This window comes from Ixodes scapularis, unplaced genomic scaffold, assembly GCF_016920785.2.
Source record: "Ixodes scapularis isolate PalLabHiFi unplaced genomic scaffold, ASM1692078v2 PGA_scaffold0__279_contigs__length_252992795, whole genome shotgun sequence".
In the NCBI taxonomy this organism is placed as follows: domain Eukaryota; kingdom Metazoa; phylum Arthropoda; class Arachnida; order Ixodida; family Ixodidae; genus Ixodes; species Ixodes scapularis.
Genome location: NW_024609835.1, coordinates 242,301,512 through 242,373,600, shown reverse-complemented (window position 1 = coordinate 242,373,600; position 72,089 = coordinate 242,301,512). Strand labels below are relative to the sequence as shown.

At 45.7% G+C, this 72,089-nt stretch overlaps 3 protein-coding genes across 4 annotated transcripts in view; 1 reads left to right on the top strand and 2 right to left on the bottom strand.

Moving 5' to 3' along the window:
- Positions 1-23,172: 23,172 nt before the first annotated feature.
- LOC121836213 lies at positions 23,173-23,778 on the bottom strand (the record flags this gene model as incomplete). Its single annotated transcript, XM_042291070.1, has 1 exon — positions 23,173-23,778. A coding segment is annotated over one exon (606 nt), but the record flags the coding sequence as incomplete, so codon positions are not given.
- An 8,673-nt stretch (positions 23,779-32,451) lies between these two features.
- LOC8026298 (toll-like receptor 9) lies at positions 32,452-46,381 on the bottom strand. Its single transcript, XM_029975417.4, is given in 4 exon segments — positions 32,452-32,803; positions 32,806-32,889; positions 43,593-43,741; positions 45,397-46,381. Coding segments are annotated over 4 exon segments (903 nt in total). The 5' UTR covers positions 46,035-46,381; the 3' UTR covers positions 32,452-32,771.
- Positions 46,382-67,218: 20,837 nt separating this feature from the next.
- LOC115316115 (BEN domain-containing protein 5-like) overlaps positions 67,219-72,089 on the top strand; it is a 14,724-nt gene continuing 9,853 nt past the window's right edge. Inside the window, exon 1 of one of the 2 annotated variants that reach the window (XR_005716615.2) lies at positions 67,219-67,395. The gene's annotated coding sequence lies outside the window, so the exon portion shown is untranslated. Of the gene's footprint in view, positions 67,396-72,052 lie in introns of those variants that run through there. The other variant, XM_029975413.3, reaches the window with a different exon arrangement.

Here is a 72,089-nt window from a genome sequence, read left to right as displayed (position 1 = left end):
ATTTTTTTTTTCAATTAATCTTTTGGAGTGCTCGTAGCTAGCGGGGACATGGATTTCAGGAAGTAGAGCTGGTATTTCCCCAAACAACTTCTGTATAAACACAGCACCGCGTCGCCGAAATGTAGCTAAACTACGCGTCGAGGGCGTCCGACTCAATAAGCATTCGTCGATGGCGAAAGCAGCTACGGCATCTTTGAAGTGTCTACTGCGTCACGCACAGCCACTGAAAATGCCAACGTACCCCGCTAGAAGCCTTGGGATGGCTTTCATTACCATCGGTTTTCTGGTTACAGTAGCAGGTTGCTGCAAACCCTTCGAAACACGTGAGTATTTGAAGTATTTCTACGAAGAGGGTTTCTGCGGGAGAGCCCAAACATCAAGCAAAGCCGCCGTACGCTGCTAATACATTATACGAAAGATTGTCTGCACCAGGGTTGAAAAGTACCTACGTACAAAAAACTGGAAATTGGTATCTAGGCATTTTAGTTGTACCTGAGGTACAAACCTAAAAGCTTCCATTTTTCGGTATCTGTATCTGTATGTTAGGTTCATTTTCCAGTGACTTGTAACCAAGTGAAGTTACTTTTTACAGGAAATTTTTTTTTCACTTCGTCAAAATGTTAGAAACTATAACTCTTGAAGCATTAACGCACTACCATGTGCAGTGATTAACGTTGAGTTGTGTACGACGTGGGAGGCACTGACTTGATCGAACGACGTTTCAGCGAACGAAGCCCCGTTCATGATGTTTCATCGAACGGCACTTTAGCGAATTGCGGTGTTCATTTGAGCGAACGGTGGATTAGCGATGCCGTTCTAGCGACACCAATTTATCGAATCGCTTCGGAACTCTGATTAGCGAAAATAGCGACCCGCTTCCTTCATCTTGTGGGAAGCCGAGGAGGACGACGGCGCGCGTGGGGGCAGGAGCGGTGGCCGGCGGCACGGTGCGCGGGACAGTGTGCACAAGGAGTTCGGGCAAGGCACGGTCAGGACAACGACAGCGACTGCCAGGCCCAGAACCAAGACGCCGAAACAGTAAAACGTTATCAATCAATCCTTGCTCGTGTGACTTCTTGGGAGGACGGACCAGGCAGGGAACGATTGGGCAGCAGTTTAGTAGAGCGAACCACACGATTGCCGCCCAACGTGGGGCTCCATTTTAATGTGGGGTTCTTTGTGGAGATCCCTCTACTAATAACCGTCGCCCGATCGGTATGCGCTACGCCCGTCACCCAGGGAGTCACATAACACAACGAGAAGACAACGAATAGGTTTATTGTACCTCCCCGTTGCCCGTCGTCGAGAGCCGGCAGTCCGGGCACGCCGACCCTTGTTGTCGCCCGTCGATCAGAGCTCACAGTCGGAGTCTGTGTCCAGGCCTGCAGATCACCTTTCTCACGCCAGCGCTGCGTAGGCTGGCTGTCCCGGGCTATCAATGCCCGAGTCTCGCTGCGGAACCACCCCGGGATCATCATAGCCCAGGTCATATGGCCCGGGCTCGCCGTTTCCACCGGTCTTGCTGCAGACCTCGCTGGTAGACCGCTCCGGGGTTCGCCATGGGCCGCACTAGGTAGCTGGACGAGAACGTCGAAGCCAAACTGCCTGGTGCGGCCCATGGCGAACCCCGGAGCGGTCTACCAGCGAGGTCTGAAGCAAGACCGGTGGAAACGGCAAGCCCGGGCCATATGACCTGGGCTGTGACGATCCCGGGGTAGTTCCACAGCGAGACTCGGGCATTGATAGCTCGAGAAAGCCAGCCTACACAGCGCTGGCGCGGGAAAGGTGATCCGCATGCCTGGACCGCTTATCTAGCTATAGCCTGGCTGCGTCTTGTCATATAAAAAGGGAAACAGTCGCACAGTTTCAAGAAACCGCTCCATCCGCTCCATTGGGAAAGGCATTGCGGCAAATATGGAGAGCAGACGAAACGAAACAACGCTATGTTCCTTCGAAACGTGAAAGACACGCGGAGAGCCGGCTTACGGGTTGCCATGGCGTTCGCAACGTCACTACCTACGCCAACTCCCATTGGCTCCTCTCTTCTGCGGCGAAGAGCGGCGAGCACTGAACAACTCCTAGAGAAGAAGGCCGTAGCGCTCCGAGTGGTTACGTCACAATGTCGGAGGAAGAAAGGCCATGGCGCAACTACGTGAAAAATGTATACTATCGACGTGAAAAAAAAATATTTTTTTTCGAGCTGCGCGGTTGTGTTGTTGCGCGTTTATCAGACATTAAATAGGTTTTAAAAGCGCAGCCTTGTACAATTTATTATATATATATATGTGCGTAATATACAACGCGTTGCAAAGGTTGAAAGTACCAAATTTATATGATATATCCCCGTAACCGCGGGACTACGTGCAGTCCCCCAGTTCCCCACACTTTTTGAATGAACCGGCTGCGATGCGACATCTTCCCATATATGGGCTGCGATTCTGGTAAATTTACGTTGTGTGTAAGCTTCTGACTGTCTGAAAAGGAGCGCTGAGACATTTCAGAAGGGAAGGAAACCGAAAAATAATCCAGTCATTGCCGCAAGGAGCCCACACGAGAAAGAGATGGGTCGACAACGTTAAGCCTTTCCTCACTGGAGCTCTCGTGTGTGGTACTTTTGAAACTTAATTGTTTCCTTCTTCCCGTAGTATTTCTGTCGTCACCGCAGTCTCAGGTAGCTCTTTTCTTTTTGTTCGCTTGATTCTACAGCATTTACGTGGATTCGTGGAAGAAGTTCTGCCACGTTTTGAGTGACGTATGTGACAACTAGCCAACGATGACTCTGGTCGATTATCGATAGACCTCTCTCTCTACGGAGAGACTTCTTGGAGTTCGTATCTAAATGTTTTCGTCACGGATATTGTGGGACGTCTGATTACGATCGACAGGTGAGAAACAGCTTATTTACGGGCTTTCTTGGTCATATAGGACGCAAGTAAAGTGCTTCAATCGTACTTTTTAATCTTGTGATAGAATAGAATCTTGTTCTTTATCGTCATCTGTGTGCAGTTGCGTCGACATTTGTAAATATGCGTGGTAATCTAGTTTTCACTGGAAGGTGAAAAACAAGTTTGTGTGATTACTGAAAGTGCGTTGTTTGTGGTTATGTGTTTATAGTAATGTTATTCTATTGCCTTCACCGCGTTTATACTAGAATCTTAACTGTATTAAAGCAATAGCAGTATTGTATACTAAATAAGTTCTATTTTGTTCTAAGGCAGCTCGAGCACATAGGGAAAAGTTAATTAGTTGGCTGCAAATAGTATGTTTAGTACCCCTACCACACGGAAAAGTTAATATATTTTCATTCACTGATACGGGATTTCATCAGCTCGCGGTCTTGAGTGAATATACGAGCGTCGCAAGCTGATTTGTCGACCCCATAATGTCATTCGATTGAAATTACATTACTTTTGCCATGTGGCCGTGGTATTATGCAAGAATTCAGTGACTGCACGCGATAGCATCGCTTATATGGTTGTAAGTGACGTTTATTTGTCTAGCCGTGTCTGCGTTGGCTACATCTACTTGATTTTTAACTGTGATCTGTTTTGCTGTGTCCAATCACTGTGTGTCTCGGCATTTTGTTGAAGTATTCCTGTATAAAATACGCATTCCTACAGCAATACTTGCGTGACTCAATGTTTTCGAGTTAAAACAATCACCATTTTCTATAGACGTCTTATACGCATACCTAGGGCCATTTCCTACCGATTATTTTGAGGTGTAATATTTAGCCTGTGTAATAAAGTGTTTTCTAGACCCGTTGCTATGTGCAGCCTTCATTCTAGCTAATTAGACACGCGTATGCTAAGCGCGATACGACGGTCGATCCACGCGCGTTGCCTTCGCTTCGACGCGCGCCCCCAATGGCCTTCCTTTGCGACGTCACGAGAAGAGCTCTCCGGCCTTCTTCTCCAGGAGGTGTTGCTCTGAACCGCGCAAGGACCGGCTGGCTTGGCGGCGTTGTACGACGCGCCGCTGAAGGCGAAAGCTGGTTTTGGTCGGCAGCCTGCGGTGGCCAGCGTCACGCGGCAAGCCTCCGCGACGCCAATGTGGTCGTGCCTTGAGGAAAATAGTGCGGCGTGCAGCGACGAGCCGTTCCTCCGCCGTCATCGTCGTCCCGTCGTTTCTTTTTTTCCCTCTCGATTGGAAAAATCGCGCCCGCGGGACGCGCGTCGTTGTGCTGTGTGGTGTCCACGGCACCGTGGTCGCGGTGGTGCCGTGTCGAGGCGAAGTATTGTCAAGTCGCTGTTGCCGATCTCCTTCTCAAACGCAAATACGAGTTGGCGATCTCCTTCCCATACGCAAAAGCCAGACGAGGCGGCGTCTCACAACGTTTCTCGCCGCCGGAATCCTGTACAAACTCTTGCCCTTGTTCGCGCGATTTCTGCACTTCGTAACCATACAGCCTGTCATTTTCACGGGGCTCTTTCTACGCGCATGTAAAATTCATTGCGGTAAAAACAACGCCGTGGCTGACGAAAAAGCCGTTCCCTCGCTCTCGAATGAGCGCTCGCCGACTCGCCAAGATGGCCGGACGTGCCGGTCGCTATCGCATATCACTCCGCGAGAGCCGCACACGCGGGCAAAGCGATCGTCGCCGTGTCGTCTGCTTTCCATACCTTGAAAACGGATGTTCGCTCGCGTAAAAAAGAAACGCGATTGTACTGTACCCAGCTCGTACACATAATGTTCAATGATTTAGTAAGCTTTCATTCAATTTTAGTCTAGGATCTATATTTTGCAAACGAAAAACGGAATATATGTTCCCCCCAAAACTCAGCGCTCTACAATGCTGCTTTCCCGCATCAGGGTGGGATGCAGTTCCGCCTACATGACCACTCGTCCGCCAATACGGAGATGGCGGCGAAAGGAAAACGAACGCGGTACTCCGGCTCTGCAAGCAGAGAATACACAGAAGGAATAAAACAGATAAGGACGAACACAGACACACAGTTCTGTCAATAAGCAACTAACATTTGTGATCGTTGCTTGTATTTTGTGGCTTGCATTCTGTAGATTCCTTGTATTCTGTGGTTTTTCAACGCGCTGTGCTATGTGTACTTCTGCAAGCAGAGCCTATGCAGAGGGCAAGTTCGCCTGCGTCTTGCGCAAGGGGTAGCGGTGACGTCAGAACGCCGAGCCCTGATTGGCTGATCGCGACCCCCTATCTGAGCGTCGTCTGCTCCTTTGCAAGGTCGTCTGCTCGCATCATCGTCTGCGTCTGTCTTACCTTTCCTGCGACTTTCGGAAGTGCAGAGGCCAGATTCACGAAACGATCTTACGCCAAAAATTTGCGTAAGACAAAACTTAAGAATAAATTCGTATTCACGAAACGAAATTTTCGTAAGTTTTGCGCAGCTTACGACGAAATCCTACGACAGCTCCGAAGCTGTCTTAAGCACTTTTTACGATCAAATCGGCCCCGCAGGGGGCACCTGTGAAAGCAGGTGTTTGGAGAGTGGCGTCTCCACGGACCCCGAGCCCCGCAGGGGGCGCCTGCACTTTAGGTGCTAGGTGCTTGGTGAGTAGCGTCACCACGGACCCCAGCCACGTGGGCCACCATACCTGCACGCAGGGGGCACCTACTGTTTAGTAGGTGCTTGGTGAGTGGCGTCACTACGAACCCCGAGCCATGTGGGTTCGCCCACCCACGTCTGGCTGTGCGTGGCGTACCCGTGTCCGGGGAAAGGGGGACCCTGGTGGTTGAGCTGAGCCCGGGGTATGTTTGGACCCTTCGGGGCCCCCCGGGCAAGGCAATACACCGCTTCGGCCTCTGCTTCTCGTAGACGGGTGTCCTGGCTTGGCACGACCAGGATGATTCAGTCAGTCGCCTCTTCTACCCTATTCTTCCTTCTTTCACTTTTCTTTCCACCTCTTTCCCTTTTCTTCTGCACTCTCTTCCTTCCTTTTTTACCTCCTTAGGCGGCAAGGGCCAACCTTGAGTGGAAACAGGACCTATCCCTGCAACCACACTAGGGTATAGTGCCCGGGCAGCACTGGTAGAGTAATTGTGTCAGCCAAGCCTTTCTTAGCTATGGCACATTACCTGCCCCCTTGTTGGGCTCCGTGGTGGGCGGTGCACCCGGGCACTGAAACTTCCTCCCCATGTTATGTGTTCTCGCGCTAAAACCTCCCTCGATCGGCCCCTGAAAAGGGTCCGCACCGAAGTCCAAGCCACAAAGACGACACCACCTACACCTACCAGATTCCCGAAGTTCTTGGTTCTTCACTCTGAAAGTGAGAAACATCTGTCTAAATTATCTCCATTCCTTGTCGCAAAAACACTCGAAGGTGTTGTCGGAAAGGAATTTAAAGCCAAGAAAATGCCATCGGGTGACCTACTCGTCGAAAACGAATCAAGTGAGCAGGGTGCTGCTCTCCTTGCCTTGAGAACTGTAGCTGATCACGAAGTAACGGTCACACCTCACCGCACCTTAAACTCCATCCAAGGAGTTATCTCCGAGGATGACCTTCTTGAGACCAGTGACACCGAAATAGTTGAGGGCCTTTCTGATCAAGGAGTTATTGCTGCAAGGCGCATCTCTTTGCGTCGTGATGGCCAAGAACGTAAAACCAAGCACATAGTTCTAACTTTCCAATCCACCACACTTCCTGACGCGGTGAAGGCTGGGTACCTGCACTGCAGGGTTCGGCCTTATATTCCAAACCCTCGGAGATGTTTCAACTGACAGCGGTTTGGCCACGGCTCTCAGAACTGCCGTGGTAAGGCCACTTGTGCCAAGTGTGGGAAAAATGACCACGCTGCAGATACTTGCTCTAATGAAGCCCATTGTGTAAACTGTAGTGACCCACACCCCGCGTATTCTAGATCTTGCAAGACATGGAAAGAAGAAAAAGACGTACTTACCTTGAAGGTCAAAGAAAACCTCTCCTACCCGGAAGCGCGCCGTCGCTTTGCGTTCTTGCGCAAAGGCGGCTATGCACAGGTGGTGCAGCGGGGACCTGCACCACTGAAGGTTGCAGTGGCAACCCAGACGTCCTTTCTGGACTATGGGAAGCCACGGCAGTCCCCCACGCCCCAGCTGAAGATTCAGCTTCCAGGGCGTGCAATCTCGGCTGGTGGGTCTGCTTGCCCTCCCAGCCAGAGCGGAAACACTCGCGCTCCTGCGAGAAAACAGCCTCAGCCCTCTCACATAGAGGGTATGCAGGTTGCTTCCCAAGCTCAGGATGGGCCGGCGGCTGCGGCAACCGTCCCTCCTCTGCGATCTCCTTCCAGGGAGAAGGGTCGACACTCTCGCCCACACTCCCTGGAGAGAGCATCATCGAGGGAGGGGCATGGCTCTCGTGCCGCTCCTGCAGCACCTAAGGGGCAGGAACGGGTGCACTTGGGCGACTCCCCGCCCAGCACCTCCACCGCCCATTTGACTGGGGCTGGTCGTGGACGGGGCGTGGCGCCCCATCCTCCGAGCCTGCCCAAACCAGCAGCAAAGGCCTCGCCTGAAGAAGTAGAGGCAATGGATGAGGGCACGGAAGTCTCTATTCATGCGTCTGACCAAGACGACATGGACTGGCAGACTTCTAAGAGTAAACAGAAAAACAAAAAACCTGTCATCCCACCAACGTAATGATGTTGGTCTATTGTTGCCATGAGCGGCAGATTTGTAAGTTTTTATGTATTTCCTTCTAGTATTACAAGGTCAACAACGTTTTAGCGTTTTAATTTAATTTTTTTTTTAATTATTATTTTGTTTTAGAGGCGTGACTAAATTTCATTTTATGCAGTGGAACTGCCGCGGTCTTTTACGTAATATTGACGATGTTAATTTTTTTATGGACAATTTACGTCCTATTGCTCTATCTTTACAAGAGACACACCTCAATGATCATCATAAGTCAATATTGCGCCGCCATCAAGTTTTTAGAAAAGATCGCCCTACATCTAATTCATCTGGTGAAGTAGCTGTGGTTGTCCAGAATGGAGTCGCCTGCTCTCAGGTTCCTCTGGCTACGCCTCTTGAGGCTGTGGTTGTACGACTTCTTTTGGACCGCCTTATTACTGTCGTTTCTGTTTATATTCCACCTAACACTTCACTGCATCTTCATGATCTTCAACGGCTGGTTACACAGCTTCCTCATCCATTTTTACTGTTAGGAGATTTTAATGCTCACCACCCCCTGTGGGGTAGCGCCCGCCAGGACTCGCGTGGTGGGGTAATTGAGCGTTTTTTATTATCTTCTGGGCTGTGCCTTATGAATACGAAAGATCCAACCTTTTTTAGCGTTGCTCACAACTCATTTACATCTATTGACCTTTCAATTTCATCCCCCTCACTGTTTTCTATGTTTACTTGGAAAGTTTTAAATAACCCCTTTAGGAGCGACCACTTTCCAGTCGTTTTGGAAAGTCAGGTATCTATTCCAAGCCTCATGAAACGCAATCCACGTTGGAAACTGGAAAAGGCAGACAGGGGTCTTTTTAGCCTAAACTCGGAACTCAAACCTTGCATGTTCTTGCCATTAACACATGATGAAGCCACCACATACATTACAGATCAGATCATAAATGCTGCCTTTCGCTCCATCCCTCAGACTTCATGTAACATTGCAAAAAAATGTAAGCCATGGTGGAGTAAAGAATGTTCCGCCACTAAGAAAAAACAAGATAAGGCTTGGAGTATATTTCGAAGATATCCAACATCTGTGAATTTGTTAGAGTTTCAGAGAAATAGAGCTCAAGCTCGTTCAACCAGGAAGCAGTCAAAGAGGAAGTCTTGGAAAGGTTATCTGACCTCTATCAGCAGCTACGTCCCAGCAAAGGAAGTGTGGGAACGACTTCACAAGGTCGAAGGCAGATACCGTTGCTTTACAGTTCCTCTTTTTCCTTCAGTGGATTCGCTGCATGACCAGGCTAATCTGTTGGGCGAACATTTTGCAGCCATTTCCAACTCCTCCCATTACTCTTCAGCGTTTTTGAAGTTTAAGACAGAAGCAGAAAAAATTAAAGTCAGCTTGACAGGAGGAGCTTCTGCACCCTACAATCAACCGTTTACGATGGTCGAGCTCCAAATGGCACTTAATGTCCGGAAAAACTCGTCTCCTGGTCCTGACCGAATACATTATGAGATGATCCGACACTTGTCGAAGGAATCACTCGCTGCCCTTCTCGTTTACTTCAATGGTCTGTTGAAAGACTCGCATTTCCCTTCCGAATGGAAGCGGGCAGAGGTTATTCCACTGCTGAAGCCCGGAAAAGACCCTTCCTTTCCTGCCAGCTACAGGCCAATAGCACTGACGAGTTGCTTGGGGAAAACTTTTGAAAGGTTAGTTAATAAACGGCTTGTTTATTTCCTCGAACAACACAACATTTTGGACATAAATCAGTGCGGCTGTCGACCTGGACGTTCCACGACCGACCATTTAGCTCGGCTGGAGACAGTTGTACGTGAGGCATTCGTAAATAAGCAGTGTGTTTCTGTCTTTTTTGACTTGGAAAAGGCTTATGATACAACTTGGAAACATGGCATCCTGCGTGACCTATTTATGTATGGAGTACGTGGCCGATTGCTTCATTGCATAAAAAACTTCCTGTGTGGACGCACTTTCCGTGTCCGGCTAGGCACTACATTATCTGATTCGTATGTTCAAGAAAACGGTGTTCCCCAGGGCGGAGTCCTGAGTGTCACTCTCTTCGCCGTAAAAATTAATTCTCTCTGTCAGGTCATACCTTCTTCAGTGTCGTACTCCCTGTATGTGGATAACCATAAATAAAATGACTAAATGGGCAAATGAAAATGGTTTTAAGTTCTCTTCAGAAAAAACAATCTGTGTCCCCTTTTTTCTGCGACGTGGGCTTCGGTTAGATCTAATTCTCAATTTAAATGGAAATAGCATTGCAGTAAGACCAGAGCATAAGTTTCTAGGAGTGATTTTCGACCGTAAACTTAGCTTTGTACCTCACCTCAAGTGGCTGAAGCAAAAATGTATGCAGACTATGAATATCCTAAAACTTCTTTCTCACAAGTCTTGGGGCTCCGATAGAAGGTGTCTGCTTCGTCTCTATTCCTCTCTCGTACGATCACGTCTTGATTATGGCGCTATTGTGTATGCATCTGCTCGGCCATCTGCATTGAAGATGCTTGATCCAGTGCACCATCTTGGGTTGCGTATAGCAAGTGGCGCTTTTCGAACATCTCCTATCCCAAGCTTGTATGTTGACTCTAATGAAATGTCACTCGAGAAAAGGCGGCAGCTCCTTAGTCTAGTCTATGTTTACAAAGTTTTATCGGATTCTAGTCATCCAGCTCACACTTATATTCGAGAGTCGAGATTTTGGCGTACCTTTGACCACAAGCCAACTGTTGTTCGACCCCTGAGTCTTCGTTTTGAGGACCTTCGTCTCTCTCTTGGCCTGCCTCGTGAAAATGTCTACCTTATAGAAAGTGCATGTCTTATTGCCCCATGGGATATCAAACCTATAACTTGTGATTGGTACTTCACAAAATTTAATAAACATAATACCTCTTCACTCATTTTACAACAGGAATTTTTTGCACTGCAAGAAAAGTACAAGGATTATCATCAATTTTACACTGACGGAACCAAGTCCTCAACGCATGTAGGCTCTGCTGTTCACTCTAATTCGTTTACACATGTGACACGGCTAAATAATGTTGCTAGCGTTTTTACTGCCGAGCTATATGGCGTGCTGTCAGCACTTGACTATATTATCCGGAGCAAAGTAATGAAAGCAGTTCTTTTTGTGGACTCTCGGAGCGTTGTTACTGCAGCGTGCTCACTTAATTCAACCAAGAACAAGCTGACTCAACTTGTACGTGCTAAAGTTCAACTGGGCCTTGGAGATGGGAAGGATATTAGGTTTTGTTGGATTCCGAGCCATGTGGGCATTACAGGCAACGAGGCTGCAGATAGGCTGGCCGCCTCGTCGCGTAACCTCTTACCATCATGCGCACGCATACCATACCAAGACCTAACAAGGCCCATACGGCTTTCACTTTTAAAACTGTGGCAGTCCGAGTGGGATTTGGCCGATAACAACAAACTTCATATCATCAAGCCAAACATCGGTACCTGGGAAAGCTCCTATAACCGGAGCCGTTTCCGTGAGGTTCTTCTGTGCCGGCTAAGGATCGGCCACACCTTCCTTACCCATCGTTACCTACTTGTTGGTGACGAACCACCAGTGTGCGACCACTGTGGAGACACCTTGTCTGTTCTATATGTTTTTCTTTGCCCTGGTCTTCTACAACAACACAAGTTCTTTTTTCCTGAGCTTTTCAAGTATTGTATTCCTTTCCATCCTACTAAGTTCCTAGGAGAACAGCCTCTAATATCAATCGACCGTCTTTTAGCTTTTCTAGAAAATATAGCGATTTTACACAAACTATAGCCGAAATACTTTCTTAGTACATTGTTTCTAGTCAATTTTAGTTTACCTAGTTTGGCGCAGTATGGCCATCGTAGCTCTTGCGCCATAAAACTCGCAAGCAACAACAACAACAACAACGATCAAATCGGCACGAATCAGCTTGAAGTCGGGAAGCGTGAGAAGCGTACGTAGAAAAATAAACGTCCGACCCACGGACGTTTATTTTTCTACGTGCGCTTCTCACGCGTCCCGACTTCAAACAGCAAGAAAAAAGTAAAAAGTACTTGAAACAGACCACGACGAACAAGAACGCTGGATCCACAAACATCCGGGAAAAGCTCCAAAGGCCACGATTCCACCGAACGCGACCAAGCGAGCTCCATAGTTAGGCCTAGCAGGCACTCCGCAACTCGGCGACCGTCTGCCCATGGCCGGCTGGCGTGCTGAATGGAATATGCCCACGCGACCCTTGTGAACCCTTCCCTTATTATACTTTGATCGCTGACCTCAATTTTAGATTAAAAGGTCAATTTATTCCTCTTGTTATCTCCTTGTTTCCCGAGGCAACGGTGACCCTCGCCGGTGAAAAAGCGGTGAATCTCCGACAGACGCAGGAAAGGCAAGCAGCCATCGCTTTGACTGGCAGACGTAAAGCAGACGACGTTAACTGCGCCAACCCGCCGACGCCGTTAAAGAGTGAGGGGTCTCGCCGCACACGAAAGGAGGGAAAAAGAGTTTGGGAGGCAACTTGCGGGGCCGCCGCCATGTTGCTGATGCTGATGCGGCTGGTGCGATTCTCGCGCCCCCTATCGGCTAGAAATTTTCTGCCACTGTCTGGGACTGTGAAGACCCGCTCAGTGCGGTTCTCTACGAACGTTTTTGCGGTTTTGCATTCGACGTTTTCTCGCCTCTCTTGAAAGTTTCCACTTATTTTTTTTTTATGCGTGCTGCGTACCCTTTTTGTGTTGTCTTCCATTGTGAGAAATAAGGCTGGTAAGTGCCTGCCATTCAAGCTTTTCTGTTCGACATTCACGGGAAAGATGAAGGACGTTGAACGGCCCTCGACGCGATTTTGCGAACATTGTTCTTCCCCCTCCCAGAGATAATCCGCGTAGAATCCTCAGTTATCTCCAAAAATAGTTATCCGGGTTGGCGTGAGAAATGGGTCAGTCGCGTTTTTTTCTTTGCCTTGGTGCGGTTGTGAAAAAGGAAGCTCTCCCCGAAACGTGCCCCAAGACGAAGTCATCTCGGATTCCGTGCGATCGTCAAGATGGGACTGTCGTCGACTGTGAGTGTTATTCGAGATCTTTCTCAAATAAATTATTTTCGGATAACGCTGCATCATGTGGTACTTACGATATATTGGTCGAATTTGAACACTTCCTCAATTGTATGTCCGTGTCCTGTCCATCGGCAAACACGTTATTTGTGAGAGTGAAAAATGCATGCCTTTCGGCCCTCTTCTGTTGCAATTTATTTTTGACAGCAAAACGCTTTGGTAGTTTCACATGCTGCGAATCCCGCTGCGCCGTCAAAACTTATCGTAAGAAAAAAAAATAACTAGAACTATACATTCCAGTCGCATTCGTTCTGTCGTGCGCATACCCAACAAAAATAGTTAAGTTTTTTTTTATTTGCTTTTTTTCGTTTTTTCAAATGTGGTACAATGCTTTCTAAATGTCCTAGGGAAAATACATGTAGCATGAAACACAAATAGAGCGGGAAAAGGCGATTATTTAGCCGCCAGCAGCGTTTGAAACTGTGCCTACGCAGGCTGCGCCTATTGAAATCACAGTCCATTCGGTTAAGGTTAGGAGGGACGCCGGTGAGAGTCTAGCCTCAAACTCAGTGACTGGGCTCGAAAACGGTTTGTTGCCCCTGGGGTAGAGTGTTTTTTGGAAAGGTGTATACTAGGTGGCAATGCAGTGAAAGGTACAGGCCCGCGTCCCCTTTCCCATTTGGAGTGTGCGCGGGCTCTCCTCCTCTCCCCGGAAATGGGGGAGGAGGAGACCCTGCGTACACTCAGAATGGGAGAGGGGACTCGGGCCTGTATCTTCCACTGCATTGGCAAGAAAAGTTGTCATGGAGTATAACACGCTCACTCTCGGTTCTTAGCAAACAAACCTCGGCGCCTCGGAACACCTCGCCAGTGAGTCCTTTGACTTCCCCCCTTGATGCGCGTCTGCTAGTTGTTAGACATAAACAACGTACCGTTCGAGTTATTTCGTGTGCCCTCTCTGAAAGCCAAAGTCGAGCTCGGTCGTAAAGACCTGAGGCCGGATTCTCAAAGCGAACTTACGACGAAAAAAATGCGTACGACAAATTTGAGAGGAAATTCGTATTCTCGAAACGAAATTGTCGTAACTTTTGCGCAGGTTACGACAGAATCCTACGACAGCTCCTAACCTGTCTTACGCACTTTCTACGATCAAATTAACACGGCCGACAACCTCGCTCAGTTACGCGGTCGCGACTACCAACGCACATTTATTTTTCTACCTGATCTTCCTGTGCGTCCCGACTTCAAGCAGCAAGAAAAAAATGAAGAAGTGCTTGAAACCGACCACGACGAACATGAACGCTGGATCCACAGACACCCGGAAACGGCATCAAAGGCGACGATCCCACCGACCAAGCGAGCTCGGCAGAATATATAGGCCTAGCAGACACTCCGACCCGTTCCGGCGCAGCATTGCTCAGACGGTCCTTGGCCAAGACCGTCTGCCCACGACCGGCTGGCTTGCTGAATGGAATATGCCCACGCGACCCTTGTGGACCCTCCCCGTATGAATAGTTTGATAGCTGAACTAAATTTCAGAGGTCAACCTATTCCCCTTATCATCTCGATCACCTTGTTTTCCGAGGCAGCGGTGACGAACGCTGTCGTCGAAAAGGGACTCCTCGATTCTATCTCCTTGTTTTGTGTGATATAGAGCTCAAATAAACGCCGTATGGATTACCTTCGCAACACGGTATGTACACTTTGTTATTAGTATGCCATTTTTAACTGTCGAGCTATATCAGTTCGTGGGAGCTACGCGATGCCGGTCCAACCTTTTTTTGCCGAGTGTCACGTCAGTATCGAGTTGCAATCGTAGAAGATCGGTCCCGAAGCGCTTACCGAAACGCAGTCTCAATCCAGCACTTCGATCAAACGCACGCGTCCGCTCCAAGTGTGAACAGGTATTTGCGTGACTCTTGCTGACACTCTCGTAGTTCAAACGTATCTTTTTTAACGTCGGCTCACTCCTGCATGTCCGAGGCCGCGAGAAACGCCGCGGCGGTTTGTTTCCATCTACGTCGCTTTGCAAACGACTGGCTCGGGGCTTTTATTAACGATGACAGTTGTGTTGACTTTGTAGCGATCGGGTTTGTAGCAGTCAACGAAGCGTTAAAATCGTGTTAGCGTCGATATACCACTGCGCGGACACGAACCCCAGACAAGCGGTGGTGGAAAGGCCAACCGTGTTTATGAGAATCAGCTTGAACACTAAACATTTACACACAGACAGGACAGGACATGCACAGAGCTGTCTATCAACGAGTGGTTAGCCTGTGTTTGTTATTAAAAATCCACGTGCTCCGAACTATGCCTAGCTCTCTAATTGGTTGTTCGTTTTGCCGAAGACGCCGTTGCCATAGCAACAGCACCGGAAGTCATCGTTTCTCCGAAAGAGGTCGTAACTTTCCTCCTCTCACTTAAGAACGCGTTTGTGAATACCGTTCTCGCCTCATCTTACGATGATCGTAACTTTACGAACTTCGTAGCTAAGTTGTCGTAGGTAAGAGGTTTTTTATGAATCTGGCCTCTGGACTTCCGAAAGTCGAAGGAAAAGTAAGACAGACGCAGACGATGTTGCGAGCAGACGGCGTTGCAAAGGAGCAGACGACGCTCAGATAGAGGGTCGCGATCAGCCAATCAGGGCTCGGCGTTCTGACGTCACCGCTCCTTCCTCTCTCAAGCGCAGAAGACGAAAATGAGCCCACTTGCGAGGCGTATACAGTTACTCTAAAACAATAGGGCTTTAAGTGCCGCGCCGTGCAAGTTTTGAAACTAGCCCGAAATGTCTCAGAATCTTGACCTTGCATTAGCTAAATCCCTCATTTGCGTTTCTACGCTGCAGTTCTTGTTTGTGAACAAAAACGATACATCGGATGTACTGCCGAAAGGTGGGACATGTTTTTTTTTTCTTTTCTCTGTAGACTGATTTTATTCAACAGCGTGACGTCATCGAGTATAAGCGCTAGTAAGTTTTGAAACGGCACGGTAAGAAAACTTCGGATCGAGTAACGTTTGGAACACTGCCCTGGAGTTCTTTAGGGATCCAATTTTAGTCATCATTTGTACATCATTTCGTGAGCCGACAGCGTATTCTAGCGGGTAAGAGAAGGGTAACACAGAATAAAAACCTGCGCGCATCTGAACATATCACCTTCAATAAAGCGTAATTGGACACATTTGGACCTTTTAGCTGCACCAATAATGACCTGGCCGGCTTTAAGATAGACTGAACTAAGGGCACCCTTAGCGACGACGGCGAAGGTTGTGCATTTGTGGTTCGAATCGCAATGAAGATACAGCTGGCGTGTTCCACGCTTTTAGTTCTTTCATTTCAAAGCTTCCTCTACAGTGTGAGTCAAATGCATCGTTGGTCTTTCTAAACGACTGTGTAATCAGTTCCTTACCGTCTCGTGCTAAAATTTACCCCATAGCCGCCAAAAGCTGGTGCATTTAGTGTATCGATATTTCACAAAATAAATTTACTCGAGCAAAACCTTTAAAAAAAACACTTAAATTCCCACTTTTTGCAAGCCAAAAATGCATACCTAAGGTTTGACGCAATATTACACAGCTGGCAGTGCGTAACATTGCTTGCAGGTAGCCGCAATTAAGGGGTACTCCCCCCGACATTTCTGAGTTGGATATGTGATGCGCGCTTTTGGGGGGAAATTGTGACTGTATGAGTATTTTATTTTAAACCACATAATAATAAACAATTACTACTATACGAACAAAACATAGACAGATGGGTTGCCTCGTGATTTTGACTTCTTTTTGGCTACATGTTGTCAACCTGCTTTGCACTAATTGGTTGTTACCGCATCCCTTGTCTACAACTTTCATCCGGGCAGCACTGGGCTGTAAATAACCTTCATATCCCGCCCTTAAAAAAAAAAAAAAAATCTGTCACTGGAGTGTTCTAACTGCTCATTCTGCAGGAGCAGTTTTACCAGAAGTGAATGAGCTCCATATGCAGAAGGAAGCCTAGATCTTCCAAAAGGACGGGGAGCCTCCACATTTCTCGTCCAGCGTGCGCGTCTTGCTGGCTGTCACCTTTCCCGGCAGGTGGATGGATCGGCCATCTTCCGCCATGCCTTGGCCACTACCCCAGGTAGCACACTTTCTTGGGCCAGCTTGGGCCAATATTGTTGCTTGATTGTAGTAAGCTGGCCCAGCATCGCCCAAGGAATACGATTGTCCACCAGACTGGCACTTAATTGTATTTTCTGGCCCAAGGTTTCTATGCTACAGCCAGGGAAAGGCTTCCCTGGCTGGAGCTCGCATTTTCCCGGCCAGGGCCAGCCGATATAGACAGACTACTGCCAGGAAGTGCGTTTCCTTGGCTGGAGCTCGCATTTTCCCGGCCAGGGCCGGCCGATATAGACAGACCACTGCCAGGATGTGCGCTTCCTTGGCTGGAGCGCGCATTTTCCTGGCCAGGGCCTGCCGATATAGACAGGCCACTGTCATAAAGTGCGTTTCTTTGGCTGGAGCTCGCATTTTCCCGACCAGGGTCGGCCGATATAGACAGATCACTGCCAGGATGTGCGCTTCCTCGGCTAGAGCTCGCATTTTCGTGGCCAGGGTCGGCCAATATAGACAGACCACTGCCAGGATGTGCGCTTCCTTGGCTGGAGCTCGCATTTTCCCTGCCAGGGCCGGCTGAGATAGACAGGCCACTGCCAGGATGTGTACTTCCCTGGGGATTTACTGAGATTTCCTGGCCCAACCAATACAAGAAACAGCCAGCGTTCGGCCATGTTGCAGACCACAGAAAGCAATGAAGGTGAATTGCAGTGATCAGCTCTACCCTGACTGGAGCTCGGATTTCATAGGGCCAGAAATACCAGTGATATGCCGCTGTTACTCCGGCCGGCTGAAAGGATGGCCAAGAAGCTCCACGCCCAGGCTGCCCAATCACCCCAGCCAGAGATGCCCGACGACCCGCCTGCTAGCGCGGACTAAACAGCTTACGCTGAACTGAATAAAATTAAGTCTCCGGGTTGTTTTAAATTGGTTCATGTGTATTTTATTAACATAGGTCACATTCCTGAACATGCACATTAATAGCAGTTTCGTGAATACCTAGCCTGTTCTTAAGAAATACAAAATCTGAGACTCTCATACAAAAATGGTCTATGGTCGTGTATGGACAATTATATGGCAGGCTATCACCCCCTATGGCCCTCTATGGTTGGCCATAGAAATCCATGAAGACAGCTACAGCCAGCTATAGAAACATCTATGGCCCTGTGTATAAAGACTGGGAATTAATACATTTTCTTTATCCGCCTATAGAAAATCCTTTGGCCACAAGTCTAAAGACTTGAAACCAATAAATTGTCTTCATCCGTCTATAGAAAAATTTATGGCCCCAAGTCTAAAGGCAAAGAACCAATAAATTTTCTTTCCACGCCTACAGAAAATCACTACCGGCGCTTATATTTTTTAGTAAAAACACTCCACGTTAGAAAATTAAATCAATACTAAATTTCTGTCAGGCCGGTGACAAACCATGACCCAAGATATGTTCCCTGCTGTTGCAACGAGTCGTGAAAACCAGTAATATGGTTTGTTTGAAAAACCCATTAAAATACTTGTACAAAAATTAAAATTAATTATTACCCCCAAAAGTGAAAATAACTTACACTGGCGCCGAGACTGCAATCAAGCAATAGATTGATTACAATCTTCAGTACCAGTGTACTGCATGTCATCACTGCATTGTCAACGTGATTCATCAAACTTGTTGAAAAGTTAATTAATACATTTTAATTAATTAGCCTAATGATCTACATTTCCTTTTTTCAGGGTTTTGAATTAGGAGATGGGGGCTATTCCAAGAGACAATTCAAATAATGTATTAAGTATAAGTAATATTTGCTCCACCTCTTCGTGTTTTTCCGACAAATGATGGGTCACCGGCAAAGTCGGATTGAAAAATTAGACTGTCATATATACAGCTAGGGCGAACATAGCGTTTGTAGATCTGCGCTGTTGCTGCTGTGTGGGGAAGTGTTCGGCTTCTGTTGTGTGTGTTCAGAGTTGTATGTATCTATACATAGATTTACACATATATCTATACATTGATACACATACACCATGTACCGTTTACAAGTCAGGGGAACTTGAAGTAAAAAAAACTTTTTTTGGGGGTTTGCTGGCTAAAGAGAGCCATATGAAGGCCATAGAAAAGTCTTTATTCAACCATTAGAAAAGCTAAAGAACGCTATGGCTGGACAGCGATAGGGCCATAGAAAAAGCTAAAGAAAAGTAGAAAAACACATACTGCAACATTATCGTCCCCAAGACTGGCTCGCCCGTGAAGAGCCACCCTGGTCCGAGTACTTTTTACCCATATAGCTGGGATTGGCTGACCCGGAAGTAGCCACCCTGGCCTGGGCTGTATTTATCCCGTATAGCCAGGATTGGCTGCCCGGAAACAGCCACCCTGGCCCAGGCTTTATTTGCAGGATGGAGCCCAGATTGGCTAGACGGGGAATTGCAGCTTACTGCCAATCTGAGCGTGCCAGGTTGGCTCTAGCTGAAGCCTTGGTGCAAAACAAGCATGGCCCAAGGAAAATTTCCTTGGCTGCCCAACCTGGCGCGAGCTAGAGCCAGGGCATTGTGCTACTTGGGACGTTCCCGCATCATAACAGCCTGCCATTGTTCATTCTGGGGCATCATAAAAGCGAAAGCCTATACGTTGGTCACCGGTCGCATCGGATCACTACTAGCCTGAAGATCCGCGTTGAGGCGGCCTTCCCGTTGATTTCACACCAAATTCACGCAGCAGCATTACCGGCTGCAAACTTGCAAGCTGCAAAGGTGCATCGACGTCCCGGTCCATTAAACTTGGTTAATTAACAATGGTCTTTCTCTGTCTCTCCGGGGAGCCACGTTGAACTCCGTTAAATGTACTACGCCCAGTGAAAAATCTCATTTGTATGAGAAATGCCTTTGTCCAATAATCGCAGATCATGAAATAAGATCATAGAGGAACATAAGGTTATTAAGAGGTCTCATAAGATCGTATTTGAGCACGCGTGTTTATTGGAGCAAAAGAGTTTTATTCATACAAGATTTTTTTAGGGACTCCAGCTTTGTTCAGCGTCCTCTGCAATCTCTGCAAGCCCCTTGTCGTTTTTGTTAAGAAACCGATTTATGAGATCCTTTCAAACGGCCAAACGTTGATATGAGTCACGTTGGATGTTGGTTTCTATGAACGTTGTGATTGACTAGTTTTCTACGGTGTGCAATGACGACTAAAAGAAACCTCGCGATCCCACTCGATCAAGTTTATTTACTTGAACAGCTACATTTAATGCAAAAGGCTCTAATTATATAAGCGAATTCGAAACTAAACAGTACACAGAGAGCTGGTCAGAAATTGAGTCCGCCGAAACCAGTGGCCAGGATGGTCTAATCGGTTAAGGCATCGCCCCGGTCAGGCGAAGGTTGCGGGTTCAATCCCCGCTCCTGGCCCAATTTTTCGCCAGCTCTCTTTCCCTTTCCCTTTCCCTAACTTTAATGCAATAAATTCAATAATCACCTTCCCCCCTCTTCGTTCTCAATATTACTACGGCTACATTGTCAATCGTCACTCAATCCCATTATATATACGGTGCAGCCTGTCCCTATGGGGAGGAGTGGTTCCCTAGATATCCTGGAAGACGGGCCCTTTCCGACATTTGCAAGCTGAGATGACGTGCCACGTCACTGCCGCATGTCGGAAATAGCGCGGGCCTTAAATCAGCAACGGTTGTCGTCTACCCAGTTAAGCGAATTCGAAACTAAACAGTACACAGAGAGCTGGTCAGAAATTGAGTCCGCCGAAACCAGTGGCCAGGATGGTCTAATCGGTTAAGGCATCGCCCCGGTCAGGCGAAGGTTGCGGGTTCAATCCCGGCTCCTGGCCCAATTTTTCGCCAGCTCTCTTTCCCTTTCCCTTTCCCTAACTTTAATGCAATAAATTCAATAATCACCTTCCCCCCTCTTCGTTCTCAATATTACTACGGCTACATTGTCAATCGTCACTCAATCCCATTATATATACGGTGCAGCCTGTCCCTATGGGGAGGAGTGGTTCCCTAGATATCCTGGAAGACGGGCCCTTTCCGACATTTGCAAGCTGAGATGACGTGCCACGTCACTGCCGCATGTCGGAAATAGCGCGGGCCTTAAATCAGCAACGGTTGTCGTCTACCCAGTTAAGCGAATTCGAAACTAAACAGTACACAGAGAGCTGGTCAGAAATTGAGTCCGCCGAAACCAGTGGCCAGGATGGTCTAATCGGTTAAGGCATCGCCCCGGTCAGGCGAAGGTTGCGGGTTCAATCCCCGCTCCTGGCCCAATTTTTCGCCAGCTCTCTTTCCCTTTCCCTTTCCCTAACTTTAATGCAATAAATTCAATAATCACCTTCCCCCCTCTTCGTTCTCAATATTACTACGGCTACATTGTCAATCGTCACTCAATCCCATTATATATACGGTGCAGCCTGTCCCTATGGGGAGGAGTGGTTCCCTAGATATCCTGGAAGACGGGCCCTTTCCGACATTTGCAAGCTGAGATGACGTGCCACGTCACTGCCGCATGTCGGAAATAGCGCGGGCCTTAAATCAGCAACGGTTGTCGTCTACCCAGTTAAGCGAATTCGAAACTAAACAGTACACAGAGAGCTGGTCAGAAATTGAGTCCGCCAAAACCAGTGGCCAGGATGGTCTAATCGGTTAAGGCGTCGCCCCGGTCAGGCGAAGGTTGCGGGTTCAATGCCCGCTCCTGGCCCAATTTTTCGCCAGCTCTCTTTCCCTTTCCCTTTCCCTAACTTTAATGCAATAAATTCAATAATCACCTTCCCCCCTCTTCGTTCTCAATATTACTACGGCTGCACTTGTCAATCGTCACTCAATCCCATTATATATATATATATATATATATATAAAACTGAGAAGAAAAAAACCCTTAGTGAAAAACAGCAACAACGGACGATTTAATCTTCGACGTTTCGGCCGGAGTCCGGCCTTCGTCAGGAAGACATCCTGACGAAGGCCGGACTCCCCTTTTTTCACTAAGGGTTTTTTTTTTCTTCTCAGTTTTATACCCACGCCTTCGGCCTCCCGCCACCATGCCCGTTATATATATATATATATATATATATATATATATATATATATATATGTATATATATATACCAAGCTTGTCGGGGTCGGTCCTCAGAATTATCTGTAAAAAATATATGTGAAATCCCAATCCCTGCGATGAACAAAACTGCCTTTCAAAAAAATTAGAAATATGTAGTTCGAGAGAAAACAATTATGGAACGCTGCCGGGTGAAATGCGTGGAAATCGCGATTCCATTTCTGCTCAAGTTTAGACGGTCTTTCCAAAATATTGAGTCATCACTTACTCCTAATACTTTTTATACTATAAGTATGCAATGTGTGCTATTTTTAAAGGTAAATTATAGTTTTTTATCATTTTCAGTTATTTTTACATAAAATCGCAAACATGCCACCCAGAGCAATTTCGACTAACATTGGGATAGCTATATCAAACGAACGGTATGGACATATATCAATACGTAGCTATTTAAATAACCTATCGATTGGTATGTGTTTCTTGTTTATCGATTTTATTGAACACTATTGATTTCACCCCAAATGTGCACACAAATTGAAAATATACAAATTTCGAAATAAATTTTTTCAAAAAGGCCATTTTTTATTTTCTTCTAACTTCAATAATTCATAGCCCATAAGGTGTAGAAATAGTGTATATAAGTCTTGGGTGTAATATTTTTGTTGTATTTTGGTGACAACCAGTTAAATAAGCCAATTTTAAGCCTCACTCAATCGTTGGTTCAACTATTCTGGCTTCACCACAATGGTACTGGCGGCCTCAATAATAACAATCGGTTTTAGAAGCCAGTTCATCATGATCAGTTTGCCATTATATATGCTCATGGCGACTCCTGGAACACCTGACATACGTTACGGAGGGCAAAACTAACCATTCACGTTAACAGTAATGCCACCTTCAGTCTATTTGTGAGACGAGCCGACATGTCCAAAGCTCTGGCAGGTGAACGTTCTCATCTTAAAAATTGGTCACGCACAGTGTGACATAAATAAGTGTAATTTAAATATAAACACCAAACAATCACTCATGAAGCAGCTCAGTACCTATCTCCTGTGATCATGGAAATTGTTTTCCACTGATGAACGCATGGACATTTTTTTTTTTGCACAAACTTTAACTGTTTGAGCTATGTAGATAGTTTTATTTTGCTTATAAGCTTACACACGTAATACAAAGTTTAGCTGACAAAATGAAAAACAAAAACGCTGGTATCACGACACAAAAAGGCACTCGATTTAACTACTAATGTATTCACGTTAATAAAATACACATATATAGACATGGATCATGGTGCCCAACACTCCCCCGTCTATACAGAGGCTTTTACGAAACGTCTGGAATTTGCTTACATAGTTAACAAAGCCACACATTTTGAAACAACATGTAGGCACTAAAATACCGATTATGCAGTTCGCTGAAGACGCACTTCACCTTTTTCAAGTCGCCACACGTGTGAGAGGCGGATGCCTTTTTGAACCGGTATGGATCCCCATTCGGCTCTCTTGGTTTTGCGGAAATCACTCGCGTCGTCTTTCTTTAAATTTAGGAGGGTCACATTTTTTACACACTTTCCCACCTTGTGCACAAAGTCCGTTGATTTCTGTATGGCCTCATCCACAGGCGAACGGAGGTTGTGCACCGTCGCCTGATGCTTCAGTAGCCCCCCTACTCCATCACAGGCGCTCTTGCCGTGTCCTGAGGCAGAAATAACCCACTTCACCTTCGGAAGACCGGCTCGTTGGAACTCGTAAAGCTGAAATCTATTCTTAAAGTGAGCTGGTGCACCGTCAGATTTATACGTTAATGACGTATAAACTGGAATGTTGTTCTCCAGCCAGTCCTCAATGCACCTTAGAGCGAGTACCGCGTGGGCAGTGTCATGGCACAGGTCTTCACACACGACACCGAAACATTTGGGACCTTGCGATGTCGACGCAACACATGTGAACACGGAGATTTGACGCTTGTGCCAGTGATGCTCTTGTATTTCGTGTGGCAGGGTCGCCGTCCAGTTTTCCGCAAAATCAAAGTTCATGACAATATGCCTTGTGGTCACCTTGCTCTTCTCAATCCAAACAGCTTCCCGTTGACTTCTACGAATGAAGTCGTGAGTAGAAAACCTTGTGGCCCATTTTTGCATCTCTTTCAAAAAGGCGTTCGAGTCCGCAGTCTTATTCACCAAATTGCCGTTCTCCCACGTGCACAATCTACTTTCCTCATCTGGAACCAATTGTAATTCTTGTAAGGAGAGTCGATCACTGCTAGGGCATTTCTTGCATTCGCCCCGTAAACAATTGGGCGTTGAGTCTGGGCAAAGGCACAGAGCGACAATATCCTCAGCCGTTATTTTTTCTTCCCGCACGCTGTTGAGGGCAGATAAGCACAAATCAAAACTTGTGCAGCACACGCATGCCCATACGGTTTGGTCAGGGTTCAGCTTAACCCATTTTGGTCGCAGCGAATAAAATTTGGTCAATCCTAATTTGGAGTCCGGGTCAGCTTTCTTAAACAGCTTGTAGGCTTCTCTTGTGGACCTGGTCATGTAGCGCTTGACAACGGCTTGTTGTTCCCCATCCTTCATAATGTTTACAACGTCCTTTTTGTTGGGGCTCTGCCGGGAACATTCGAAATCATCGTCGGTGTAAAACCGCGTGGCTGGCTGCACGATGTCCTCGCCTATCTTAGCGCCCTGGTATGGCTCGAGACGATCCCATACGCCAAAACGTTCACGAAGTCGCTTGGCCTTTTTTAGTATGTAGCTCGATGCCTCCGGGATTAAACGTGCGATTTCGTTAACAGTTACACTTGCAGGCACAAGCGTGAGCAGCTGGCATCTCTCCTGGTAGGACGATGTCTTGACAAAGGCTTCTCTGAGGTTTGCTCACCACTCGTCACAGTTAAGGCAGGAGGATTCAGTCCCAGAGTTTGACTCACTCGTTTCCAGGCTATATGCTGTAGCCAACTTTTTACGTACTTGTCTGCTGTACGACACTTCCATTTCCCGCTGTTTTCTTGCCGCATAGGAGTGACGGCTCTTCGGATTTACGACAGACGGCATCCGCAAGAGAGTTGTCTCAAGCCCTTTAGCAGATATTTCTTCGTTAATGTCACCTACTACTTCATGTTCTTCAATGAAGCTTGCCGGAAAGCTTGAAGATGGGTCACTCACCGTACAGGCTGAAAGTTGCTCACCAGTACGTCGAAAACAGTTCTGGCAGAGCATATCCGTCGACAGAACAGTAGCAGCTTTGGTTGGAGACAGGATTCTTTTCAATGCTTCTACGTTGAGGTCGGTTACGGGTCGAAAATATTGGTTGCGGTACATATCACCCGCTTATGTCTCTCAAAGTAGTCGGCACAGGACTTCCTTTTGACGCTGTAAACTGCGGCCCTGACTGAAACGTGGACGTGAGAAATACGAGTGGCCACCTAATTCTAAGTTCAAACCCGTGTGTTATTCCTTGCCGCGATCTTTTGCTTGTTTATTATTTCTCTCTTCCTGCTTTTATCTTCTTATTGTTTTGGTATCGACGACTGTGTGAATATAATCGCTGAAAACCATCACCGAGAAAGAGCGCGCTGTATGTCTTTTCATTTAAAGGGGAGGGAAGTAATAAATAGCGAAAAACGACGATAATAAAATCGCGGGATAAATGAGGACTGCAAACTTTAGGAAACACCTACAAAATCAAATAGACGAACTTAAAACAGGTAGACGCCGACAGAGAGTTCCTCTTTGGTATGGTGCTTGCGTGCCCGAGACTGGTCTTGCCGGCAACCGCCAAAAATCACAGTGATCATAACTAAGATGCGTTGCGACCCCTGCGTAAACAAAGTTCCGCGCGTTCAGGAGATCGGCACGATAAAGTCAAAACTCTACTCTGTTCGTTTCCTCCTCTAGATAACCTTGACTAGACGGAGACAGACAAGTTTGCGCAGTGAGGTCCTTTGGTCAGAGAAGGATAGTTGGGGACAGCGAACCGATCCGCTAAACAGCCTCGGTCGGAAGCACGAGGTCAGCAAAGCTTATCGTAGGTCAACGAGGTCAACTAAGCTTATCAATGATTGTCTCAGATGTATCGTCTGAGACAATCATTGCTCTCCCTCGCTCTGATCAAAAGGGACCGGCGTTTGAGTCAGTTCGATGAAGAACAGAGTGCTACTTACATTAGCACCCCGTTTGATGCAAGAAAAAAAACAGTTTGTTTTATTATTTTTATTTTGAAGAGGAGTCGTCTTCAAGTTCTACGTGGCTGTCAGAAATATTTTGTTCGTGATTTGTTAAACTACGTAAACAAATTACAACCAGATGTCCAACTCTCTTGGTGAAACGCCGGCTGCCGCTTTCGGGAGCTCTACGTTCTTAATTCCTACCAATTTCGCTCCTGTTCGTGTTTCAAAATAAAGGAAATGGCAAGAAGCTTCCTTTAGCCGTGAAATTTGAAGGCAAAATTACAAAGCAATAATAACATTTTAATCACTGTTCTTTCTATAGCTATAACGGTTTTCGCAATAATAGTAAGGGGTTTCATTTCTCTCAGAAACCGGGCTATCGTATGTAACATATAGATTGCATATTCAAGTTCACTTAACCGCACTCTGCTTCAGCGATTTAATCGGTAAGAACACTCGCCCGCCAAATCTCAAAATATAATGTCTAGCTTGTCCCGCTCTCAGACTGCAGGTGGCATTACTGTTAACATGAATGGTTAATTTTGCCCTCCGTAACGTGCGTCAGATGTTCCAGGAGTCGTCATGAGCATATATAATGGCAAACTGATCATGATGAACTGGCTTCCAAAACCGATTGTTATTATTGAGGCCGCCAGTACCATTGTGGTGAAGCCAGAATAGTTGAACCAACGATTGAGTGACAGGCTTAAAATTGGCTTATTTAACTAGTTGTCACCAAAATACAACTAAAATATTACACCCAAGACTTATATACACTATTTCTACACCTTATGGGCTATGAAGTAAAGAAGTTAGAAGAAAATAAAAAATGGCCTTTTTGAAAAAATTTAGTTCGAAATTTGTGTATTTTCAATTTTTGTGCACATTTGGGGTGAAATCAATAGTGTTCAATAAAGTCGATAAACAAGAAACACATACCAATCGATAGGTTATTTAAATAGCTACGTATTGATATATGTCTCATGACATAGCTCCATACCGTTCGTTTGATATAGCTATCCCAATGTTAGTCGAAATTGCTCTGGGTGGCATGTTTGCGATTTTATGTAAACATAACTAAAAATTGTAAAAAACTATAATTTACCTCTAAAAATAGCACACATCGCATACTTATAGTATAAAAAGTATTAGGAGTAAGTGATGACTCAATATTTTGTAAAGACTGTCGAAACTTGAGCAGAAATGGAATCGCGATTTCCACGCATTTCACCCGGCAGCGTTCCATATTTGTTTTCTCTCGAACTACATATTTCTAATTTTTTTGAAAGGCAGTTTTGTTCATCGCAGGGATTGGGATTTCACATATATTTTTTACAGATAATTCTGAGGACCTTCCCCGCAAAGCTTGGTCGAATTCAAATGAAACCACCCATATATATATATATATATATATATATATATATATATATATATATATATATATATATATATATATATATATATATATATATATATATTCAAACATTGTAGCAGATATCATTAATTAAAGCTAACTCTGGCGTATTTCATATATTGTTTTTGAATATTTTGAATGTTCAGGGATGACACAACGTTCCCTACCGGTGGCCATGGGTGCGTTAAAGATTCTTTAAAAAATGTCTAAGATGACGCGTTAAATAATGAGCTCATCGCCTTCTTTTTTTTGGACAATGGTTGGGTTGCTTTGGCTCATGCTTGCTCTTTGGTGCGGCGCTCCTCCCGTAGGAGGCACCTACGTTGGTAGGTGTTTGGTGAGTGGCGTCACCATGCACCCCGAGTCATGCGGGTTCGCCTGCCCACGTCTGGCTGTGCGGGGCTTTCCTATGTCTGGGGGAACAGGCATCCTAGTGGTTGAGTCGAGCGCGGCAATGATTGGACCCTTCGGGGCCCCCGGGTGAGGTAATACACCACTTTGAACCCGCTTCTTATAGACGGGAGTCCTGGTAATGCCTGTCCTGGGTGATTCAGTCAGTCGTTTCTCCTCACCTCCTCTCTGACTTTTCTCTCTGTAGTAGACCCGAGTCGAGGGGAGTACTGAGGGTTTATTCCAATACAGCAGGTCAGAGGGACATGACCAGCTGCCAAGATTCCAGCTCGCCGAAGAACGGAATGCACGAGCTCCCGTGAACGAGCTCGTGCTCGGTTGACAAAGACGACGATGGTATTCTGCAGTGGCCAGATTTCTTTCCCTCTTTTAAGGGGTATTCACACGAGGGAGAAATCCCGGGGATTTCTCCATGGCACGCGCATCCCGCGACGAAAACGACGGGCTTTGCGATCTGCAAAAGCCTCGCGTTTTCGTCTCGTGATGCGCGCGTGCCGGGGAGAAATCCCCGGGATTTCTCCCTCGTGTGAATACCCCTTAAGAAGGCTTGTAACGGTCCGGCTTGAGGCGGCTGCGGGTCGGGTATCTCCTACTGGAGTCTGGCTGCAATGGAGACCCCGAAGTAACTTGTGTGTCGGTGACCTCCTGCTGGGTGTAAAAAAGGTTTTGTTGTGTACCTAGTCACGTTGGCATAGAAGGTAACGAGAACGCCGACAAGCTCGTGGAGTCTACAGATAACCTTTTCCTATCGCCTTCCTGTTTAACTTATCAGATATAAAGCATTTAGTGAAGTCATCGCTCTTTCGTTGTTGGAAATTAAAATGGGACATGGAGTGTCAAAAGGAACTCTATGATGGTAAGCCTGCTCTTGAGGCCCGGGGAAAGGCCTTCGTGCAAGAATCGTCTTCTTAAAACCTTGTTGAGCCGCCTGAGAAATGAGCACTCTTTTAGCACCCATAGGTACCTTCTTTGGGTGTGAAGATCCACCACTCTGTGATTAGTGAGGTGATACTTTTAATATTTTACATATGTTGTTGTCTTGTCCCGGTGTGGAGCCAGTGTCCCGTTCATTTTCCTCAGTTTTTTTTTCAACAACAGATCCCATTTAATTTCGCTCCACGGCTGGGGTTGCATCATGTAGTCCCTTTAGCTGTGTAATAGACTTTTGTTCCTAGCATTGGCATTTACACCAAATCTAACTTCTTCAAGTTGCAGGTCAATAGTTTGTGAAACCTTTTTTAAAGTGTATTGGTTGTTGAGTTTGGCGCAGGTGGAGTCGTATCTCTTGCGCCATTGACCCCACAAATAACTAACAGGTGTGGTGCTTATGCCGCTAACTTCTAGAATCTTGACCTTCCTGTTATCAGCCGTGCCTTTAGCGCCACCAAGACCACACTTCTTGCCCTTGCATTGGACATCAGATAACTTTCAAGAGCAACAGACGCCTAAGGGTGAAACAAACTGCTGTCAAGGGCCACCCCTTGGGCTGAAGCTAAGAAAAGTGTGCCACGGCAACACCGGCTCGAGCATGTCATGGACTTCCTCACTGTAGACAAACATCGTGAGGACCTAAAAATGCACGGTGAAGTGGGTGGACGCCCCGATGATACCTAGTTCAATGACTCAAAGAGCTCAGTATATACGCCTCGCAAAATCATCTAATGGTGAATTCAACTGGTAGATCTGGAGCGCTTTCCGAAATCCGCTAGAGAGGCCAACACCCGCTCTGTGGGACATGCTCCAAATCCACGAGCTGAAAATGAACTCGCATTTTTGGAATGGCCAGTCGAAGACGGTCTGTCGCTCCAGATGGCCTCCGCTTGGACTTGCCCGAGCTCGAACTTGACGAGCCGACTGAGATCTCCGACGATCTATCATTACGGTCGTCGTCCAGCGGCGGAACCAAAACATGACACAGGTCTGGCGCATTCGCGGAGTCTTTGTAAGAAATAGAGATGAAGATATCCGCGTTCGCCACCGTCTCATACCTTTCGGCCGCCTCGGAGTGGCAGGAAATGCTCAGCGATCGGGATCGCTGATGCGTAGGTATCTTGTAAGACTTTAATTGACAGAAACAGGTAGCAAACCATCACTTGCACGGTCGTTGCGTAACCTGTTACTTCATTTTACAAGAAAACGCCGGCGGCATGCAGGGACAACAATCGATAAAATTAGAGTAAAAACGCAGGCGAGCTGGCGCACATCCATAATGAGAAACCTTCAGACCAAGAAACAGAAGGGACAACACAGTCTCCTTTATTAGACGGTGTTGTCCTTGTCCCTTCTGTTCCTTGGTCTTAAGGTTTCTCATTATGGATGGACAACAATCAGTTGCAGCAAAGTGAGCCCACCTAAGCTTGCATCTGCTACCTTCTTCGGATTTTCTGTCGTTCTTTTTCTTGTTCTTAAAGGGACACTGACACCCCCCAAAATTTTTTTTTTTTAATTTTTTGTTAGGCGCTTTATTATGGTGTCGGAGGACTACCCAATTAATATTTTGCAATAGAGTATCGTATTTTTTTAATAAAGCCAAAAGACGCAACTGCTCGAAAACGAAAACGAAACCCGACGGAGGTAGGAGGAGTGGAGAGAAGAGAGTTAGTGGCGGAAGTCACGTGGCTACAACCGACCGTGTTTTTTTTTTTTTTCTTTCTTTTTTTTTTTTTCTTTTTTCCGTAGCAGACGACATGCTGCGTACGGGAACTGTTCGCCGTGGGATTCTTTTGCAGTTATGTATGTTCCGCTCGTTGTTCTGTACTCCAAGATGAGTTATTTTGTACATTGAGGAGTTAGAGATGATTAGTGAGTGCCCGTGGTGAATTTTGATCGGCTCCGAAAAGAATACACCCAAGATGTTGCGTGAAGAGCTGGCTCACATGTCCTGCGTCCGAAACAGAAGTGGCTTTGTGCGACAGAGTTTCCGAAAGATCAACGGGATCGGGACCAATGGCTGGCTGCAATTCCTGTAGACCATTTACGGGCACCTCGGAAAGCGGACGCTACCTGATTTATATGCTCCTTGCATTTTGTGGGAAGCGATTACATTGAGTTCGCTAGTGTCAAAAAGGAAATCCCATACCATTTGATTCAGCGACGTGTCGTCCACGACATTTGTTTCTTATTTTTTTTCAGTAATAATTGTAATAAAAAAAAAAAGAAACGTAAACATCAAAAAATATTTGAAAAAAAAAAAAAAAAAAAAGTTCTGCGGGGGGTTGAACCCGGTCCTACCGCTTGTTAGGCGGACGTCTTTCCCACTGAGCTACTGGGGCATATCGAAAACTGGGGGATCTCTTTCCTTAGTAATAATTTAGCCGATAAACTGTAAGTTGAAAAGTTTGCTGCCGATTTTCCTCTAGAAAAAGCACTCCCGGGTCGAAATCATGATGCAGCACGCATTGGCGACATTCTCACCTAGTAAAGAAATCGTACGCGTGCATATTCAACTCGAAATAGACACGTCGCGCTTGGCGTTTGCGCGAGCGATGTCTTCAGCCACGAGAAGGGAGCGACGGCTCGGCGACGTCTTCGTGCAAATCGGCTTGGTGGTCGGGCGTTTCGTACGGGATGAATACCAATTCTTTTGACCAGTCCCAAATTTATCTTTTAAAGGCAGACAAAATTCGCCGGTACCGCGAACGACAGTTCTGAAATAGAGGTCCCACGCCCGTCGTCCGCTGCCATCGCCGTCCCTGCGAGTCCCACGATACGCGAAACGACGCACGCACAAAATGCTTCCGGTTGTCTGTGGAACTTTTTTTTTTTTTCAATCAACGTATTTGCAGCTTTTTAGAAGCCACAAAAAATGGGTTTCATATTTTTTTTCTATTTTTAATATTGAGTGTGTGCCTTCAGTGACCCACGACTTTGATTAAATTTGGTGGTCGCATCGATACCTTAGAAAACGGCCCGTGACCGCGGAAAAGAGAGTGAGCGAGACTCGAACCAGCCAGTTCTTGATCGGCGGTTTTCGGGCGGAAAGAAACCGAATTTCGAGCCGCAAATTCTGTTCTGGGTAGTTGAGCTATCATATGTCACGTACAACTAAAGACCTCGGCGAGCATAAATACCCTGTCAGTGTCCCTTTAAGCTCAGGATCGATGTCACTGCTCACGATCTGCGAGGCTCCAGTTCAGTCTTTGCCCCGGGGGTTTCGCGTTCGAGCCTTCACAACCCCGTATAATCAACCGACGCGACCGAACGGATGCAACTGAAAAGTTAGAGCTAGGTCCGGCCACTACACCGTGCATGCGCACCCTCGAGTGAAAGGAACATGCCTAGCACGCTTCTGTCGATTTCCGCTAAGCTCTGCCGAATTCTATGCTGCAACTTCGGCGGAGTTCGACGCATTCCACGGGGCGGGCACTGCTAAAATTCGGCGAGCGGAAGATAAACTTAAGCCAGGACTGCGAGCATGAAGTCCGCACTCCAATCCTGCGACCTGGATTTACCATTAGCCTTCGTATCCGTGGCTGGCTGAAGAGCGGCGCAATAGACAACCGGGTGTCGTCGTACCTAGGAAAAAAAACACCGCTGCAACATACCTGATACCTTGTGGGGGCGAGCGGCCAGTCCCATGCCAGCTGCCTCAATGTTACTCTTGTATCAGGCATTCGGCCTTCGCACTGTTTCTCTCGGTCACAGCGAGGCCCCGTTTTGACAGGTTTCGGGGCGGACTCAAGGTTGTAAAAAACGAACAACATTTATTATCCGGGGGTAATTTCCTGGTCTTGAAAGTGCGCGCAGTCAGTAGAGTAATAGAGGCCCAAGGCCGCTTGTTCGGGCACCGACTTCAGGAGCAGCGCGTTCACGACTTGATCCTGCCTCATGCACAATGGAGTAGGCGAGCGGTTGTTGTTCGCCCCGACCAAAACATTGTCCTCCGGTCGTTCGGTGCCAGTCCTGGACGAGGCCGGAGCCCCGGGATAGCAGTTTATGTACATGCAGTGCCGGCGGTAGCAAGTCAAGTACTCTGAGCGCATTGCAGGTCCGCCTCCGTGACGTCACTCAGAGAGGCGTTGCGGTCCTTGAGTTCAGCGGGGCTTGAGCAGGCTGCGTGTCTCCAGATATCCGGGAACGACAGCAGAAACCGCAGTTGGCAGTCGCAATGCAGCGGATTACCTGCACCAAGAAGGTCGCCCAAATAATTAGCGTTCCACAGGCGAGCTCAGACGCAGTGCTGTAGTGGCCGCCACGAATATACCGCCACAGTCATAATATATAAGGAGGCGCAGTGCGGCTCAAAAACTAATGTTGTGTGACGTAAGAAATTTGTCTTTCGGAGCAGAGGTGTTGACTAAAGTGCAAGTAAGAGGGGAATAAAATATCCTAATATCTTGGCGCTTAGCACCATGCCAAGGTGGCGCCCACTTTCCAAGCTTCGTTTATTTCCTCGAAAAACGTTTCACAACAGAACGTATTTCGGACAATGGCTGCTGCCAATACATGGTGCGGATCTCCAAAAATCCAGTTTGCCGCCCGCTTCTCCGCTCTCTTTTATGGTTGACGGTCAATCTGGTGGCGAACAGGATTTCCACATATAGAGAAAAATATAGAAGAAGACATCTGTCCTGCCCCAGTCAAGGAGAAATAATTGATGCGATGTGCCAGTCTCCAGAATTGAAACGAACGTAGGGTGATTCTGGGCCATCGTGCCCCTGACAATCTACAGCGGGGTTGAGCAAGCCTTTCTGGTCGGCGACTTTAATCAGGCAAGTTTTTTTTTTTAAATGGGGGTGTTTTAGTTATGCAAAAATATGAGTGAGATTCACCATAGTGTGAGCCCCACTGCGGGACGCAAACTACCAGAGATAGTCAGCACAATGGCATAGTGTTTGAAAATGATCCTTAGCTCGAACAGCCGCAGTTTTTGAGATCTAATGTCACTACCAACTCTTGACTCAGGCCTCTGTTGAGCATAGAAGGTCGGAACCACTTCGATCTAGTGCAAAGTCGATTAGAATGCGAACAAGTCGACAGCCGGAATTGCAGCAACAAGAGATTATATTAAATTTTTAGTGATTTCTACGTGTACTCTGGAAAGATATGCGGCGAGCAGTGAATATGTTTCCGTGTATGCAGACAAAAGTGCGCTTGAAAGAGTGCGACGCAGCGTCTTATTCTAAATTGCATGCTAAGAAAATGTTTATGAAGGCGACATGCTGTCGCGTAAAACCATGATGCGCTCTAAACCATAGACCATGAGGAGAGTCAAGCACATTTTCCTTTGTCGAATTTGCAAGATAACAATTTGTGAGAGCAAGCATTAAGACTACACCACTCTCAGGGACTCATTTAAATTATGTACACAACGTCAGTGATGCAGTAACATAACGACATCTTGGTAAAAGGTATTTGTTAAGAACGAACAGTAGGTCTTACAAACGTTACCAAGTAATATCCCTAAAATCATCATCATCATCTCTTTATTTTTTGTCATGATAAAACACACAAATTGTGAAAAAATGTGCCTTATCAAAATACATAACGGGTGTTTCGAATATCATCAATTAAGACATAAAAAGAGCTGGTTCACGCTGCACGTGTCGAAACAGCTCAGCATTGTTCGAAGTCCTATTGAGCAAGTCGAGATATTTTCGCTATGTTCGAAATTTGCTAATTAACACGGATTAATTAGCTGACTTTTCGTACATTAATTTAAACGCAAACCATTTAATACTATAGTTATAGAGCGTGTTCACAAATAGCCCTTCGTGTCTTTTTAATAAAGGTAACCATCGTGTGTGTCATTATTTTGGGCCATAAAGAAAGGGCGCCAGATATAATATCCTTCCTCCATGACAAAGGTCACTCAATCGCAGCTTTCTATCGGGTAGTCCATGGTACGTTGCATTTACTCAGCTCAAACGTGAACTAAGTTGTACAACGACCAGACGCTTAGTTAGCGCATCTCTGCGGCACGGGCCAGTGTTATGCTTGAAGCAGCCTTGAAAAGCAAAGTAGACGTGCCAGGGGTGGAGCCTGTAGATCTGTTTCTAAAGGTACCGGAGAAGCTGTCCCATTAAATTTGAGCTCTAAAGGTGCATAAGAATCGCAGAACTACATACTTTTTAGACCATTTTAATAAGCCGTATCTACAGCACGATGCTGTGGTTCGTTCTACACAAATTCTCAGAAATAATTTGGACCTGAGTCCGTCTTTTTTACAAGAAGTACGGCTATGAATTAAGGTGGCGATGCAGGCGAGTTGGTTCATGACTTGAGAAATTGGGAACAGCGCACAAAAATGACGAGGACTACGAGAGTAGAGCACAGGACAAGCGCTCACTATCAACTGAAGTTTTATTAAAAACGGCTCAAACAAGAAAACACCACAAAGCCAACCAACGCCGCAACAACCAACGGCCGTGTCGCTCACCATGCATCTATAAAATCGATTTTTTTTTGGTAAAGATAAACCGAACGCTGGCTGACGCAGTGCCCCGAGCCAGCTTTTTCGATAGCATGCGCCTCCACACCTCTCTTTGCACTTCTGTTCGCCCCCTTCCAATGATTATGGTATCTTTGAAGACGGGGTGACACAAGCAGTCTATGCAGCGTACGTATAAGTGTCCTCCTGTCATTGACCGCAGGGAAAGGGCATGACAGGAGGACTTATGCGTACACTGCAGAGACTGCTTGTGTCACCCCGTCTTCAAAGATACCATAATCATTGGCAGGGGGCCAACAAAAGTGCAAAGAGAGGCACCGGAGGTGCATGCTGCCGAAAAAGCTGGCTCGGGGCACAGCGTCAGCCAGCCTTCGGTTTATCTTCACAAAACAGAGATCGATTTTATAGATGCATGGTGAGCGACACGGCGGTTGGTTGTTTTAGCGTTGGTTGGCTTTGTGGTGTTTTCTTGTTTGAGTTGTTTTTAATAAAACTTCAGTTGATAGTCAGCGCTTGTCTCGTGCTCTGCTCTCGTTGTCCTCGTCTTTTTTGCGCGCTGTTCCCAATTTCTCAAACACGGTATGACTATTTAGAACATCACCTTCTGCTTTCCAAAGCAGATGTGAATTATGTCAACAAAGAGTGACCAACTTCGAGGAATTTCCGCCAACGCCGAGGCAAGTGTTAAAAGTGCGAGCCGTACGGAATATGTTTAACGCTTGACCCTCCCCGCGAGGATCGGCATGTCCCTGTGACTAAGCAGGAGAGTCAGTGCTCCGTGATTATTTTGGCTGCTTTCTTCCCACTGTCTTTTACTTTGGGCCTGAAGACCCATAAAGAACGCAGCGTTTTGCTTTCCTTGCCTCGCGTATAAATTGCGCGTTACGTGGGCTGGAGGACATCGCCAAGCATCTTGACATTTTGACTTTTTTTTTTCTGATAAGCACATCTTTGCCATTTGTTGGGCGTGCTTGCGCGCTTGCCGCATGCCGAATTAAGGGGGAACACAAAAAGGTGTTGTGGAGGCTTGCAGCGACAACATCGTCTTCCCCGCACCACGCTCCCCCGAGCCGCGGAGGAGGCTGGCACGCACCGGGGATACCCGACACCAGGTCGGGGGGCCCGGATGCGGGCCAGACGGCCAGGCCTCCGTGAGGGTAGACTAAACAACTCAAGTTGTCCCCACGGGAAGAGAGAAGAGAGGAGAAGAGGGCGAACGCCTTGCGAGCAGCGCCCGGTTAGGGCGCATGAACATTTCTCGCAGTTTTAATCTCGTCATTCTTGTGTAGTCCTTCAGAAAACTAAACGTGTTCAGTAGAACATTAAATGTATCTACGGTGCTAATTCAGGCAGGCGGAAGTAGGCTACCTTGTGCAGACCCTCAATCGAGGATACCGGTGCCATTTGGAGGGGTGGCGGCTCTTAAAGGCCGCCGTACAGTTCGCGCTTTCCACTTTTTTTGCGTTTCCTCCTCTCCTGCCCTCCTTTCCTCCCTTCACCTCCCTCCGCCACCTGTTTACCGCCCTCCCCCGAGGGGCCAACACGGAGAATGGATTAGGAGACGCCTCCGTTAATCCGGCTTAACCCGCCGAAGAGTGGGCCTGCTGCTTGACTAAAAATTATTTCGCTGCTCGAAAAAGAAGAAAAAAGAAAAAAACGCCACGGGCAGCGACCGAACGCGCTTTGCCGGATGTGCAACGCTCCGTCCACTTTGAACAAGCTGGTATGCATTTAACATTTTTCGAAGCGCGGCAGGTTTAGTGTAGGTCCTATCATGTGGTCTTGCAAGACCTCCCTCTCCGCCACAAGCTAGCCAATAATTCAAGGACATAACGACGGCAGCGTATTCAAACAGTGTAAAATAAAATGTATATAATATTTACAAGAACACTATTGTCTTCACTGCTTGGCTTTCAAATTTTTAGTGCTGCAAATAATCGTAATCAGTATATTTTTATGATTGAAGACCCCTCGTCGTGCATCGAACCCAAGATTACGCTGACGTGAAACATGATTCGGCGCAAGAGCAGCTGAAGTCACCGTAAACTTTTTTTTTTTTTTTTTCAACGTGGATTCTGCTTTTTAATCTAGCTGAGGTACCACTGGCAGAACACGAATAGCATACTTTCATCTGAAAACTCATATAGCTGGTTGAGCGAATGCAATACTATCGCATTCGTTGAAGCTCGATTTGTTGATTCGAACTTCAACGAATCACACGCACCCATTTTCCCTATTCTGGTTTACCAAGTCATAGTCGTTCCCTCACGATCGAATACGAGTACAAGTAACGGCAGTTTATGCAATGTTGACGTTGCACAGCCGTGATCGCACGGTTTTTAGAAGCGCTATAGAACGAGCACAAGCGTCGAATTTTGGTACACTGATTGATTTCTGTCTCCCCGCCGTGACGCCACACGAGAAAAGCGATTTCGTTCTGTCTGTGAAATTAGGAACACAGAAATCAAGATATAATCCCGGTAATAAAACAAAGCGAAATGGACCTTTGAAGCCAACACCCAACCGTTCGCGAGGTGACTAGGCAAAAGCATATATTACCTCCGTGCCTTTACCGTCTGCACGCCGCCAGAGAGAGTCATACGAACTCATTTGCGCTATTATCAACACGATTGCGTTTGCAAGCCGGTAGTTTGACTCGGCTGGGATTCGTCCCTTCTGGCTTTCATAGCTATCTATGAAACCAGAAAGGTAGATACTTTTCTACGTTGGGTGGGTTTGCCCTGGGCCTCCAGTTATTTACGGCCAAAATCACACTGGAGGCGCTTCAGCAATGTTCACTCTGGTCGACACAAGTGCTTTCTAAAAAATGCCCGTCGTCTACCTTCCCAAAAGATACTTAAAGAGCCAATCAGAGAGACCGACGGATAACGAGGCCGAAATTATGCTTATACCTCAAAAAAATTATAACACACATTTGGCCTCGTCATTCTCAAACTGGCTGCCGGACGAAATTCTCTATGCAAATTGAAAGCCCGGGTTGGTAATAGTAACATAAGATGCGTACGGCAGAATTTCCTGCCATAAATAAAATGATTTGGCTGACGCCAAAGTAACGCGAAATAGGTTCAAAGAGTTTTGCGAAAAGGAGCGTAAACCGAAAAAAAGGAAAAAAAAAAAAAGACAAGAAAAGGAGAAATAAGAAAAAAATCTCGTGACGTGGCCAAAAAAAAAAAAATTTCTGTTCATGTGATTTTTCATGTCACGTGACCGAACAAAAAAAGAAGTAAAAGAAATAAAAAAGAACACAAGAAAAAAACACCCACTGCCCGGTTTGGAAGCTAGGCTCTCTTGATCGTGCAACTACGCGCATAACTTTTTTTTTTCTTCTTTCTTTATTGCAAGTTCCGCCAACATAATCCTGCCTGTAATGCTCACATATTCTCACAACATAGAAGAAAGCTTAGGTGCCTTCGTATTTTTCATGCATGTGTTATTTTTATTTGTGGCGAGAGTTCACGTTCCAGAATGCTTTTAGAGTTTTGGAGCAAAACGAGTTTTCTTCGTCCGAGTCACCTTCTAGAACCAGTAGACCGCACTGGGTCGTCCGGCTAATCAAGCAGCTATTTTCAAATTCTCTGACGTGCCCGTCCTCGCATCCGAGGTCGCCGTTTGACAAGCTTATCTTTTGTTCCACCTGGTAGCCGGAACCCCCACGGGAGCTTTGTTCCGTCCCCACTCCCTCTCGAGAGGATAGCTCGCCCTGAGGCTAATCCCACTCTCTAGACGCTCTTTCTATTCAACGCTGACCGTTTCCCTCCTCGTCCCCCACCTTCGGGAGTGAAGGTTCTTCCCTGCAGAACGTCCCGTTTGTACAGCGGCCTTTAACCATCTGAGTGCACCCATGCAGTCAAGGAAATGGATATTCGCTCATTTCTCTGTCTTACGGGGTAGTACCAACAATACATTACGAACTACTAGATTTCTAGGCTCTCACTGATAGTTTGCGAGACGCTGAGTAAGCCTATCTGGAGATAAACTCAGAAAGACATCGCTTGTGCTCTAGAGAATCGCTCTCCTGTGAGCCTGTTTTGTCGTCACCTGGCTTCAACTAGTCATATGTTGTCCAGTGAAACGCGTCCAGTGCTTGGCGCAGTGCTCGACTATACTTTCTTTCATCCTTAGTCAGGACGCAGCCGACGCTTTAACCCGATGGAACCAATCAAAACAACGTTGAAAGTGCAATGTCATGATGTTCGTCAAGTGTCTGTACGTGCTCTATCATCGCTGAACCAATCATATACAGGAAGAATCCAGTGAGAATCGTGTTTTTTACTCAGATTGATTGGTCCCGTCATCTCGGAGCGTTGACTGCGTTTGGGATTAAATTGAAACTACGCATGGATGAACGAGGACACGACAGCGAGCACACCCAGTGATGTTTATCAAACCTATTCTACGAGGTGTGATCAAAAGGCTCCTGGACTGATTTTGTAGCGTAAAAAGAGAGGGCAGCACAGTGATGGGCGCGGAGCAGCTGAGGGAAAAGACCTTCGTGCATCGTTAAATCCTAAAACTTCGCTCTGTGAACATTTGGAGCTGCGCTACATGAGTTTTTGTGACCACGTGCACGAGCACAATTGCGATTTCATCATAGACTGCAAACTAAGGGGAAAGAAAACATCAATTCTACGTCGAACTCGGCAAATACAAAACAAAGACTTTTGAAATGATCCGGCAGGCTTGTGTTAAAAAGGAGTGAAATTCGCGAAGTGTTTTAAGTGGCACTTGCGCTTCAGGAATGACAGAACATCGCTGGAAGACGAAGAGCGGTATGGCGACCTTATCTGAACTCTCCTTGACTTCAGTGATGTTCTGCCATTCTTCAGGCTCGAGTGCGAGTCAAAACACCTCGCACACCTCGCACACCTTTAAACATACGCCATCTAAATTATCTCAAAGGTCTCTGTTTTAGATTTGCCGAGTTTTACGTAGAATTGATGTTCACTCTACCTTTGGTTTCCAGTCTATGGAGAGATCGTCATTATGCTCGTGCATGTGGTCAAAGAAACTCCTGTACCGCAGTTCCAACTGTTCACAGAGCGACGGCCTTTGGCTCCTGCGCCAACACCTCCCAGATAACAAAGCCGTAGTGCTGACAGAGATGACGTCATCACCGAAGGCCAACGCTGGGCACAGATTGTACACGACGATTCCATCAACGTTCGGCTCAAACTTCACTCGAATCCGAGCGCTGATGCAGCACTCGTGCCCATCTTTGCCCAGCTTTGGTCTTCACTGGAGACGCAAAAAGTGTCAGCACTACGGCCTTGTCTTGTAGGCGGTGTTGGCTGCGCGCACGTCACCGTACTGCCCACTCTTTTTACGCTACAAGATCAGTCCCGGAACTTTATGATCACACCTTATATGCGATACGTACACAGTATCACTCGCATAGTGAACGACCACAAATTTCTGGGCTTAAACAGATGGTATACTTTAAAAAAAAGGTACGAATGACACTGGCATCACACTCTTCACTGTATCTATGTCAGACTGACGCAATCTTCTTTTTATCCCACAGTTTAGGTTCTCTTGATATTGTCTTAACGGGTTTTCACCGAATTTCTAAGCGCAAAATGAATTAATTATTTCATAACAAAAGCTCCTAGTATTCTAGGCATTGATTAAATTCAGTCATGATGACGCCGCGTAGTTTCTTCTTACTGTTTTACCATTCTTCTGGTCTAGCAACATTGGTATTATAACATTTTGCTGGTGGTTAAATTAGAGTAACTATGCACTTATGCTGCTTTTTGTGTACGCCTTTTTGATTTATTGGTTTATAGTTAATATATTTTGTTTGTGGACACAGTTCCTCATGGGCTATCTATCCTTTGATAAAGATTTTGAAGACCTGTTTATGCTTTTGCCAGTGGCACACCATAGGCGTGTGCTCTCTTTGTCAGCGGCACTCAAAGGAAATTGTCTGTTTATTTTAGACCCACCCTGCTTGTGCCTGCGATGACCTCCAGTATATTATAAATGTATAAAGAAATAAGTTATCATGACTGCCCTCCCTTTCCTTTGCTACCGAATTCTTGTAAATTCACCAAGACTCGTAATTGCAGAAAAGTTCGACACGTCCTTTAAACGAGTTATTTTTTGCGAAATTCGCGACTTGGGTATTGATGCTAAAAATAAATGTTCCGAATATATTACTCCGTGGTGACGAAAAATTAACATACCACTCTCAATCGCGAAAGTTTGCGCGCGCTTAATATTCCTAAATCTCGCACTTCGCAAAGTTTCAGAAATATTCAGCCCGCAAAAATTAATTCGTTCACAGTATTCAGGCGCTTCTTTCCACTGAGCAGAGTATAGTCATAATTCAACATGCAATACTGAACCCAGTGCTGCCTGACCTATAGAAGTTACCTGTTGTCATCATCAAAGAGACCTTCCGGAGGAGCTGAATTAGTATTTCTACAGTGTGGACAGAATGCTGACTAAAACGTTTGAAGAGCCTGTCAGAAGCCGCTTCTAGTGCTTCGTAGTAATTAATATAGCTATTATGAGAGTGCAAGCACAAAAATCTCGCCAGCGGTGAAAGCAATACCATAGGATCAGATTCTTGGTATGGCATTTTAGTGAACGCGTTGAAGGACAATACTGAAATTCTCAGCAGGACATTAGAAAATAACATATTCACTCAAGCGGTATATAGCAGCCCGTACCCAGAGCTGTTTAAAGTAGTGAGTGTAATACGAAGATACAAGAATGGAGACACCCCACCATATTCAAACTGTTTATCAGTATCAGGGCTAAATAGTTTAAATACCCTTCTTGAAAAGCTTGTAGCAGCACGGTTTATCTCAAAATGAGTCAGAGTAGCGATGTGGGCGAGTTGGTTCATGCTTAGAAATAATGGAAACAGCGCGCAAACGACAAGGACGGGAGGAAAAGGAGTACACAGGACGAGCGCTGAACTGACAACTGAATATTTATTGAAAAGGACCCAACGACGAAAACACCCACAAATCCACGCTCAAAATGAGCGTGGATTTGCCAAATCAAATCAACAAACACTGCTGTTTTAACAATTAATCAATTTATTTTTTGCACTAAAACAACCTAATTTAAGTCGATATATTCCAGATATTCAAAAAAAAAGTTTTTGATAGGCCAATCGGAACATGCTAATAAATAATACGCAGAGATACGGCTTTCGCGGCTCTACACTAAATTATATTAAATAACGGCCTATGTCACGTTCCCGAATAGTAAGAATAGGAGATGAATTCTCCATAAGTAAGATTGTATCAACAGGAATACTTCGGGGTTCTGTACTGGACCAATACTGTTTTCTTTTACCAAAAAGAATTTCCCGAGCGCTGTTAGAAAACTGCTCGCTCTAATTAAACAGCGTTATTATCCATGGAAGATTCCAGAGAAATAATTCAAATGAAAATAAATTTTGAACCAAAGCACATAGAAAAGTTGTTTCTGTATAAGAAATTATATCTAAATGCACAAAAACAAATTGCATTGGTTTCTCTTGTTTTAAGGTACCCCGACTGAGGTACCTTAAAACAAGTTGGGTTGGGATAAACCTATTCAAAAGGTTGAGAGCGTAAAATATCTTAGAGTGGTTACTGACCGTTTTCAATGGGGAACTGCACATACAAGCCTTTTGTCAAATGCTAGTGCATAAATCTGCAGCTTGGTTAGAACTCTACAAAGCTAAAACACTCAGACTGAAATACTTTCGCACGACCTTTCAGTCACCTTCATTACTGTTTAAAATATCCGGGATTCGGTTTTTTTTTTTTTTTTTTCAAAGGTACTTTTAATTTGTAATAACACTACAGAAGAGCAATGCGGATTATAGCCAATGCATACTTTACTGTATGTAGGGCTTCATTATTTGAGATCCAACATACAATGTCGTTTAGCTCAATACATTATAAAACTTCTCCTATGAAGCACAACATTTTATTAACTAATAAATAATTACCACCATGGATATTTCAGTGATCGGGCAGGATCTCTGGAATTGTCCTGTTAAAAAATTTCAATACATCCTTATTTCTCAGCGTGTACGGGTAACGAAAGATATAATGTACGGAAACTAAAATATGAAGCGCTCTAGGCTACAGCAATCATAGAATCAAAACAGTCGTGGCAGCTCTTAAATACTTCTTTATGCATACGGCAGTAAGACGTTACCTTTATTTGTACTGCACGAACATGGGTGCCAAGACACCCTCGCAGTCATAATTACGTTTGTTATTGAATGCGTCCAAGACTAGCCAAATAGGCGACAGATACAGATACGTTGTGCACTAGTTTTATTACGTTTCAAAAGTGAATGAAAATTACTCGGTTGATGCTGAAGTTACTCCCATCATTATGCGCATCATGTTCGTATGTTTCACAATTTAATTGAATGGGAAGACGCTCAAGAAAGCCTTACCGAACAGACTGACGCGGGTGACAGTGGTCTGAAGCTGCCGCAAGCTCTCTTCCTCCAAGGTAGTGATGTGGTTGTGAGACAGGTCCAGTGTCCTAAGGGCCGGTAGCTCGTCACCAAAGTCCTTCGGTAGCAGCGTCAAGTTGTTGCCTCTGCATGACGATACGAAAAATTCAAATGGTCACTTGGTAGATTCGGTGACGCTTGGGAAGAGGGAAGACCGGGTGGGGAACTAAGTACGAAAGTTGTTTTCCCATTGCCTCAAACTTTGATATGCTGCGTTTTATGTTCGCGCCAGCAAACATGGCAATTCTTTCTCCCCTATTGTTCTACGGCATTTGACTCGCGCGTGTTGAATGTTTGACAGATATGGCAAGACCGAGCCATTTCAAGTATTTAACTTTCACTTAAATTTAGTTTTATCTGACGAAGACTTATGAGCTCCCCTTTCGCTTTCTCCAGAATAGACTTCATGAAGCGAATAAGCTGCGAATAAAAGCGATGTGTTTTGAGCGCCGGTATCCGCTTTGCGCGTGGCACCACAGCCGTGGTGCCACTCCCAAGAGCGACCATGCCGCCGGGTGACGTTTGTCGGTTTCTCGCCAAATATTTCCTCATTTAATTCTTCCCTTGTGGCTAGGGTACATCGCCATTTGCAATTGGCGTTACACGTAACATTTGTGTATAGCCTTAAATCGTACAATGAATGATATAAAACAGAACACACAGAAAATGTAGCGCTGTGTGGTACATAACAGGGCGAAATCTTCAAGTCACTGTGCCTCAAAATTAGTTTAACACATGAATAGACACGTCTCAACTAGGAACTGAACTTACAAGTCACCACATTATTATTTTTCCGAAGTTATTTCATTTTTATTGAACTGGCAACATTGAAAACGCGACGCCGAATGTAATTCGGGGCAGTGCGTACAGCTTGTTCCCAACAGTTACGAGAACTTTGATGGCGGGGAATGAATGCTGCAGAACAGGTACGTAGCCAGGGGGGGGGGGGGGGGGGGGGGGGGGAGCATAGGGCCCTCCCCCCGAAATCTTCTATTTTGCTGGGACCTTTTCTCCCCCTTCCACCTCATACAGCATTTTGTCACGAGCCCCCCCCTCGCCCCCACCCCTTCCCCTTCCCTTCTTCCCTTCTCCCGCCCCCACCCCCCCGAAACAAAATCCTGGCTACGTGCCTGCTGGAGAAGCTCGCGCCAGCAAAATGAAGAAAAGCGCTAAAGGTAATGTTTTTTTTTTTTTTTTTTTTTTTTTGTAGTTTACTTTTTTGACTAGACTGGAGAGCGCGGGAAAATTTGAATATTGGTTGTGGTATAACCTTCACTTGCTGTCTTGTCAGGAGCTATTTTGAATTTGTGACCTTAGAGATAATAAATAGCAGGCCGCAGGCCGGAAAGAGTAAAGCATGGACGTTAAGAAAATGTGTTAAGTTTGGGTAGCTCAAATACAACAAGAGTTTAATTAAGCGTTTGACAGATGGTGAGGTTTGACAGATGGTGAGGTCTGACAGATGGTGAGGACAGATGGTGAGGCCTTACCGTTCATTCAGTCTATCTTCTCCGAAAGGACACCTTAGAGGCTCGGACGCCACACCTCAGCTGTCGCTATGTTTCACCTTATGGATCGCCTAAGTGTTAACAATCTTTTTTTCAGGCGTAAGAAAACGTGGTTGGAGGAAATGTGGGCTTCGCAATGTGGACCCACTCTCTTGTAAGCGACGTAGTAGCACTTGTATTTAAATGCACGATACTTCGGCACAGTGTGCGGCAAAATAAACAAAGAAACTCACTGCAGTTCGAGGGTCGTGAGCGCGGCGGCTGGTTTGGGAAGCATGGACCTAAGGAAGACCGTGAGGTCGCTGTTCTGGACTGTGACCGCCTGGAGGTTGGGCAGGGCCCCGAGCCAGTCCTCGTCCACGTATCCGATTGTCGAGGAGTGCACGACCACATGACGCACGCTCGCGGGGAGCTGGCCGAAGTCCCGCGTCAGATTCACCAGGCTCAGGTTGGAGAGGCTGACGTTGATCAGGTTGCTCAGGTCCTTGAGGATGACCCAGGACTCCGGGAGGCTGCTGCCATCGCTGAAGGTGATGCTCTCGAGGGACGCCTCGAGGCCGGCGAAAGGGTTGGATTCGGCGAAGGCAAACGACGCAACGCTCACGTTGCTCAGTTCGAGCGAGGTGGCGCTCACGTCCACGAAGGCCCCCGACGGCAGGGCGTCGAGCCGCGAGTCCTTGAGCAGAAAGCTGAGCGTCGGGTGCGACAGCGGCCGCTGGATGAAGTGCTCGAAGTCGCTGGGGCTGCCGAAGTGCGAGCAGGTCACCGAGGCCGACGTGTTGCGGCTCGAGATGTGGCAGGACGGCGACGACGACGCGACTGCCCGCAGGCTCCACACGACCAAGCACAGCGTCAGTCCGCGTGGCGCCATGGTGCCAGACTGTCTGAAGAGGAGTAGATTGCGGCGCCCGAGATACGCGCCGGAAAGGTTACACCCTTGGCGGCCTGATAAGCGCCGGCCACTTCGCACGGGGAAATCCCGAACGCTCCTCGAAATGTTTCGCGCCGCGGGGCAATTGGGGCATGGAGACACTCGATCGCCCGTTTCCAAGCGCTGTTGAAACCGGCCCACGTCAACAGCCCCGATCGGTGGCGTAACTCTGACGCCCGCCCGAAAGAGCCTCCGAACCGCCGCTGCCCGGCTCGCTCGTTGACGCGGGCCCGCTGGCACGGCCGCAGTGGGGGACCTCGAGGACGCTGGACAGCCGCGCGGGGAACTTTCCGCCGAGTGCGTAGCCGGCGGCGTAGGGGGCTCCGGAGCTGTCAACGTCGGAGGGGCGTCGCGCTAGCGCCAAGTGACGGGAACCTGGCTCATTGCGAAAGCGGCGGCTCAGGTTCCCCTTCACAGGGTCGCGGTGTCTTCGAAGAAAAGGGGAGGACGGTGCAAGCTGGCGAAATCGCTGCATTGTCAAAGGCCAAATGGAGCAACAAGCAGTGTGAGAAACACTTGTTTTCACACTTCCTGAGTGACGTTTGTTTCTTTTATTTAATTCAATACATAGAAGCGAAAGTGGGCTCGTAATTGATTAAATTATTAAGTTTTAGCATGTCTGAAGCTTGGCAGGGAATGTACTTGAACACGACAAATTAAGTACTCAAATTGAATATACACCGTACCAGTCTCATTTGCAAAGGGCCCAAAACCAATAGCAGTGTTTCGTCATCTTTTATGCTATGGAAAACTGGATATCACTTTTTTATATTTTACAAGATATTAGACACTTATCACGCTTTGAATAATTTGCATTTTGTAGAAAATAAATTCACATAGCTTTTTTTCTCCTCTGGCCTTGAAAATGAGATTAATTAAGACGCCCTAATTTCTTGAGAGGCAAAACATAGTCTAAAAATTCAAATAACAAAACTTCAAATTTGAGCTATCACTTTGCACAGCCTTTGATAACCAAGCTGTATTGTTCATCGCTTCATTTTTCACTTGTACTAGTTCATTGTTTACTAACAAATTTTCCAATCTACTGTAAGTGCCCGTTTTTTTCTATTTTTTTTTTAAAGTAGCAATTTGTTTATTTAGCAGGTTGATCTTTTTAACCAACTGTTCTCTTTCTTTCTCTCTCGTTTCCCTAGCATATATAATACTGTTTACGCATTTCGTTTGTTCGAGCAGCAGATGTTGATGAACCTCCTCCATTGCGCACTCCGGTCCGGGTTGCATTCGAAAAATTGCATTTCGAAACCTTCTGATTGAAGGTGCAAATTCAATACGCTTCATTTCGAGGAAAGCCCTCAACGTCGTCCTGCCCTCGGCGTTTCCTGTATACCCTCGTCAATAGTCGCCGTTAGCATTGGAACGATCAAGGCTCATAAGCTGTCGCATCTCCAGGTAGATTAAAACTTCAGAAGGCAGCAATGTGATTGCTGCGCCAAAGCGCTAACCCTGCTACATCCTACTACATTTCACCGAAATAGGAGACATTTGCGCCAACATTGCCAAAATTTTATTTCGCTTTACCAATACAGAAACTAAAATGTCAGGCCGCTTCAATCGTCGTTACACTCCAGGGTCGGGATAGTAAGGTTACGGAAATTTTTAAAACTTTCGCTTATAGCTTGAAATAAATTTTGATTTGATACGATCTCCGTTTCGAACATTACTCAGTACTTGGAATTTTGCAAATATTTTTCATTTTGGGAGGTCTGTTCGGGCGGTTTAAGTAGCTCCGTTGACTGCGCTTGTCACCGCGCACTGGTGCACTGCTGGGAAGTTGCAACCGCGGAGTAGACATCGCAGTTTTGTTTCGCTTCCCCGCCACCGCAGTGTTATGTCAAGGTGTAAAACATTATTTCAAGGTGGCATGGTGCACCACCGCGCGCGCGTCGTGCATTTAAAAAAAAAAAAAAGGTGAAAAGTTAAATTTTTTAAATGCTGTTTGACAACATATAAGTGGCAGTAAAATTCAGAAAATAAAATTGCGGTCAGTTTATATGCTGGACTTCGACATTTTGAGAAGTTGCATACATTATTAGTACCGGTCGTTTTGTTTGTTTTTTAACGTTGAGTTTTATATCTTGATACTTCGTATTTTGGTATCGAGAAAGGGTCAGTGAATCATGTTGATTAGCTGTAGCCGGGTTGGACCATAGGTCTAGTTTTAAGTTTATTTAGTACCTCTAAATAGGCTGTTCCCAGATACAGTCACAAATGTAAACTAGATTAGCATAGTAAAGGAATGAAAGTTCGGGAAGAACATTATCGAGTTCAGCTGGATTTTTAAGGCACATTTATTATCCACAGGCAGGCATTGCACCATCGCGAACATCTATCTACATGTAAGAGGTCATTATTGCTCAGTCTTGCCATGTACTTATGCTTTGCAATTGATGCTCAGAGGTGGTTACAAAGAAGTGAGAAGGCGATGATGGGCTGCATTTTATTTGCAGGAGCAAAAACATAAATCTTAACATATTTTTCGCAGTAGAATTAATAAGGATAAAATAGATACGCTCTAACAGTGCTCTTTGTTCTTCCAAATTGAACTTTTGGCTGCTTCAAGCGGTGCTGCAAACTAACTCGAATCAATCCAATCACTAGAATGGTACTTATTGAGACTCCGTATAAAATTGACACACCATCGGCAGTATTATTTATGAAGTGAATGAAACACATAAACAACTATATATTTGTTACCTTTTAGCGTTTTTTTGTTTATTGGGTGTGTGTGAGACATTTGGAAACCATCTTTGATATCTGTTATGCTTTACCTTTCAGCGTTTTTGTGTTTATTGACATTTGATAAATATTTGTATGCGTTTTATTCACTGTATAAGTGATACTGCTCCGTCCCTCTGATAACAAATTGATTATAGGTTACTAATATCGATCTCGGTAATTGGATGTCATATTTTGATATGGTAAACATATGTAGTGCCTACAGGTAAATAAAATTTAGTACCTTACTTTTTTGAACTACAGACTACAGAGTGCAAACGATTACGTATTAACTGGTCAATTTTGGAACCTTTCGTGAAGTGCGTGACTTTAAAATAAATGTGTTACCTCTTATATAAATAGTTTACTGTTATTGATTCCTGCTGGATTATGTTTAATTTTACGCCTTGATTTGTCCCTTTATTTGTCCAACGTGTTATGTGTTAAACTTTTTTTTGTCTTGCTTAGGTATATGGTGTGCGACCCGGGTCCGTGTTGTAGCAAGCAACCCCATATAAAACACATTCGTGTGCAATGCGTATAATTCATATTTATGATAAAATGTGAAGGTAAGTTCTACAGCATAAATTGTTTTTTTAAGACCCCTGTAGAGGTGGTAGCTTTTATTTATTACTCTTTTTCTCCACCCACAGGATGGCATACCCCGCCCTCACGGCGCCTCGGTCGGGAATGGGGAGGCGCTTTGGGAGTCGAGTGTCGCGCTTCAAGGGGCCCCGTGCCGTTACAAGTCGGAATTCTTCTTGTTTATGACTTTTTTCCGGTATCGGGGAAATGGCCGCGGGCACGTCGCCCTCTTCGTTGCATTTCATGCGGAGCCCCGGTTTTCGAACCCACGTGAAGCTGCTGTCTCAGCGCCACGTACGTCCACCCCTTGACCCTGAAACGCGCGGCGAGACGTAAAGGTTTGCCGGGGAACCCACGGTCGAGACATTAACACGTCACCGGTCGCCAAGTCGTTTGCTGGGAGACAAAGTGCTTCAGAGCTCTCGAAGTCGTGTTTCGGAACTCTTCCGTGACGCCCGGGGACCAGGCGCTCCCTATATATTCTGCATGTGCCTGGCGTGTCTTTCTTTTTACTTTGTTGCCAACGGCCTTTAGCGGTGGCATTGACGTGCCCCAGCCGACATGTCTCGATGGTTCTTGCCGTTCGCGAATTTTTATCTTCTGTGGCAGATAGGAAAGCCATAAGTCTTATTTTATCCTCGGCTTCTGAAAACCAAGGCTCGGCTTATGGTTCACTCCCGGAGCAATGACCTCTCACCCGATGGGTCGAAAGTGCGCTGTGTGTAGGCGTTGTAGTTTGGTTCCTCCAGCCAATGGGACCAGGGTCGAACCCTTATTGGCCTGCGCAGGTTCGAGCACGCTGTTTTAGACCCTGGTCGGACAGGGGAATCTTTGAGTTCTGGAACGGGCTCGTGAGCGACCCCACTGACGTTCAGCTCCCGCGGTGCGCCGCGTTACCTGTCGTGCGCGACAGCGTCTTCGTCTTCGCGGCTACAAGGTAGTCGCCGACCTTACCGTGCGCGGTAGGATCATCTGACGCCGAGGCGCCTCAGTCTGTAAGCCGTGCGCGGCAGTTTATTACAGCGCGGAATCTGTTCGTACTTGTCTTTTATGTAACTGATTCTTTTTTTTAATCGAAGTAAAGTTTTGTTTAACTCGTTAACCCTCCCAGTTGTCGGTCGCCTCTGCATCACCACCAACGCATCCAGCCCTCCAGCAACTGTCTTCATTCACGATCCCCCGTCTTCGACGGCAACTTCAAGGTGGTCCATCGAGGTCGGGGAAAACAACCTTCCTAACATCTACTGCCCCTACCCCAAAATTCTTGTCCGTCCGTTCATTCCTGCATTCTCTTCTATATTTAGTGGAAAAAGTGAATTATAGTTCAAGTCACGTGAGGTCAGTTCATGTCACGTGACCTTACGCCACGTGACCCTTTCGTCAATTCTTTTTTTTAAATATCGGTGATGAAATTCATGTTACGGGACCTGACGTCACGTGACCCTTTCGCCAATTTTTTTTTAAATATCGGTGATGAAATTCATGTTACGGGACCTGACGTCACGTGACCCTTTCGCCAATTTTTTTTTTTAAATATCGGGGATGAAATTCATGTTACGGGACCTGACGTCACGTGACCCTTTCACCAATATTTTTTTTCAAATATCGGTGATGAAATTCATGTTACGGGACCTAACGTCACGTGACCCTTTCGCCAATTTTTTTTTTAAATATCGGTGATGAAATTTATGTTACGGGACCTGACGTCACGTGACCCTTTCGCCAATTTTTTTTTTAAATATCGGGGATGAAATTCATGTTACGGGACCTGACGTCACGTGACCCTTTCACCAATTTTTTTTTAAATATCGGTGATGAAATTCATGTTACGGGACCTGACGTCACGTGACCCTTTCGCCAATTTTTTTTTTAAATATCGGTGATGAAATTCATGTTACGGGACCTGACGTCACGTAACCTATACACTATTTCAGTTTCCCTCTTAAAATTTGTAGCAAAATTGACGTAACGTGACTTGATATTACGTGACCTATAAAATAATTCTCTTTCCCTGCTAAAATTACCGAGAAATTTCATGTCACGTGACTTCACGTTATGAGGCCTACCAATCTCGCGGCTAAAGTTACCGAAAAATTAACGTCACGTGGCCTATTTTAAGCTGTGCAAGGAAATTAATGTCACGTTAGAGCGCAAATCTGATCAGATTGCTGCTTTGATTGCGATCATACAAACAATATGATATATCTTCTATTTATATTTTTATAAATATTTAATATTCCTTGCAATTAATAAAGACGTCTTACTGTCATTGATTTGCTGAATTATGTTTAATTGTACACTTTATTTGTTTTTGTATATGTGAAGCGTTTTATGTTTTAGAACTTTTTGTGTAGTTACATGGTGTGTAACTCGGGGTTTTCAGTAGCAAACAACCCCCCCAAAAAAACCTATCCTTATGCAACGTGTATTATTTATATTTATCAATAAATGTGAAGGTAGGTATTATACTGGGTAATGAATTATATCCACGCAACTGTATTGACCAAAATAGCACTCGTGCGAAAACGCAGTTTGAACGCGCATCTGACAATTTTGCAGCTTTATTTGCGGTCACACACACTAAATAATATACTTTGTATTTGCATCTTTTGTATACACCTTTAGCATACCTCGCGACTAATGAAACATGAAGCAAACAAAAATTGTTTCGTTGAGAAACTGGATTCCGCCTTTGCTTCATTTTCGATACATTCGTTCATTTAAATATTTGTAATGGATTTTCTTTTGAATATATCATACTGAATGTATATCCCATAAAAAGTATTTCTCTGCTGATATCAAGGTTCTTAAATTATCTAAAATAGGCACACGTAAAAACTTCTCAAACTTTGCCAAAAACTCTCAAAGAATCACAGTTCTAATTTCTTTTTTTTTCAAATTTATATTAAAATATGAACATTTTTAAATACATTTAACGTAACGAAACTTGTTTTGAGAGTGACACAGAAGAGTCCTAGTGATCCTAGTGTTTTAGCTTAAAAAGGTGACAAAATATTCAGCTGCCAAGCGTGCAAGCTCCGAGAGGTGGGAGAAACATCAGTTTCTTTTGTTTGTTTTTTACCTCGGCCGGTTGAGTAGTCCATTGTTTGAAAATCCGCTAAGCTTGCCATTTCCGCTCTTTCATTTCAGGAGCGCTCCCAAAACATGTATTCTTGGTCAAAGTTTAAAATTCGACCCCAAAACTGTGTTTCAGTTCAGATAAAGACACCCTTAGAAATACTGATATTAAAAACAATTTCACGGTCTGCATCGATAGTGTCACACCTTTCATTTATGGTACAGACGAGAATAGCCTATTCCACAATGCGTGGTAAAAATCTTGTTGGGCTACTTGATGTATAATGTTCTGGAAACGTCTAAGCGCTAATAAAGACGGACACGAAGAAGGGTACAGCGATGCACTACTTTGAACCAGTTTGAGTGGTGTAAGACGCTAGCGTGATATCATGGCCATGATGCTGTAAATGACAAATTGAAAATGACAATAAATTTCCAGAAGACTTATATCGCTTTAAAATTAAATAGGTCGTCGAGCTCCCATTTCTAACTGACCACAGACTGATCTCTTAGATATCTCTTCTATGAATGTTAAATAAAAACACGAATCTATACGAAATTATGTTACTGTATCCTGACAGGATATAATGTCACCTCAAGCACAGTGGCTGCATTGAACGTATAACACGCAAAACGATAGTTTTTAACAATTCATCTTTTCCCGAACCATAAGCATCCCAGACTCCCTTCCTGAAGAAATTGTCGTTATAACAGACCCATCCATATTCCGCTCGTTAGTCACCATGAACCTGTATTAATCATCACTGCTCTACCAGGCTCCTAATGCACGCTGTTTTGTAACTAGGGTTTCTATTCTTTTTTGTTTTGTTTTGTTTTTGTGCTTTCGAAGTATTATTTTGCAAGGAGGGACCCAAAAGAAGCAGGAATTCATTTTGATTATCTTGTGCATAGATTTTTGCACGTCAAAATTTCACTGATTTATAAAGTATACTCTCCGCTTGACACAATATACTTATCAAAACGTTTATTACAACGCTAAAATCGGTCTTTAAAGTCATGGACTTTAATGCCTTTCAGTACTTTTGAATTTTTGTTTTCTTTTACCTCTTCAAAATCGACAGGCCCTTTGCGTTTCAGTGCGTTTTTGTTTATCCGGGAAATAAAAGTTACACGGCGCGATGTCGCGTGAGTAGGAAGGATGGTGTCAGGGTTTATGCAGTTTTTGGTCGAAAACTGCACAACACTTAGCACGTGTAGACAGGCAAGTTGTCATGGTGAACGTGCAAGTCTCCTGTTTGCCACAACTTGAAGTTTCTTCTGTAAATCATGAAACAACCGTCTCAAGACTAGCCACAAGCCTTAATTAACCATATGACTCGGTCGACCAAAGTACGAACGTTTAGTCTCTCTCACGTCAAGGAGACAGATTATCATTGTTTTCATGTTGTACTTTAATTGCTGTGATTTCTTGATTTGAGGAGATGTCGCAGTTTTCCATTGCCTGGATTGCTGTTTCGTTTTGGAGTAGTAGCCGTAGCACTGAGACTGATTTCTGGTTAAAACTTCAGAAGACAAGGGTCATCCTCCAACTTCTTCAAAGCAAGGCATGCTGCCAAGTCATTGCCTTATTGTTCAGGTGTGAGCAAGCGAGACACGAATTTTGCTGCAACACCTTTCATTTACAAATCATTCAATAGAATTTGCTGAAAGGAACTCCACGGCACTCCAGTCTACCCCACAAGTTCAAGAATGGTCTGACGCCGGTTATCGAGGATGGCTTGATGAATTCCCTCCATGGCCTTTTTAGTTCGGCTGGTCGAAGGATGATGGGAACAAGTTTGATCGTCAGTCGACATTGGGCCTTGTGTAAATTGGGAAACGATTTATAAGTTTGTGTTTTAGTTAGAGCAGCTTTCTTTGCAAGCCATCTGTATCATTACAACGGTTTTCTCTGCATGCTTGTACAACAGAAAACAAGCTTTTACTGCCTAAAGTTGTTTATCTAGACCGATTGTCACGAAACAGGCAAGCGCGTTGAAAGTCTCAAAGAACAATCGACTGGAGCCGGACACAGCTTCCCACAGGCACGCGGACTACTGCACAGATTTAGGGGTGGGCCTATGGAAACAACGCCTAGTGGGAGAAGCCTGTACTACAAGGAGCCTGCCCTCTAGAAAATAATTCCCGATACTTTTGGAGAAACCCTTGCATAGTCGTTGTCCCCCCCCCCCCCCCCCGGGGGGGGGGGGGGGGGGCCCGTCATTCTATATAATGCCCCATGGGGCCTTTAAAGTGAAAAGTCAAAATGCTCAATTTCTGGTTTCTTATGCGGGTATCTTATATGCTCGACTTTGACAGACCCCATGAGTTAGAAAGCTTGACGCAATTTTACTTCATAAAAAATGTACAATATCAAGATTTCTTACCAATTTGTTGTCATGCATTTTAGGAACGATAGGCTTTCTATAATTTCAGTACTACATATTTATTACATACTTGCATACGTTTTTTTCGGGATGAAATTTGATCGAAAATTTTTATGGCGCTTGCTTGTAAAATAAAATTAATCAACTTAAGTTCTACGGCACGTATTAAATTCTTTACAATCAAATAGTTATTCATGCATTCCACGTTGCATTTGGGTTTACTCGTGCTTTTGGCCTCGCATATGCCACGATATCCTCAGTGTTACCTCTCACAGTCGTTTAAACTATATGAACTATGATTTCAAAAGTTTGCGCCTGTTGGGCACCAGATTTTTAACATTAGTTTATCAGAATCGCTTTTCGATGCTACCGATTATAACCTGTCCCGTTTAGTAAAGAGAAAAAGGGAGGTCCAGAATAAAGACCTATATTATTACCAAGAATGCAGTTTTATAAAAAAAAATATGTATGAAAACAGAAACCTCATAAGGTGGAAATGTTCTAAATAAAAAATACGGTGTTACGCTTTAATGTAAACATCTTAGAAAAAATGCGTACACAGAATTTTAATTTAAAATGTAGGAGCTACGTAATAGCCAGTTAACACTTTGTCAACCTCAGCAGTCTGTGCGGGAGAGTAGCAGAGAAGAAGCTTGCAAAAGTGACGTGCGTCAGATGCCTCCAAACTGGCTCGGAAATGCGGACCATGACGTCACGGAAGAAAGACTCGTCTCGTCCTCCGTAGCAATCGCTGCGCGCTTTTCCAAGATGGGAGCGGTGTCAGCGCGACTATTGAAATCAAATGGCAGAAACTACACAAGGCCACTCCTAAACTAGTTCAGGTGAATTCTGCTTCAAATTTCCTTTAATTTCATACGCCGAGTTTTTTGGTTGTATACTTGTCTACATTCTTTAACTCGCCTTCGTTTTTCATCCCCGAAAAAGTTTGCTGTCGTATGACGCAAGCTCCTTTGCACACTGCGCGACACAGTGAGTGTAACACGAGATCGTCGCTTTTTAACGTTCATAACAATATATGCCCAACATAGCAATATGTTAATCGATATTACGGGGAACTTTTTCTTAGATCAAAGATGGTTATCAGGGGTTAGTGGTCAGGATATAGCGCAAACAACCGTCCGAAAAGTTGTGTTGAACTTTCCTATTCCATATTGTTGTGAGAGCGAATGTGGATGAGACGAATCGAGACACGGAGCGGTTGAGGGGCACATAGAAGGAAAAGAGGCGTGAACGATGATCTTGGAACAATGGATGTTTTAGTAGTGTCTTGCACATAACATTTGGTGTTTGAAGTGGAGTTATGGAAATTAGCACCACCGTGCAATTAAAGAGGTCCTGTAGTGTAGGCAATCACTGCGCTACAAGCATCGCTCGCCAGCATGCGAGAGGGACAGAGGTGTCGCTGGAAGGAAGGCTGAAAAGCTTTTGCAAAGATTCGTCGCGTGGTTCTTGTTCGACTCCAGCATCATTCTGGGAGTGAGTTATCCCCTGGCTACGGAACTGTGGCGCCCACTATAGACACCACTCAGTCCAGTGGACCACTAAATAACGGGTGACGGTGACAACAAACATAACGGGTGACGGTGGCAATGAGGGTGAGGCGTCATGGACCATTAAAGCTCCAAAAGATACAGGAAGTGCAAGCCTCCTTCTGATGAGGCTATTGAACTGAACCAAAACAGGCTTTAGCTTCAGAGATGACTGTAAAGCTCGACACAAATGATGGACGTTGCCCATGGAGTGCCTTTCACGAGCACTTTGGTCTAGTCGTTGACTTGAGTTAATGGACCACCACGTCACGAAAAACTTTCTTGTCGTCCACACTCCAAGGGCCAGCTTTAGAGTGGCTTCAGAATCTTCCTTCTGAGGCACAGTGGGGTAGAAGTCCTTCGTGGAAGCTGTGGAAAGGTGCTTTGGCAAAACCCCTCACGGGTGACTTCATCATGCTAAGCTACGATTTCGGATGCAGTGAAAAGACGCGTCGTTCTCATAACTCGCCACGGAAATTGAAAGGCACTCGCGTATCACCTACACGGCTGTTTAACATCGGCACTAGAATCTTCGGCTGTATGCCTCTTTGTGGACGCTAGAAAACTTGAGGTGCAACAATTCGTCGGCTTGTCGCCACCTGCCTGCATGCGTGCCGCTGTGGCTCGAGCCATGGACGTCGAGGCAGCAAGGAAAGCCGTAAGAGCCGCCCGGCGGGTAACATCGTCAGCTGAGTTACAGCCAGGCCAATAAATAGTCTCTCCGGCTGAACTCGTAATACCGATCAACAAGCCTCGCAACAGCAAAAGGGATACTGTAGCCACGCTAGAGACCACCTCCTGCATGCTGGCGTGAGGTGACACCCAGAGGTATTGCAGCTGGCGTTAGAATAAAGACAGCAACAATTCTGTACCCCAAAACCAAATGCAGCCAAGCTTGCCGGCCAAAACTTGGCTGAAAAGGAGGAAAGAAAGCCGGTTGTTTAGACCACATCTTTGTGTTCTACCAGGTGTGCCTGATTTTATATTTTTAAAAGTATGTTATCGAAATAAACCATTCGGTTTAAAGGACGCCGCGTCCTGTCCAGTTCTTTCTTCGTTTTCGTTCCTGCTGTTTTGGCGTATTATACCATGATGCAAAACCAACTTGCCGAACTAGCCATTCTTATCCAATGCTGGCCTTTTGCATCTGCAGGAATATATTCTATGCCCTAAACGTTCGGGTTAGCTAGCTGGTATTAATTTGTTTTAGCTTTCCTAGCTAGTAAGTTAATTGCTACAACCATTAATTTTATTTTTCAGTTGGTTTGCGACGGTAAGGAGAAAATTACCAATGTAGTGGCACGGTGGCGTGGTAGTGCCCACGATTTAAGGTTCTGGAAAGAATGCACTCTTTGACAGAAGTTTCAAGGGCGTGTAAGCTATTGTTTACTATGACTATTGCTCAAGAACAGTCTTAGGTGCTACATTGCCGCCTCATTACTGTCCAACAGTAACGGCATTATCAATATTTTGGAATAAGAAAGCTTAAAAATAGATAGTCCATTCTATTTCAAATAAGAAAGGAAGAGATCTGTTCTGCCGGCATATTTTAAGGTTTACGGACTCAATAGTTATTTATATACAGGAAGTGGCAGGTCTTCTACTTGGAGACAACTGCTATACGTGCAGTCAGCATCTGTTGCCGAAATCTTCTTGGACACAACAAAACCCGTTATCGTAGCTTGATGTCTACTGTTCAACATCGCCAAAAACCACGACAGTAATAAATGAGAATATGTATTACTAAAACAAGCCACACCTATATTTAAGCTTGTCTGAATGGTTAAAACTTTTTTATCTTTTAGGTGAGGATGATTTTAGCTGTGATAAAACACCTGACGACACTCCAAGTGGTCGTCGTTAAGGACATAGTTTATACAAACCCACTTTCCTTCGGATATGTAAGAAAAAATGCAAACCAAAAACATGATGAAAAATAACGCTCAAGAAAACGACATTCCAGGGGAGCACAAGCAAATAAAATCAGTCATTTAGACCTCCATAAGTCAACTAACCTTAGAGGTCCGTCGATGTTGAAATATTGTTAGGAGGTTGAAGACGACGGCGGGCCAGTGGCCAGCATATCTCGTGCCAGGCCCCACAGGCCGGCTCTGGCTTCATAAATCACTCTACCTTATGTGACCACATGTCCTGTCCTCCATGCTGCCGACAGCAACATCCTAATAGCATGGTGGAGGTGCGAAGTCAACCTCATCCCCTACATTAAACATCGTCGCTGCTATCATCCTGCCATCGCACCTCGTTGAAGAAGTGATCAACTGCAGCAGACCGAACGTCAGCCCATGGCTCCGTCGCCCAGCCCCCGCCCAGACGCCATGATGTGCTGAATCTGACAAAGCCGACCAGCGATCCCCCGCCCCTATCCCAGTAACCGAAGTTCCCACGCTACTTGACGTGGCTCCCCCAGTCCGGACCGTGCCGTCGTGCAGCTGTGGCTCGTGCAGAGGTCCGCGAGGCTGCCGGAGAAAGGCCAAACTCCAACAATCTTCCCATCTTTATCGAGACCCCCGCTGTCGGCATCTGTCCTTTGTTTTTCTATGTGTGTTTCTGTGAGCGTGCTCTGTCTTCTTATTCACCGGCCGGCTAGGCTGTATTCGTCGCAGGGAGTACTCTTAGGAGGTTGAAGACGACGCCGGGCCAGTGGCGCGCACGACCATCTGGTGCCAGGCCCCACGGGCCGGCTTGGCCTTTATAAATCACCTGTTCTGTCGTCTATGTGGCCGACAGCATCACCTTAATAGCAATATGGCAAAACTGTCAAAGCAAGGGGACTGCTAACCTTTGGAATAGAATGCGCATCAAACAGTAGTTGACCTACTACATAAACACACAATCGGGCCAACGGGCTAGGGATAAGAACAAAATAAACTAAGAACACGAAAATCACATGCCGTTAGTTTGAAAAACACAATTACCACCGGTAGCTGAAGTACACACGGTAAACATTTCTGGTGGCTTGAGAAAAAAAATTATGACAAAATGCAAATGAACACTCATTAATGCTAAACTACGTCAAAGTCTTCCAAAACTTCTCTAATCATTTGGAGGTCTATATATCCGCCTATTATCTTGGTAATATTAAGTTAAGGTGAGCAAGAATACTTTTTTAAACGGTGGGTATAAATTACTTTCTGCGACTTTTAAAGGCATGTAACGATCACTGAGCCGATCATTCGGTCGATGGCTACTTCAAGAAGCATAACGCTTAGAACACGTGAAGTGTGTGTTGTACACCGTTCGAGGCACAAACACACGTACACAACTCTAATGTAAGCAAGCTAAAAAAAATATGTGCGAGAAAAACATGACCCCTCTTCGCGTTTTGTCCATCAGGTGTGGCATACAGCGTCCCCTGCGTATGGCAAGCGTTACGTGATATAGTTAGTCGTTGTAAAAATGATCGCCTCCGGGAGCATAACCTCCTCCCAGAAACCACAACGGGGTTCACGCAGTATTGCTTCTCAAGATATGCCGCTGCTAACCTTGCTCTGTTCATATCAGGATAATAGACAGATGTAAGAACTAAAGCTTTTGAAGTCACTGCTGCATCCTGCACTGGCATTTTCTTACGAAATAGCGTCTCTGTAACGAGCCACAATCAATGAATGATGTCTGCACTTCGTCCTTGGGTTGGGCTGCAGATCATGTCTCCTGTAGTGCATATTTTTCATTCTTAAAAGTAAACATTTGACAGTAATTTGTCTGGTCTGGAGAAATTAATTATTAAAAAGTTCAAACACAAACCGAGCCCTTCTATAGGGACCCTACGTTTCGAAGCTAATTTGGCCTCTTCAGGGGCGACTACGGCTATGGCCATTGAGGAGCAGTGTCCTTTTTTGTTTTCTTCAACGGTGGTTGTCTCGTCTTCTTCTTCTTCCACGGCTGTACGTTTTTCAATAAAGTGGCGAAACCCGTTAACATATGCGGATGGTAAATCTCCAAGAGGCCGATTGATGTTCGGTGGCTCTGTCTGAATATGCCAGAGTTCAAGAAACAGTCTCTTTCGGGGATTTTTCTCAACGGCAATGATACATGTGTCGTCAAAGTCAATACGATGGTCTTTGACGTCTCAGTGCTCAGCGAGCGTGCTACGCTCATGATCAAATTTGCGTATGTTGTTTCTGTGCTGTAGGATCCTCTCTGTAAAGTTCTTTGTATCGCGGATGTATGTGGCCGCACAAGCCCCGCAAGGAATCTTATATATGACGCCTTGGCCTCTGTCTTTATCAAAGCGATCTTTTTGGCGTACCATGAGTCGAAAATGAGTCACAAAGAGGACTCATTTTTGAAGATTTACCATAGCAACAGCTTCTAGTCGAGGGCCATAAAGTATTTATTTCGTCACCAGTTAAAAACTCTGCCGATTTCGAAATGCTGCTGTACGAGGCGCAGGTGGTTGAATTTGAAATGATGAACGAATGCCTCGAAATAGTTGAACCATGTCTATTCAGAGATAAGTTTATTGAAAGATGACTCATTTTAAAGGATTTTTCATGTCAGAAGCGTATAGTCGAGGGTTCTCAATTTTGTATTTCGTAACCTGGTCAAACTAAAAAAAGTTCCCGGATGAGGCGCGGGTGCCAGCATTTCAAGATATGAAGGAATCCGTAAAAACTGCCAAACTTTGAGACAGATTTTCTCTGAAAAAGATTTCTTTTAGACCATTTGCCATAGTACCAGATTGGGATCGAGAGCTCTACATTTTATATTCCACATTTAGTTGGGAACCGAGTCGTTCTTCAAAAGGTCCCTGGCGAGGCGCGAATGCCCGAATTTCTAAAGATGAAGGGATGCGTAAACATCTGTGCGACGATCACACGACGCGATGCGTTTAGACAGCGTCAGGTGTTCTGGTTATTCGACGGTATGACGATCACGATCGATTGACATCGCGCCGATCAAGTGTCACCGGGGATCTGATATTGAAATGGCGTTGTGCTGACTTAGCGTCGATACTTTGTTGACGAATAAATGATTTTAAAAGAGCTCTACGACAATTTCAGTGCTTTATTAAATATTTTGGGTGTTGGTGTCGACCTTTTTGAGGTAAAAAAGAAAAAAACCGTTTTTGCCTGCTTATATTAGTTTTTATTTTAAAAATTGACAAAGGATTCAGATTTTCGGCACCTCAGCTCCTTCACCATCTTCCTAGTCACGTGTGCTGTGACGTGAATGGGGGACGCGCGGGGTTCCGGTTAAGCCCTATCTTTATCTTATACAATCTTGTGCGCAACAAAGACGAGGACAAAAGCAGAGAAGAGGACACAACAAGGCGCAACTTTCAACTGAATTTTATTGAAAACGTCGTTCCGGTATATATAGCCTCAACCATCGTCACAATGACAACAAAAAGACAAAAGTAAAAAAAAAAACAAAGGAAAACCGCCATCCCAGAGCATAACTGGGAAACAACACTATCTCGTTCTCAGGAAAAACAATTCCTTCTCCGATAATGCAATCGACGGCATAGCAACACACGTGTCTCCTAAATAATCAATGTGCTCGGCTTTTATGATTTTGCGTGTTACCGCTGACTTGCATTTCCCAATTTTTACGCATTCATCCAACAATGGGGTACAACCGCATGTCCTGCTGCAATGCAAGTCAAGAAAGCCACCGTTATTTTTTTGCACGTTGTTATTGTGCTCGCGAAGCCGATCATTTAGGCAGCGCCCCGTCTGCCTAACACGCGAAATCATAGAAGCCGAGCACACTGATTATTTAGGAGACACGTGTGTTGCTATGCCGTCGATTGCATTATCGGAGAAGGAATTGTTTTTCCTGAGAATGAGATAGTGTTGTTTCCCAGTTATGCTCTGTGATGGTGGTTTTTCTTTGTTTTTCCTTTAATTTTGTCGTTTTGTTGTCACTTTGACGATGGTTGAGACTATATATACCGGAACACGTTTTCAATACAGTTCAGTTGAAAGTTGCGCCTTGTTGTGTCCTCTTCTCTGCTTTTGTCCTCGTCTTTGTTGCGCACAAGATTGTATAAGATATCAAACCAACTCGCCCAAACAACCACTCCTCTCTCTCCAGTGCCGCCAGATAGCAGCGAGAACTCACTCGCTCACGACCACGTGACCACGTGCTTGCGCATAGCGATCAGCATGTCGAGAGGAGGAAAGTCTCATCCGAATCCGGCCGTCCCCATTCGGCTGTGCCTCCGTCCCCCTCCCACTTCTGGCGGCTGTTCGCGGTAGTAGATAGAGCTGACGGTTTTGTTTGCCTCGAATAGATGGCGCCACTTAATAAACAGTTTGTCGATGATACCAGGTTTTTGACGCAGTTATATTTATGTTGGAAAAATTATTTCTTATCGAGCAGGTATTTTCACAACTTCTTATCTTCTTACAAGTCCCCCATTGACGTCATGCCGCGTAGTTCTCAAGGCCGCCACTCGCGGCTGCAGGTCGGAAAATATTCCAGTTTTTTCCTAGTGATTACGCGCGGAATTGCAACATTTTAAAGCAAGGAGATGTGTTTTCTGTCCTCTGCGACAAGATAAACCATGTCAAAAGTGGAAAATACGAATTCTTTCAAAGTTAAAATGGTTGCACAGCACCTTCAGGGCCGTGAGGTGTTTCCAGCCAAATTTAGCGGGGAAATTGAATTGATGCATAGGTTACGTGACGTCAAATGTTTCCGCTAAATTTAGCCGGGGACCTAAATATGTATGTAAGTCCTGTTGGGTCAGATCACGTGAGATAACGTTTTCTGCGAAATATAGCGGTGAAACTGAATTGGTGCATAATTCACGTGACGTCAATTGTTTCGCTAAATTTAGAGGGGAACTTGAATATATCTGTAGGTCCTGTGACGTCAGGTTACGTGACGTCACATGTTCCGCTAAATTGAGCGGGGAAACTGAATTGATAAATAGGTAACGTGACGTCAATGTTTTCGCTAAATTTAGCCGGAAACCTGAATTTGTTTTAGGTGCCGGGACGTCAGATCACGTGACATTAATTTTCCTGTCAAATTTAGCGGGGAAACTGAATTGGTGCATCGGTCACTTGACGTCATTTTTTTCTCTAAATTTAGCGGGGAAACTAAATTGGTGCATAGGTCACGTGAGGTCAATTTTTCCGCTAAATTTAGCGGGGACGCTTTTCGTCTACGCCCACGCCATCGAAAAACCGCGGAACGGGTTTTCGATGGCAAATTATCAACGCGGAACGTTGATAATTTGCACGCGTTCTCGGGCAAACAAAACCATAGATAAAGCCACGCGCTCGCGCCAGTAGCTTTGACAGCGTTGCAAGCTAAGTATGAAACAGAGTATACATAGTACCGCGCAGTTTCTTTGATCATCATGATTCCCGACTTCCGAAATATTTGGCACCCTGTTCCTCGTACCGCAAAACTAAGCTAGACATCTCGGAGAGCTCAAACTACGTCAGTAGGTAGCCCAAGCCGTTCCAGCAAGATGTCAAAGTTTCAGCACCAACCGTTTTCTTATTCTAAAGTTATAAGTGACTTTTTCTGGCGCCACAGAGCTCCATATATTCGAGAGCTCCGTCGTCCGCCATTTTGTCACTGACATTACATAAAATCACTTATAACTTTTGAATAAGATAACGGTTGGTGCTGAACCTTTGGCATATTGCACAAACGGCTGGGGCTAGCTTCTTGAGGAGTGTGAGCTCTACGCAATCTCTAGTTTATTTTTGCGGTGCGAACAACAGGGTTCGGGTTTCTCGCGGACGCCGGTATACATTCCACTTTTATTTGGGAACTGGCTTGTTCCGAAAAAGTTTCCTGGGAAGGCGCTGGTTCTCCAATTTCAAAAGATGGATGAATATGTAAAAACGGGCGAACCATTTTCACTTTGAGTTGATGCTATAAGGCTAGTTCGCTCAGACCCGTTTTTTGTTACGTTACGTTTCGTTACGTTACGAAAAGCCCCCTGGAAGAGGGAAACAGCGCCAAGAGTACGGAGGACAAAAAACGAGAAACACACAAACCAAGCGCTGTTTTTGTTTTTTTTTTTCTTGTTTTTTTTTTTTTTCAGCGCTTGGTTTGTGTGTCTATCGTTCATTATCCTCCATACTTTTGGCACTGCTTCCTTCTTTGTAACTATGCATAACCAACTCGCCCAATTTTCAACGGTGCTACGATTCACCGGGAAATCTGTGCTCTGTAGTAAGCGTGGCTACCAATTCAAGGAGATAGCCTGGCGCCCGACATTCTATTGGCGTCGTGGGCGATCGAAAGCGTCGCTGTGATCGGTCTTCCACGATAGGCCGAATGCTGACTATGACGTCAGCAAAGAATTTCCCATCGACGGAAATTAGAAGAATGGAAGAACTTCAATTGTGACAGTGTTGGCAGTGTTGGTTTGAGAGTGCTATGATTTCAAGCTTCCACCTAGCTCTTTACAAACACCGTCAAACTTGTTGTTCACAAGGTAATGACGTCACGAAAGGTAACCATAGGAGGGCGCCACCAAAACATCTCGCTGCCAATACAGGAATGTTTCGGTGACTTAAACGCGACGTAAGAAAACGGTGCTGTGTGAAAAGTTGAGCCGAGTTCAACTCCTTACGTTAGGTTATGGCGAGCCTTCTGTCCTTGGTTGCCGCGGTAACTCACCGTCCGAGCTCGTCGTCACCGAAACATTCGTGTCTTGAATGTCGCGTGCCAGGCTATCTCCTTGAATTGGTAGCTACGCCTAATACGAAGCACTGATTTCCCGGTGACTTTTCGTAACGTAACGTAACGTAACGTAAGTATACGGGTCTGTGTGAAGCAGCCTTCGCACTATAGGATGATTCTTTTTTTTTATTAGGCACGATTTACGCGGATTAGGAAATTATCAATCGCGTTGTCGAACCGCCAGCCTTGTGCCGGTTCCACGAGTGGTAAGCGTAGCGCACCGCCGCGTTTCCAATGTGCCACGATTATTTTATAATTTACTTATTTAGTGGTTTTCGGTGACGCCCAGCAAGTTTCTAATTCGAACAACATGTTTATGTTTACTAAGAAAACTATTGAAAAAGAATTATTCAACTTATCGCGACGATTAGCCACCCATGTAATGTCCCCCTGGCCATGCAACTTACGTATTATACCGCATTAGTGTAACCTTAGCGGCTTTTTAAAACCGACGTGAAAATCCTGAAATAAACACCTTGCATAGATGATATAAATTTAATAAACTTAAATATTGCACATTCGAGCGTGGTGTGAATGCCGCATAAGCCATAGCTTTTATATTTCTATTCATCTTAAGTCCAGATGCAGCTGAAGCTACGAGCTGATGCGACCAATAAACCATGCGTCAAAAGCGCAACTCTCTAGAAATGTTTCTGCTTGTGAAAGGCTCACTGCAGCGATGATAGAATACGTACAAAACCATGACGAACCCCCCACATTCTCGAGAAAAAAAAGGTGTAAAAGGGTGTATCGTTACACCCTTTGTCTGATATAATACACCCCAAACTTTGAATTCGACGTACAGCGCCCTACAGTTGAACAGACGGGCTGAAATTTTACGAGAGGCTTGATAGCCGTGTGGTACAACTTATTAAGTAGCTAAAGTACGTATCAAAGACCACATAAAGAAAACACCGAGTTTTTACAGTAGGGCCAAGAAAACCCCGACAATTATTATTATTATTTTTTTTTGTAGTCAGACACACGTACTTGAGCTATTTTAATAAGTTGTATCACACAGCTATTAAGCCCCTCGTAAAATTTCGGGCCGTCTGTTTGACTGTAGGGCGCTGTATGTCGAATTGAAGTTTTGGGGTGTATTATATGGGACAAAAGGTGTAACGATGCACCCTAGTACACCCTTTTTTCTTGAAAGTGCACGTAGTGCGCTTTTCATGCCGTCCGATCGGTCGCATCAGCTCTTAGCGTCGGCTGTGTCTGAACCTAAAGATGAGTCATAGGCGATATTGCCACGTGCGTGACGGAGTTGGCAACGCACACGGAAAACAAACAGAGGAATGGGGTTTGAATCCCACTCGGCCCTCATTCTCTTTATTCGTTTTGTAATCTTCTCATAAATCCCAGCTCATTTCCGACTGTCATCTAGTGTTCTTGTTCAGAACATTCCTGATCGTGCCGCGTGCATAAGAGTAGCGATAAAGACGGGCTGCTTCGTGTCAGTCACCCTTCCGTCGCCGACGCAAGATGCGTGGCCCCTTTTTATATTTATGTTTGTAGGCGCAAATTCGCCTCAATAAACGAATTATTTTTTGTTCTAAATTCATCCGCTCTTTTTATAGGTGACAACATTGCACCAGGCAGAAACTGTACGGATATCAACGCGTAAAGAATCATGTGCCTGGAGTATTTAAACTGTCAACCCATCCTTAGATACTTCCTGTTCGGAATCAGCCACTAATAATAGCCTATGTTGTATGCCAAATACTCACTCACAACGCAGCTATATTTGGAGGTGCCTAAATACGCCCCACTCCGTGTCAACTACAAGAACTATAGAAATGCGTGCGATGACTGCTGAGGAGTTCCTATGTTCTCTATTAGATCGCAGTGTCTCCATGAAATGGTAATGCCCGTGTCCCACTACAGCGACATACAGAAGCAAAAGGCAACGAAAGCCTCAAACCAGAGTCTTTCGCGATTTGAGAGGCTTTGTAAAATAAAGAAAGCTATGCTCAAACGCGAGCATCATGCACGCGAGGGTGGCTTCCGCAGGCTTGCAATCGCTCGTGCTTACTTTACGAGCACCGAACAACTAAACGGCTGCCAAACGTACCATCACGAGCATGCTGCATGGGTTTGAGGCTTGTCGCTGTCTTTTGTTTCTGTCTGTCGCTCTACTGGGACACGGGCATAACAGAGAGAGATCAAGTTATCGGTAGACGTTTTTTTTTTTTTTTTTGTTTCGCTCGGCACACACTCTGCTTTGGCGGGAATTTGCGCACGGCGTTAAAATGAAATGAAGTTGAATACGCCACGTGAAGACAGGTAAGTGAACTACAAACGCCTGTTGCAAATTTCTGTTGGAAATGTGTTCATTGACCAGGATCCATAGTCAGTGCCTTGTCGTACATCCAGTTTGCCCCCGTATAGCCACGGTGGGAGCAGGGCGGCATTGCGTGGGCAGCCCAAGTCGGGCATGTACCCGTGGAGCCCACCTCTGTACAAACTCTGCCCCCGTAAAGCCGAAGTGGGATCAACGGGGGCTTTGCGTGTGCAATTCAAGTTTGGCATGCCCAACTTGAACGCTCCACTAGAGGTCGCGGGTTCGATACCCGGACGAGGCGGAATTTTTCGGTCGCGCACCAGTCACCTAGCTGTGTTTGGAGATTTGTGTTTGTCCTTTGTTCCTCTTGTTCCCCTTCTCCAGGGATTATTTTCGTTATGCCCACGGGTAGCCAAGTGGGACCCACGGCGTACTGCGTTGGCGGCCCAATTGGGCGTTCCCCCGATTCACCCACAACTACGCTAAATTTGCTCTCCAAAAACCGAGGTGGAGCCCACAAGGCATTGGGAAGTTTTCGTAGACCGTTTTCGCCATTCCGCAACGCCCTCCGCAACCCGCTACGATATCCGGAACTCTACAGTCAAGGCTATCGGCGCGCAGGCGCAGTAGCTACTTCTTGGTTGTGGAGGGCTTAGCGGAGGTGGAAACGCGATCTACGAAAACTCCCTATTGTGTGGTCAGCCCGACATAAGCATGCTCACACCCGACCGACGTGGGACCCAGGGGGGTATTGCAGGGACTGCCAAGTACCGGCAATCACGCGTGATTTCTACGTGGTAGTGCAGTGTGGATTCAACGTGCAACACACGTGTTGTAGACACGGCACGCGGTGGGGATACTGCATGGAACACCACGTGGTGTTTACTTGGTATTCCATCTGGACACCACGTGCAACACCATGTGCTGTTCACGCGGTGTGGACACCACATGAAACACCACGTGGTGTCCACTTGGTATTTCACGTGAACACCGCGTGCAACACCACGTGGTGTAGACGCGACACGTGATGTGGGCACCAGATGGAACACCACGTCGTGTCCGAATGGGTCCCCCCCTCGGTGGTCCCCCCTCACGGGCTCCTCGACCCAGCAGTTTCTTTTGATATAGGATCTCAACGTTTTAAAACGTGCTATGAAAAATAGGAAAATCCAATAATCCATCCTTCGTGTTAACCATGTCGTGCGTTGGATGTCGGCGTATGGCGCATTAACGTGAGACCTAGATATAATATATTGATACTTTTACTGCATCATGAGTACACTCCGCGTCACTGTTAGCGCGAAGCAGCCATCGCCGGTTGTCTCTCTTCTTTTTCTTTAGCATTGAGAGACTGCCATCAAAACAGCTATAGTGGTGTAAAGTTATCAGTTGAGGTAGTAACCAAAGTGGTGAATGTAAATTCGCCAGTACCCTTTCGAAGTAAAATACGAAATTGTGTCAGTGATAACATCGTCGCTCAGTGTACAAGTCGCTGCTTTATAGGCTAAATGATTCAGCTCAGTCTGGCACGGGCTCGGCCACCAATTAACGCCACAGGTTAACAGCTCGTTATTTTGCACTGTGCAGTGATCTACGCCAACTTGGTAATCCCAACTACAAAGTGTAAGGCCCAGCGGGAATAGCCTTTTCCAGGCGTTTATCGTGACCTCAAGCTTTCACGTTGTACGAATGATTTTTTTTTCTATGCTCGTGTCATGGTTTCGTCACAGCACAATTTTGCTTTGTTCCTTGCTTGCAAGCGTCGGGTCGATACTTCCGAAAGGCGAGTAATGCCAGCCATGTCTACGTAAGCCAGTGTGCTGTGGTCCAACATCGAACTACCATCGTCTGATATAAAATTGCTACCCAAAACGGTTTTTTCTTTTTTTTTGCATTATTTTTCTTTTTGCAGAATTATTTTTTTTTTGTTTGTTTTTTTGTTTTTGTGAACATTTCGAGCTAAAAGCAAACGAGTAGGAGTAATCGGAGTGTGGAAGCTTCTCGACGGAGTCTACAGCCAGCAACAGCCGACCGAGCCTCCGCGTTTCGTTTCGCCGACTGATTCCTGATTTAGTCGCCGTATGAAACGTGTATTTTTTATCATATTTATCTTGGTTCGCTCGTTGATCGAAACATCATCGCCGTTGTCTCCAACTTCAGAATACTTATTTCCGGTTAGGTACTGCGTGGAGCATGGTGCGCAGCGTTGTTAATTCAAACACATTTCGAATAATTGCGCTTTCGCGTTAGCGGCTTTCCATTTGTTCCAAGTATGGTGACTGTCCTTTTTACCGGAAGATGAGTCTGTGGAAGGCGGCTAGAGCATTCGGAAAAATTTCAGTTGCGTCAATTTCTTAATCGTGCGCCCGTAAACTATTTCCTTTCAGGTATTTTTCCGAGAGTCTAGGGTTACTTTTAAAGCGGCGTACCCGTCCTTCGAGCGAAGTCGTACAGCAATATTTGGGACCGAATCGCTTGACACCGAACCCTGGCTCCCAGAAGCCCAATGCCAAAACAAGGGTGAGACACAGATGTGCAAGAGCAATATCTGCGCAAGTCGACACCATCGCCGACGCTTCAGCTCGTCGACCGTGACCCCTAGTATTTTCTTTTACTCGCCGCATCGCAATCTCTCCGGCCTTGGTCCGGTATGACGCACTTCCCGCACGGGTGCGTGCCACGGACCGAGGCGGACCCGCGTCGAGCTGACGCAGCGGGACCGCCAGTGCTTGCGCAACTCCGAGGGGCGAGAAAACTCGGGACACAGCTGTCTCGCGACGCCCCCCGCAGTCGAGCAGACACCGCGACGACTGCCTTATCTCGCCCTTAGCAACCAACCTCGCTGACATATCGACGTTTAGGTCCCCGGGATCGTCCTCGAAGGCGCGCGCGCGCCCTTTTACATACAGGGTGTCACAAAAAAAAAATTTACAGGGTTTTTTTTTACCGCAAAAATAAACTAGGCATCGCCGAACGCTCACTCTCCGCCCAATGGTAGAGGTCGCAACCAGGTGCCAAAGTTTCAGCCCAATCCGATAACTTAATCAAAAGTTAAAAGTGATTTTCTGAAAATTTCCATGGGAAAATGGAGCCCATTTTTGCCAGTTTTCGGTTTCTGGTGCCCATAGAGCCCCGTGTATTCGAAAACTACGTCGGCCGCCATTTTCCCCATTGAACTTTTCAGAAAATCACTTATAACTTTTGAATAAGTTATCGGATCGGACTGAAACTTTGGCATCTGGTTGTGACCTCTAGCGCTACCTTTGGGCGGAGAATGAGCGTTCGGCGATGCCTAGTTTATTTTTGCGGTTAAAAAGACCCTGTAAATTTTCTTTTGTGACACCCTGTAATTTGTTTTTCTGGTCTTCGCGTTTTACTTTGACACTGAAGCGACTTTTCGCGTTCCACCACAACGCGTTTCGAGAACCTTGGTTGCCACCTCAACCATATCGTCCGAAGTGTGCGGTCACAGGTGGTCGTAACGCAGTCGGTAAGGTCGGTCACAGTCAAAAGCAGACGCTTAAACCAGCCTTCACTGAGTTCATAGGAAACGAACCCTCCGTGTCTACTCGCTTGTGATTGTCCCTTGTGTCGCGCCAAAAACCCTCTAGACTGCATCATGAACCAAATAGACCAACAACAAGTTTTAATCTAATCCTACTCGGCAGTGAGGAAACAATGCTCGGATCCGCATCCTGCAAAATGAACCGTGGCGACAGAGAGCCGAAGCGCTGAAAACTTTGCTCTACACCCACCACACAATAACACTAACTACACACGTGCATTCTACACCGCTATTCAAAGGTTAGCAGTGTATAACACACATTATATGCTTATGAGTGCTAAAGTGTGTCGCCAAGTCAAGGCAATAGACACCGGTAGTAGGGTATTTGTCAAACAGCTCGGCACAGTGATATTTTTCCTGGCGGCCTTTATGTTATCCTTACAAATGTAGAGTTGACACTCCTTCGTCCTAAGGTCATTTTGCGACCCAAGTCATTTAGGTGGCGTAAAAAGATGAAGAACCCGCTTTTATGACTAGCCTCAATACCGCTACTCTAGAAAGGTTTAGCTTAGTTATTTCTTTTACGAATTCGGAGTGTTTTAAAGCGCAGCTCTTAGGCACCCGTTTCTGCGTTAAGTGGCGTCGCCGTCGGCGTAGCCGCCCCGCTAAATCTAGCGGGAAATTGAATTGGTGTTGAGATCACATGACGTCAATGTTCCCGCTATATCTAGCGGAGAAACTGAATTTGTTCATGGGTGACGTGACACGAAGTCGTGTGATGTCATTCTCCTGGTTAAATTTAGTGAGGAAACTGAAGTGGTCTTGAGGTCACGTGACGTCAATTTCTCCGCTAAATTTAGCGAGGAAACTTAACCGGCAAAATTTAGCGGGGAAAGTTGGCGGGAAAATTTTACGGGGGGAGGAGTAGAGGAGAAGGAAAAGAGGAAGAGGACGGAAAGAGGAGGGAGTAGGAGGGAAGGGTACGGAGAAGGAGGAGAGTCATACCGTCCCCCGTACCCTCCCCTTCTCCTCCTCAAGAGCTCCGCGCTAGTTTCGCATTACAGAGATTTGTAAACGTCTATTTTCTTTCTGCCACATCTACCGCAGTGGTGTAGCCACGGGGGAGGCTCATGGGGCTTCCTCCCCCCCCCCCCCCCTGAAAAACATTCCTGGTTACGCCACGGATTTCTG